The sequence below is a fragment of the Protopterus annectens genome, chromosome 1.part2, assembly GCF_019279795.1.
Source record: "Protopterus annectens isolate FY-2018-M chromosome 1.part2, PAN1.0, whole genome shotgun sequence".
Lineage (NCBI taxonomy): Eukaryota > Metazoa > Chordata > Ceratodontiformes > Protopteridae > Protopterus > Protopterus annectens.
In genome coordinates, this window is record NC_056727.1 from 1,152,982,103 (window position 1) to 1,153,054,191 (window position 72,089).

Consider the following 72,089-nt stretch of genomic DNA (forward strand, 5'->3'; position numbering starts at 1 on the left):
AATAATAATAATAATAATAATAATAATAATAATAATAATAACAACAACAAATTTGTCTGAATGCAAATGCATAGAAAAAGAAGGAAATAGCAACTGTCAAAAGGTCCAAAAAAAAAAAAAAAAAAAAAAAAAAGATTATAACTGTGACACACTAAAAGTATGGCAAAAAACCTGTGTGCAAAGAGGAAGAAATGAGATCGCTGTCACTAACAATCAAAAGTAAGTGGCCATCAGTAAAATGGCCAGAGAAGGCACAGTAGTTGGGATGAATGTGAGAGAGAAGGTAACTATTAGGAAAAGGACTAGAACACAAACAGAGCATATTGGCAGGCTGAACAAATGAATGCCTGGAGAAAGAAGCATGGGCCAAAACTATAAACTGCAGCAAAGAAAGACGGAACATCATGGGAGTAAATTTGGTGTGGACCAGCAGAGAGACCAAAGAGGAATCAATAAATATCATAGGGAGAGACAAAGAGAGAGAGAAAGAAAGAGATGGAGAATGCCTGGAAAATATCGATGTATGAGTGGGACTACTCACACAAGCTTGAACAGGTTGAAACACTTTTGACTTGAAATAGTCAAGATAAGCAATAAAGTGGCAGATGGTGCAAATCAGCAAAATACTTGTGCACTTGATAAAGGATCACCATTCAGATGAAAACAAGGTCATCACAGTAAAAAAAATTGGCAATCCCAAATTGTACTATATTCATCAGATAATGTTGTTTTGATATTGGCTTCCTTATTTATTTTTTTGCCAAGCAAGTAATCCAAGGATGTCAAAGAAATAGAAGAGGAAGGGTAAAAAATGTAAAATGTATGGCGACAGCAAACCTCCAGAGCCTATACATATTATGTTTGATATGCAGGTATATATTACATTCTCGAAAGCCGACAAAGTCGAATATGACATTGTTGACACGAGAATAGCAAAACTGCAGAACATTGAACAAGTAAACAGAAATCTCCATAAGGGGAGATTTCCATTTAGTTCAATGTAGTGCAATCTTGGAGTTGGTATATTCAAGTTACGGGGGGTGTGGGGGGGTGCAGGGGGACTTGCCCCCTGCCTACACCATTTCGTTTTTTTTTTTTTTTTTTGTTATTTTTATTTTTTTTCTGAACATTCGATGTTTTAACAGTTCAATCACTAAAGGTCGACCTTTAGTGACTTGAACTGTTAAATATTCGATGTTCTAATATAGACCCTGGTATGCACAACGAAGACTGAAATGTGAAAGAAAGGGCTCAGCAGCAAACAGAATCAGTCTTAGGTGATAACATGTTCTCAGTACTCCACTAGAACTATACACTTCCAGAGGCTGTGCAGAGAGGAAGATAAAAACTTCAACATAGGTGGAGGTGGAAAAATATCAACAGAGCTGTACATCTTAAAGTTCATGTGAGGACGTAGGAATGGGAGATGCACAGAAATGTGAATTTCTACAAGAGACAGAAAAAGCTTAACAATTATACCATATTTCAGATACAAGGGGAATCAACATTATGTGGTGGGGACAAATGATAAACTATAAAAAAGAAAGAAATATATAAAATGCCATAAAAAATTAAGATCAGGGATATAACCAGAGGAAATACATGACATAATAGAAGGGTTGCCCTAATGTATAAGGTTACTGCCTTCTCAGAATTTCAAAGTCGTTAATTTCCCATTAAAGCATGATACTTTTGCAACACAGATCATGCCTGCAGCAAACAATTTATTTATTTTATTTTATTTTACATTTGTTGACTGGGCTAGTCTAACTGGATATATGTCCATTTTCAGTAGAAGCCCAGGGAGAAAAGCTCCTGCAAGTTACAAAGACAAGTATACAATATAACAGTAGACAAGTTTACAGAAAAATCGTTAGATACAATAAAAAAATGACATGAAATAAAAACACTTAGTAACAATTTTAGTAAGGGATACTCATAAAAAAGAAGTAAGACTTTTTTTTTGAGGTCTTATTTATATTAAAATAAATAAATAAGGTCTTGTTTATATTAAAATAAATAAATAAATAAATAAATAAAAAAGGAAAGTGTCCTACTTATATAGTGCTAGTCGATGTTGTTGTTGTTGCTTTGCATGATATGAAGATGCTTGAATGGGATAGTTACACTCCTGAGTGTGTCATCCTTTAGGAGAGACATTCAACCAAAGTCCCATTGGCTTGAATTGGTAATAGCTCAGATAGATGTAAAGGAACCCATAGCAGTTATCAAAAAAGTATAGGGAACTTCCCTAATACTCTGGTCAAATGTCCACTATTGAGTATGAAAACAGTCTCTCCTGAAAACAGGGTACTGTCCTCTTGGGATTAACATGGTCAACAAAGATTACATAGCAAACAAGCAAACAAAAAAAATGAAGATGCAACAAAGAAATTAGTATAGTAAGGTTGAAAAATGTAAGAAACTGTTGTTTCTTTTTTTAAAAATAAGGGGTCATTTGCCCTTTTTCTGCTTTCTCAAACCAGGACTGACGTGTGGAAATGAGGCAAAATGGTAATGTACAAAAACAAGAAAGAACAAGCAAGACTGAAGTGTTTATTGTTATTTATTTATTTATTTATTTAATTTTGGGAGTGGGGGCTAACAGAAAGTATGTAATAAAAGGATTCAGTGGATGTGGACAAATGAAAAGGATGTGGACAAATGAAAAAACAATGGGCTAAGTGCAAAAATTCATGGATCATTAACGGATGAGGCTCCCAATGAAGTAGGCTCAGTTACCTGGACACATAAAGAAATGAACTCTCAAAAGTGAGAAAAGGGAAAAGCAGTACAGTAGGAAGATATACACTCTGAAGAAAGGAGGAGAGGGATACATGTGCAATCTTTACAAATACTTAGAAAATACAAGTAAAGCCAGGTGGCATGGGATAATATCAGAAAAGAAGTGAACCAGAAAATCCCATATTACGTGTAACAGAGACACAGGCAAAACTTATCATCAGTAAGACACAAAGATAAAGCTAAAAGGATATAGAAAAAATGTAAAGCAGAGTGAAGCAATTGCAGGAGGAGGAATAACTGTGCAAGATAACAGGAAGAAAGGGCAAAGAAAGGGAGAAATGTGAAGCTATGAAAACCAAAAGCCCCTTAACTAACTACAAAGCAGGAATCTAATCCTGTTTTGTATTCTACTATCCATAATGTTAGGTGGAGATTTTTAATGTTTATATGGATTAAGGGTCCCTTGTCCTGTGTGAGAAGATACAAGGTTGTTTTTTTTTAAACTGCCCTTGGCCAGATGGATGAGAAGGGAGAAACCTTGTTCTGTGGGCCCAATGGGGGTTACCAGAAGTATCTTTGGCAAGTCCTTCTTCATCTTAAGAAAATCTTTGGGAATCACTTTCAGAGGGAGGAAGAATAGAGAAACATTTTCATCCACAGGGATATGCATTCATTTTTCCAGGCCTTTTTGCAAGGTGTCCTGGAACAGACATAGTTTATTCTTCTGCTGAGAAAGGAAGGAAACAGATCTATTGGGGGAGTTCCCAACAGCTGGATGATATCCTGGAATACCCCTGGGTGTAACATTCACTCATTAGGGTCTATCCTGGATCTGAACAAGGTGTCTGATATTGTGTTATGCTCCTGCAGAATATATGAAACCTGAAGAGTAAGGTTCATCTGTACCACAAAGGCTCCAGGTAATCATAGAGAGTCTACATTGGGATAATTCTTTGCTCTTCCTTATTTATCAAAACACCGCATTAATGTGGTGAGGTTTGTTATCATTAACAATTGTCCTAGGATACACAGCTGTCTTAAGGCTTTGATAAATTTTATTAGACCCATCATCTCCTTGAGATTTACATGCATGGTCTTGAAATGAGGTTCCTACATGCCTTGAACCTTAATGCCTTGGGACACTGTCCTGATGTGAACTCTGTACCTTATGTTATGGTTGACAGAGCAGGATAAGGGGTAGAAAATGGGAGTGCCCGAAGTTATCAAGATCTGAAACTGAACCCTGGAATTTGGTTAAAAAAGATGAAGATTCCAGATATAAACTGACATGAGGTACCACTGGATTTTCTTCATGTATAGTCTGGCCTATGAAATCATTAGGAAGGAGGAAGCCATAAAACCTAGAACTCTGAGAAACACTTCCAGAAGTTATGATCTGATGGGACAGATTAAGAAACTAAAACTGATAAGATGTCATTTTGTCTGGAGGGAGTTACACAATAAATAATTTGTTGTCTTTTGACAGGTATTAAATAATACTTTTCCAGATTTGTCTGGAAGTTCAGACTGCTAAATACATTTATGGTGAATTGCAGAGCAGCTAAGTTGCCTTTAATAGAGCTGAGATGAGGCAATTATTAAAATATAAAAAAATATGGATGGCCTGAAGTCTTCTGTAAGCTATGACTGGGGCTAGTCACTTTGTAAAACTCCTGGTGCAGTAGAAATACTAAAAGGCAAAGATTTAAACTGAAAGTGTGATAAGGGAGTGAAGAATCTTAGGTAACACCTACACGTTTTGCGAACTGGGATATGTAAATAGACATAATTTAAGTCTAATGTTAGTAGAAATGCTTGGGAAACAAAAAGATCTTGTAAAGTGAGCATCTTGGATTTTAGGATGAAAAGAAGGGTGATTTGCTTTGAAATATCCAGAACTGGCCTACATCTGATTTTGTTTCTGGAAACCAGAAACATTCTGGAATCAAAACAATTCTCCTTTTGGGATAGAGGCACTGTCTGTATTATACCCCGGGATAGCAAATTTGAGAAAACCTGAGAAACCAGATGGATTTGACATTTTTGAGGATGAGATATCCCCAAATAAGGTGGAAGGCATGTTAACTGAAGCCTGCAACTGTCCTTGATTATTTTTAGAATCCAGGTGTCTGATGTTGTCTTTTTTCCTGCAATCAGCACAATGAGAGAGATTGCCTTCAACATGGGAAGAATGGCCTGGGTGAGGAGTGTTAGGAGGAAAAGAGGTACAGTTATCCATTCAGCTTTCTTTTGAAAGGTGAGTCAGTGGGATCCAACTCCTTTCCTTTTGACTCATTCTGCTTTTTAGTCTCAAATTGTTGTCTAGATAGCTTTTGCTGGAGACTTTAAAAATCTTTTGAAAAAATGGATCAGAAAAAGGTGGATAACTCCTTTGATATCTATGAATAAGTGAGAAAAAGAGTTGTTTGACTCCTTGCATCAACTTACCCCATTCTTCTACTTTCTTTGATACTTTTGCTGAACAATTGCCAGACAAAAGGTTTCTGTCAAAAGGGACATTAAGTAATTGAACATTAACTGCCTTGGGAAATTTCTGTAATCTTATTTGAACATTTTTATGTATTATAGTCTTAGTACCAGTAGGGCTGAACACAGCATGTACTGCATCCTAAGCACACTTAATAGAGTGTGTAGTATCCTAAGAAGCAGAGTTTAACATCTCTAACAGGCAATATTTAGTGCCAGAATTATGAAATGCAGCTTGAGTTTACTGTAAGTTAGTAAAAATAGATAAAAGATACTTAGAAATATGAGTCTGACAATGTATAGCTCTAAAAGTCAGAATTGAAGATATGTAGACTTTTCTTCTGAATCTAACAAAAGCATGGCTACCTTTGTCATTTTGGACAGGGTTAGAGACAACAAAGGTCTTAGAAGCTCTTTCTCCACAATTGCAGGTATGCAACAGGCATTCTGTAAAGCAATTTGTGTGCATCAGGCACTATGTAAAATATTTCATGTTTATTATGGGTAGGGCTTGGGAACCAGAAAGAAGCTTTCTTCTGAGAATGAGGGAGAATCCATTTTTCTTAATTTGTGTATAAACAGGAAGTAAAGGCTGAAGAGACTGTGTTGCCATAAATAGTGTTTGGGGAAAATTGTACCAGTCTACTGGAGATGTTTCCTGGGTGTAATGGGTAAAAGTACTTGTACCAGCTGAAGATAATAAGTTCAAATGCAATTACTAAGCTAACTTTTTTGTGGGATATTTTAAGCTAGACAATTTTCCTGTCAATAGTTAGAATTAAACCCTGTACCTTGTGTCTGTAAGGTAAATACCTCAACTATTATGCCAGTCCCAACCAATTTTTGTTCTTAAAATTAACTCATTTCTTATTTTAGAAAAATGCCATCTTACCTGACAAATAAACCTTGATATAAGTATGTATCCAATTATACATGTTAAATGATTTAGTGCAGTTGCAAAGTACATTATTTTTAAATTCCAGTTATGCATATGAAGTTGAGGGAGACTCAGAATAACAACATATTGTTGAGTTACTCTTAATCGACAAAACATTCAAATAATTCTCAACGTGTATTTGTGCTGGATACAATCAGCACAATTGATAGTATTTGCATCACCTTTGCAACTGAAGTTCTTAAAAAAATAGTTTTCCTGATATCTATATCCATGCTGTTGAAATCATATATAATGCAGCTTTTACTAGTACTAAAATTAAAGGCAGGACCTTATTTCCCATAAATCTTTCTGCAGGGCTAAACAGGGCTTCCCTCTGTTACCTTATGTTCTCATTCAGTCTAATATGTTTTTTAAATAAAATTCTACTGGATCATGTAATAACAAGATTAAAATTGTTTAATTCAGTCATCAGTATCAGTTTATTCACTGATGATATTCTGTCATATTTTTAAAACTTAATAAAAGCACTCCTTCATGCAGCACAAGTAAGTGATGAATTCAGTAAAGCTTCAGGCAATAAACTGGATCTCGGCAAATCATGCCTTCCCCCTTAGTGTTATGAAAAAGATACTTAAATTCCATAAGGCTGCTAGATATCAGCATTTCACTTAACAAAATCAAGTATCTTGTTTTTAAAGGGAAATCTGATATGCAGATATTCATTTGGGTGAATCTTAATATAGTCTTGGAAAAAAATGAAAGCTAGCCTTGACAATTAGAATACATTTAACAGACATTATGGTACAAATACATCCATCTTCAAAATCAATGCTTTTCTCTGCATGTTTTACTTTTATAACAAGTCTATAGAATTTAACCTGAATGAACTCTTTAAATCCATAAATACATTGATGTTGATTTTCTTATAAGGCTGTAAGAACGTTAGGATAAGTTTAAACACTCACTCTGATCCTAAACTGAATGCTGAGTTAAAACAGGTAAGCATCTGCTGTTTTATGTAATGACAATACTGCTTAGACTCTTTAGTATGTTAGGATGCATTAAGTTTGGATGCCATAATGCTCTTCTAAATTCTTGTTTTGGAACAATTATTAGGAATTTTGGTCTATCACCTAAATTCTTATCCTTTACTTACAACACTTTGTCCCCTTTTTTAAAGCTCAATTTAGATATCAAACTTTCAATTTTGGATGCTCAAAATCTGATGAAAAAACATCGGCTGGTTAAGGAATTTATGCTGCTTCAGTCATGTATAGATTATCTAAATATTAGTATTAATAATGGAACATTCATGTCTGTAATTGTCTGAATATAATAATGCAAATAAATGCATTGTATGTTACAATAAATAATCCTTATATCAAAACTGGTGTGTGCATCTAACTTTAAGAATAATAGCAGTCTATTTGTGTGTCTAATAGCGGTTGCAACTGTGAATTTTCCTAATTACTTCAATGAAAAGAATAATCTCAGGCTTGTTTCATCTGGGTTAGAGATTTTCCTTAACGAGCACCATCCTTCTTTATCCTAATGCAAAATCCTGGTATTATCCTGTGTTCCATTCTTTTAATTATTGTTTGCTCTTATTAGAAGAAAGGAACACCGTTTGAACAACGTATGTAAAGTTCTAGTTCTTAAGTTCCTGTATTGTCCATTTATGATATTTTATAGCATCTACCTTACTCTCCACCAATTAGCTGTTATGAGCAAAACTGGTCCTCCAAATTGTTTTTTCTATGCAGATGCATCTAGTATCAGAATATTTCATATTTCTTGATCATGTAGATCCATCCAAAATGAGAGGATATATCTGTTAGGAAAATTCAAAAAGTATAAAGTCTTGCAAGAAAAATATGAATGACATAATTGTCTGGTTATCCTTGTATAATATATTTAGATGCAAGATAATATGGTGATAATTCCCTAACCTCCTCAATCTCAACCAATTAAAATAGCACAAAACACCCTTCACAATTCACAGATTTGTCCTCTCTCAGCAATCTACTGCCCTGGTATACCCGTCATATACTTCACATTCATTTGAAACATATCTGCCAAATGTGACTCTCTTGGCCAACTTTCATGGGGAATCACAATATGTTTGCCATGTGCCGAAATGACCCACACAACCTTCCGCTGTCAAATACATGCACCAATAACCTTCAAACAGGATGCAAATTCCTTCCTTTTTGACTCATGGCCATGAAACTGTACCAAACTATCTAACTAGCCCCCCCCCCACCACTCCAGACACAATAGCAAATGTCTACCACCTACTACAGCACATATCTTGTGCAGGCTCATTTCTTCTAAATTAGACATTGTCAGACTGTGCCCCTAATATATAAGTGCTCTTCTCAAGGGGCTCATCGATTTCTTATCCCAAACACATATCCCTTTAGCCGCCATGGGCTTCTGCCCGCATAGCCTTTGCTTTACATTTCTCATTAATTTATAGAACTCCATCTTGTCTCATGCTAATCTTCTTCTCGATCCTTATCTATTCTTCTCCTTTCCACGATACAATATGTCACGCTCTGTCTTCCGTCTTGCACTTGTATTAACCCAGTCAGAGCACAAAATAACCATTACTTCCTCCCTAGTTGAGTGCCTAACTATCTCCAATACTGCTTTTGTATAAAAGTTCCTTTATAGTATGGGTATTGTAAGTGCAACCACCAACACAGTGTTCTTGTTCAAGTTTTGTATAAAAGATTCACTTTAGTGTATATGTACTCAAATGCTACCTTCAAAACTATTTTTGTATGTTTTTTTAATAAAACATTCACTTTTAATATATGTGTTTTCTGCAGTGCAATTAATTTATTGTTGAACTCTTGATATAACTCTGTAATAACTTTATAAGCACTTTTGTTTAATAGATGTTTTGCACAATGTCATAATAATGTACATTTAATCATGGAGCTTTTTCCCCAGGTCTTGGCTGAAAGGGGGGTTTAATTCCTAGACTTTCCTGGTAAACTGTTGTAAATAAACAAATAAATACATCTTCCCTTGGATATTTTTTTCTGGCTAAATTCTGGATTAAAAGAGATATTTTGTTTGGTTATGACATAATTTTATCAAACATATGCTCTCCTCATGGAAATACTTATAGAAGTTTCTCTAGGCCACAAATAAGTTTCCTGACTATGGTCCAAAATGAATGTAGTTCACTCCACTCAGCATCAGGTTGTTATATTCCAGTACTATCATTGGTTTGGCCATTATCATCTGTGATGCCTTACCCTACTACATCCCCGTGGTAGATCTTCATTTCCTTGTGACAGCTATCTATGTAGGGTTCTTAAAATACCTTTGTTTGCTACCATTGTTTTAATTGCATATGACACTGTGACTACTGCATATTTAAGGTCGTAAAGCAGACTGCTTATACAAAATGTTAATGGTATTGATAACAATTTTGGTTAAGTACTTAAAGTCTTGATATTTTTTTTTGGCTTTGGCCATAACCTGTTTTAACATACCATTCTGAGCAAAGTTTTTCATTTATTTTTATGAATTTATTGCCTTTGTTGAGACAATAATAACTTTGTTAATAATAACAAATCTGTTATTATTAAAAAAAATAGGTGTGTACATAAGATGTACCCAAGGATAGATGGATTAATTAAAGGAGCTATCTCACCTGTGGGGCTAAGGTGAAAGGAAAAGAAAGAAAAGTATGGATTATAGCATGGAAATGAGGGTATATGACTTCATCAAGAGGAGAAAGATTTTGCATCCTGTTTATTGATATAAATGAAGAATAGAAAGTGTAGGAATTTACCAACTGCATGAATCAAATAAAAAAAAAAATAAGATATAACAGAAGTTGTTCACAAACAAGATACTAATAACCAATGCTGGACATATTAGGGGAATAAGAGATGAAAAGAAGGGTACATACAATTCAAAATTGGAATGATATTGGGCAGGATTCACGAAGCCTCCGTGTAAGAGTTACAAGGCTTACACGGAGGCTGCAGTTAAACGGTGTGACGTCAGCATGTCATGCATATGCATGAGGGCATGCTGAATCACACCTAAAGCTTACACGGTCCGTGGAAGACAGTAGGGGGCGTGTCCGTAGGCCGAGCCCTGCAAACGGACACGCCCCCAGAAGAGTAAAAGTCCCGAAAGTAAACCCCCACGACAGAGTCTGTGTAAATGTGAATAAACACAACACAACACATGCACCCACAGACTATGAACATAAAATATGTAAATGAACATGTTATATATTTTTTTAAATTGTAAAGATGTTTGCCCGTGAGTGCACTCGTTTGCGCGGGCGTGCCCGTAGCTTAGCCACAGTTAGCAGTCAGTGGAAAAGCATATAAGAACTACATATGCAAAGTAAGCCAAGAAGCAATAGCGTAGCGGTAGAGACGTCGGCTGAAAAGCAGGCAGTCATGGTTCGAGCCCCCCAAACATCAATTTTTATTTTTAGTGAAATAAGCACGAAACAAGTCCCTGACATATATGTACACATATAAAATTATATTTTATGTAAAATGTAATGAAATGGGCCATATATTTTGAAGAAATGTGAGATAACAAAATAATAAAAAATGCAAGATGTGCCTATAGCTGAGCTACAGTTTAACAAGTTGAGTGTATCTGCCCATAGGTGAGCAGTGGTTTAACAGGTGTAAAATGAGTACCCGTAGGTGAGCAGTGGTTTAACATGCTGAAACTGTGTGCCGCTAACTGAGCTGAGCGTAATATGCATGCTGACAGCCAAATGAAGCGTAAACCAGCGTACCCCATTTGCGCGGAGCTGTGCGCTGTGCCAACAAGCTAACCGACGGGCAGCGTTGAGCAAGCTGTAACAAAACTGCCTCTACACAGACACACCTCCTAGCCTGTGTAGACAGTCATAAAATATAACAAGCAGTGGCCGGGATCGAACCCAGGATACCATGCACCATAGTCAAGGTACTGAACCACTAAGCCATGACAGCTGCACTTAGAAACGCAGTAATAGCAAATACATAGGAATAAATAGAAAGAGGAGCATGACAAAGCAGGTTTTGTGAAGCTGATACAATTCCAAAATGGCCAATCACAGATAAGTGTGGGAAAAACGGCATATATAAGCCCCATAGGCGGGAATACACAGCATAACCAATTGTAGAACCAACTTGCAGCCAGAATGTCAGGTGTCGGTGAGGGTAGTTACTTTCGAGCACAGAGGTGGGGCGTTGAGGAGTCCAAATATATGGTTTGGCTCCTTGTCCACAATCATGAGGCCCAACTCATGCAGGGCCAGGTCCTGTGGGGAGCATATAGGGCTGAGGCGTGGGACCGGTTGGCTCATGATCTTACCAGTGCCACAGGGATACCAAAGACTGGTGAGCAGGTCCATCACCACCATGCGGACCTGAAGAGACGGAAGCAGGACCAACTGAACCGTTGGAACCAGGAGGCCCGGCAAATGCCCAATGCCCCACTACTGAGTAAGTTACATCTAATTATTTATGTAAGAAATTAACCTAGCTGATATTATGGAGATGTGTATTCTAATATTACTTTATTTATATTACAGCTGCAGGTGTCCGTTCTGTGAACCGTAGAGCCTATGGTGATAGACTGGTGTGGTTGCGCCACCAGGCAGGTCAGTAATCCTCTCCCTGTAACTGTAAATAAATATAAAAGTATGACAGTTAGCAAAAGAGTGCAGTGTAGTCACTAAGTAATAAAATGTGCAAGTAGCAGTGTAAGAGGGTTTGCAAGTATTGCTTGATTACAAAAGTGTGATGCAGTCTGTAATCCAAACATAAAAATGAAAAAGTCTGAAATAAAGTCTGAAATAAAGATGTCCCACCTGTAATATAATAGTGCATAACCTGCAGCAGGCTGAAAAGTACAGCTGCAGAAGCTGAGTAAAACACATGTGTGAAATATATCCCTGTTGAAATACAGAAACATGACAGAAGTGTGATTGTTGGAAAGGATTGTAATAACTACAGGTAAAACATGTCAATAAAGCCTAGAATTAAGTACCATCATGAATTGTAAAAATAAAACAAGTGAGAGAGTGTGAGAAAGAGTTATGAATCCACCAATAAAGTAGTACTAACTCCTGAATAAAGTATACTGCAGTCAGTACAGAATTAAATGAATGTGACAAGCAGAACCAAACTGCAAAATGTGTTGAAAATGTTACTGCAGCTGGAATGTGTATCCCAAAATCTGGATATGTTGCTCTCAGTCTGCAATACCAAACATCCACAGTTGTCTATAGCTATATAAAGCAAATGTAGCAGGATGATGTAGCTGAACAGAGCCAGATATGAATGTGTATGAATAAAAATGAAAATGTATATTGATGTAGCAGTAACATTCCTATCACCAACTTGAAGTAGTTATCACATAGGAAACTGTAGGTAGAACTGTAGTGTGCATATATCTGCAGCTATTAGAAATGTACAGCATATGTATTGGTATTTGAAGGTGGTAATTAAATTTTCTTCACCCTACCCTATAACCACATATAATCCATTTCACGTGAAATTGGTATGTGCAATCACAATTAACACCCCTGGACATTTGTCCTGTTGGGTCATACATATTTGCATGTACGTTGATGCATCTGCCCTGTTCATACATCCAAACCTGATGGCCTGTTGCCATCAATCAACCCTGCATGTTGTTGGACTGTGTATTGCTGTTCAAAATATGCATGTGTTATGCTTGCTGTTCAATGGTTTGAATATCTGGGTGTTTGGTTAATGGGAATACTAATGCATGCTGTTACAACTAATTATGAATGGTATTGTACGTTACTAAGCCAAACTGTCATGACATAATGCAAAACATAGGACGACAGGGAAGGCGGGTTCCAGCGGACCCACCTCTCCCACCTCAGCTGGCGAGTGCACCTGGCAGTAGTGCCCAGTCCGGACCCTCCTCCGGTGGCCCTGTGCCACCTGCGGGTGGAAGCGCTGCAGAGGATGGGGCTCATCCCCCCTCTGCAAGTGTGGCCAGAGGAGAACAACCACTCCCCCTCCGTAGTGTCCAGACTGTGGTGCGTAGGGAGATCCAGGAAGCTGTTCTTGGGCCCCTACGCCAGCTTGAGGCACAGGTGGCACAACTAATGGGCGTCCCTGCTGCCCGGCCTACACAGCCCCCAGCACATCCCCGTCCTGGGCTGTGAAGGCACAGTGACAACTGCCCATGGGTGGGGATATCAGTTCCACTGTTGCCATCTGTGGGCTCATGGGCTTTAGATATCCAAACATCTGTCCCCGTCAATTGTGTAACCCCCCCACATGTGTCATACACCGCCCCTGTATGCATCTTGTTTGTCTTGTCTGTTGACCTACCCAACCTACCTCCCCAGCTATACCGACTTCCTGTACCTGACATACCACTCTCACCTGAAAAAAAAAAAAGGGCACTCTGTACCCACAAAAAAATGACGCCCCATACATAGCTGCCCATTTTGCACACATGTCTGCTGGACATGGAAACTGTCAATTACAATTGGCTGTACAACAAGTATTATTGTTGTCCTCACACCTCTCTCAACGGTGGAAGGTTTCAAATGTCACACCAAATTACAAACATATGCACAGCTGTTGCTGATGAAGAAATGAGCAGCTATGGGCCTTACCTACATCCCTCCTGCAAAACCCAAGCTTGTTTCCCTACTGTCTTACCCTCTTTGTGACCCCTTTTTCACCACTTTCCTCTCTCCCCATTTTCATTTCTTTCAAAGAAAATAGCGCAGGTGTGCGCAAGAGTAAGCACTTTTAAGCGGTTGTAAGCGGGTGTGCACGGAGCTGAATGCCAGTGCGCATGCGTGAGCTCTGCGCAAACAAGCGCTAACCCGGTTACAACTGCTTAAAAGTGCCTTAGTCACTCTGAATGACAAGTCTTGTAGTCTGCTCAAAAGCAAAATAAAATCCCACTGTCAGTCCCGAACCCAGGAACTTGCAAACAGTAGTCTGCATGACTTACCACTAAGCCATGACTGTTATATAAGAACATTGTGCTACAATAAATATATCATGTAATAGTAGGAATGAATGTAAAGTGAATATATGATGTGTAGTACACAAAGCATGTCATGTATATTTACTGTCAAATGTAGTGGATTTCTAGAATAGTAGTGTGTGAACAGAAACAGCCATGCTAGTTGGTAGCTAGTAGGTAATAATGTCACTGTAGCACCTTGCAAGCCACACACATACTCACAGCAGGATAATCACTGCCCATACCCCACAACCTCTTACAGGAACACATCCGGACTAAGTAATAAAAAATGTGGAGCAAAGGGCCAAAAACAGGGACACTTTCCAAATAATGCAACAACAAACTTAGACAGTTCAGAGAGTAACAGGTTCTGCATTTTGTTGGATGTTTGGAAGGGTATGAAGTCTGAAACTTAAATGTTTGTCACTATAGTCTGACTTGAGCCCACAGTGATTTGTCAGAAAAAGCTGTTTATGAGATATTGACCAAAATATGAGGCAAAAATGTGGACAACCTGCAAATACCTGTACACTTGAGAGGTCTGACACTGCCATATTTGAATAGTTAAGAGCCTAGACATAGCAACAGTGACTGAGTTACAGGGATGCCCCACAGACTCCCTGTGAAATGTACAAACAGTAGGCAGAAAGGTGTTACAACACATGCAATGGTAACTATGAAGTACTGAAAGTATGCACCACTTGCACGGCAGAAATAGTGTAGTAATACATATGCTCATGCTATCCCACAGTCACAACTGCAGAATACCAGACAATTTAATGGGTGTACCCCACTGATATGTACCATTCCATGAGGCACATAAAAGATGCACCTGAGAGTCTCTGGGGCCTGCTCAGCAGCATACTCAAATACCCTAATAGATGTCAAGCCCACACCATGGCCAGACCACACTGCATGCAGTAACACCCTAGCAGATATAGCAAGCATTCCAAGGTGTGAATGTACATGGAAAATAGGAAAGCCACAGCAACACACTACAGTCAAGACACCTAGCAGGCATACAAGTAGTGAATGTAAAGGGCAAATATTGAAGCCATAGCAACAAAGTGCAAGAGCCACTGCTATACACCAATTGCACCACATGTCCCACAGGAAAGCACACACACCCACATGAACAGTAGTAGTAGTCTTAGGTGTCAGAGTACATACACACTTAGTACAGGAAACTTGAGAAATGAATGGAGAAATGTTAATCTACAACACAGCCGTAAATATGAGAGAGATACTACCTTTACACTCACAGAACAGTGTCCACAGCATACCAGCATGGTCCCTGCCCTTAAAATCTGAAACGGCTACGCCTATCTCACATACCTTTTTATAGCACTGTCCTGAAATCACAGTGAGAACTGCAATCAGTACACAACTGGCTGCATGCAATTAGCAAATGCTGGCTAACAATTGGTGCAGAGGCCATCACATGGACATATGCAGATACCTACAAAAGCATGCTGTACTCCCAGTCCACACATGCAATACTTTCATTGCACCCTGTGGAGGTAGGGAGAGAGAGAGAGAGAGAGAGAGAGAGAGAGAGAAAATAAATAAACATCCACAAACAAAACCAGTCAGCAACAACCACTTGAAAGCTGACAACTGGGAAGTGGAGCAGCAGGACACGAAACCAGACGGCAACACAAGCAGCTGTGACAAACACAGGTAATGTAAAGTAATATTATAAAAGTCTACATACTGTGAACTCTCCATATGTGTCATTGGTCTGTATCCATATGTATATGAAGATATGCATAGGGCAGGGGACATACAGTAACTATCAGTGAAGGCTGTACATACATATGCATGTGAGGGCATCTATGTGCCCATATCAATGTAGGTTGAATGTAGGTTGTAGTGCAATGTACAAAGTAGGTTTCACAGTTATGTATGTTTAGCAGTATGTTAGTGTGTGTATACAGTTTTGTAAACAAACATGTTGATATACCTATCTATCATATGGATACGTATGTATGTCAATATATGTATGTATGTATGTATATATATATATATATATATATATATATATATATATATATATATATATATATATATATAATATGCATATATGTATACATACATAGAGAGGGATGTAGGAATACATAGATTTAGATAGATAGAATATGTACAAACATATATATGTAATACACACATACAGATATAGAAATATGTAGATACATATACATAGACAGACAGATCTGAGTATCTACAGGTATGACTGTATATGACGATCTCACACTCCCCCTGTCCCACCCCCTCTGTCACTCTCACCCCCTCTCTGTCACACACCCCCCTCTCTCCATATCTATAGCAATATATGTACATCAATATATATATGTGTATATGTATACAGACATATATATATATATATATATATATATATATATATATATATATATATATATATATATATATATATATATATATACATATATATATATATATATATATATATATAGAGAGAGAGAGAGAGAGATGTATATATATTCTGAGTGAGGCACATGTGTACAGATGTATTGCAACAGGTGCCTGGTGACAAAGGCATGGAGTGAACACCAGTGTCAAAACTGGAGTACGATACCCCATTTCAAATCACCTACACCAGTAACCACCAGATATGTGATTGGCTGGCCACCACTGCATGTGTCAGGGGTGAACAGGGTCATAAATGTGTACAATAGTCCCCCCAATGATATTCACAGTGGCACACTATTCCTGGAATACCTGCACATGGTATGTGTCAGCAGACATGGTGTGTCAGCTATGGACATGTAGGTCAGTGTACCCCTCCACACCACACAATGGCTGCCACGGTATGTACCTCACATGACAGCTACAGATATGGAGAAGGACACAGTGACATGTACAACACTGTGACAATGCACTCAAACACATTACCAATGCACAGTGACTGACAACACCACAGAGTATACACATACTACCCACATAGAGGTTACCACTCCTGGATTTACATACTTAAGTCACACCCATGACAGATGTCCTACAACCATAGTAACACCTCACACCATCCACAACCTAAATGACTGCTGTGTGTCGTCCGTGACACTGCAGTAGAGAGCACATGGTGGAGGTACAGGTTCCTACCCACAAATAAGACATACCCTGCAATAAACCACACAGCGTTAAGAAGCAAGACTCCCCATGAGTACATGTCACACATACCCCTGCTGAATGTTAGTCAGATAGGTAATATGCCATATGAGTCACCCTGTGTAACTGTTTGACAGGAGCAGGTACCATCACATCACATGTGTCACAATGGTCAGGGTAGCAGAACAGTATGCTGCTGTAGTCCCAGGGGCAATAGCATATTGTATTTTATTGTATTGTAATGTATTGTATTGTGTTGTATTGTATTGGTATGTAGAGGTGCCTCCTTCGTGGAGTGGAACCACTGCTGCTGTACGCCAGTGTACAGGTACATATCCTGTAGACAGGCTAGTGTGACATAGCACTTCTATATGTGTGTTTAGCTCCTCTTGGAGTTCATGTAGCATGCAACCGGGGATACCATCAGGTCCCATTCATGTTGTGTTTTCTGCTTTTCTGAGGGCGGCTCTCACCTGGACATCTGTGATGACAGGGAGGTTACAGTCAGCTGGGATAAGTATGTCTTATTTTGGGGGAGAGGGAGGGGGGAAACATGCACTGAGCCTGTCTGCCACAATGTTGCCAGTATCTGTCGGTTCAGTGAATTATTTGTTGTTGTGTACTAACTATGAGCATATTAGAGGGTTTCTGACCAGGTTGCTAACATAACTGAAGAAGGCCTTGTGGTTATCTGTAGTGTCCCTGTTGATTTCCCTCTCAAAGTTGCCCATGGATGTTTGTATGAGAGAAAATAGCTCCTTACTAGTGCTGATCATACATGCCTTCCCTTTATGGAATTATGCTATGTCTTGCAGTAGCTTCCATATTGTGTTATACAATCTGTCTATGGCTGGGGTCCACCAGACAGGATGCTGTCCCTTTGTGGAGAGTGTCTTGGTCTTATATGGGATTGCATGATCCATGCATTCTCGGAGATGTCCGTAGAAATCATTTGTGAAGGGGTCAGCATTGTTGGTTGTGTCTTCCACTGGCCCAGTGGGCTTAAAGGATACCATGTCAGTGTTATGAAGTGTAAAGTTTGCATTTGAAATGTTATTCACTGTAGTCGTTTGTGCTGGTGGTGGAGGTGGGATATGTATATCCAGGGCAATTAGTTTGTGGTCAGCTCACAGTAGTTGATGATGTACCCCATACAGTACCTCGATACAAACCCTCAGAGTGAGGAGGTGCTTTGGACCTGAATCAGTGTTCTGACTGCTGGGGTTTGGTAGTATGTCGTATGGAGTGTGCCAGGTACTGTTGCACAGTTGCTGGCTGAGTACTGATACCTGGCTATTTACATGTGTATCCACCAATAGACAGACAGATGCTATATATGTGAGATATGTTGTATCACAACAGTCGAGTAGCATGTGTAGTATGTGTGCCAAATTCTGCTGACATATTTTGCTGATATCATGTTATTTCCTTTTTCAGGACCATGGCTCACCAGCGCAATCCAGCATACTCTGCAGCTGAGGATGAGGAGATACACCAGAGCCTGGTGCGGGATTATGCAATATTCTTTTCCCGCACCAGCCAGAATCAACAGGAGAGGGCTGCACTGTGGCAAGACCTGGTCCATCGGGTAAATGACATAGGCATGCATAATAGGACATATGAGCAGGTACGACATCACTGCAGTGATTTAATCAGAAATGTCCATCAGCGTGTGTCGGATATCCACAGGCAACAGGTTTCCACAAGTGGTGGGGTGGCTACACATTCCCCACTCACCAGACTGGAGGGACTACTCATAAGTGTTGTGGTTCCAGCCCGCCAACAACAACAACAGCAGCAGACCTGCATTATGATGGAGGCTGGAGCCACGCAGCAGCAAGGCTATGAGCGTGCAGGTAATATGCCATATGTATAGTTGACTGTTGTGTACACTGGTAGTTAATGCATGTGTGAGGTGTGTCCTTGGTTTGTAGCTGTTATCATAGTATTTAATGTGCAATTGTGATATTCTCAATATCAGCAGCTGACCTGTGAAAGGCGACTGTTGTACTACTGACCTGTATCATACTCAGTAACAATGGCACAGTTGTGCCCACTGACATTAATTTCCTCACTTCTGCATGTCCCTCCAGTGTAACAGCAATGCAGCCTATCCATGCTGGTGAGTGTGTATTAACAATACCTTTAATAGTCTTGATAGTAATAGTAATATTAGGCTCACTGAGTAGTGCTCTGTGTATGCATGCAGGTGTGTCTGTGTCTGTGTGTTGATATCTCGCATACTGAGTAGTGTGCAAGTGTGCAACTGTGTGCATGTGTGCAACTGTGTGCATGTGTGCAACTGTGTATGTGTGCATGTGTGCACCTGTGCATGTGAGCATGTGTGCATGTGTGCATGTGTGCACCTGTGCATGTGTGCATGTGTGCATGGGTGCACCTGTGCAGGTGTGCAGGTGTGCATGTGTGCATGTGTGCATGTGTGCACCTGTGCATGTGTGCATCACTGGTAACATTGTGTAGACATTGTAAACTGTGTTTCCTGTTTCCCTCCCACAGGTTCTGGTGCTGCTCTGGTGTCATGCAGCAGGGAACCTGAATCAGGTGCCACTGGTACTGATAATGATGACAGCTGTGTAATGGCACAGGAAGGTATGCCAGGGTCCATCATTGGTCAGCCAATTGACAGTACACAGCTGTCAACCCCTTCAATGCACACAGTTATCCTGCCAATACACCCTTTGTCACCAATGTCCCTAGGTGATGGACAGGATACAGTGGGCATTGACCAGGGTAATGTGCTATCTGTGGCACATGCTTCCCCACACAGCAGCCATGGGCATGGCCCTGAGATGGTACTACACAGACAGATGTCCAGGGGTTCTCATGAGAACATCCGTGGGCATACTGCCCCTGTCAGACGTGCCCACAGAGGTCTTACAACCTCAGCTATGTTTCGGGCTGTCATGCAGGCACAGTCACGTATGGAACGGTACACCAGACAGGGTCTGAGGGAGCTGACAGCATGTCGCACAGCCATGGCTGACAGTATGCGTGACACTGCGGCTGCCATCCATAATTTCACCGATGTCATAGACAGATGTTGTGGGGACATATTAGACCGGTTCCACAACTACATGTCCATGAGCCAGGGTGATGGTGGACGGTTGAGGCATCGACGTGGGCATATGTCAGCAACAGCAGCAGCTGGCAGTCGTCATGGATGACAACAGGGCCGCGGCCACCCCCATAGTGCCAGCAGCAGCCCCAGCAATGCTGGGTCTGTGCTGTCATCAGACCGCCCCAGGAGACCATGTGCACGTGGCTCTGGACAGGCCCAACAGGGATCTGTGTCCAGTCAATGTACACCTGCTTCTGATGACAGTACCCATTCTGGATTGGTACTGGATACGGTCCGTAGCACCCCTGCAAGGCACAGGTACCGTGTCCGTGGCCACAGACACTGATCTGTATGACCTGGCAGGTACAGTCTGTGGCTGTCCACAAACACCAGTATATGGCAGCCATGAGGTGGAACTGTGTGCATCCATACACACATGCGAATTGACAACACCTAGGGCTACCGCATACACGCACACACTGCATCAACATTGCCCCACCTTGTACTGCTGTCCCTCACCAACACACATACACATACATGTCAATTGGTGGTATCAGTGGCAGACTCAGGCATACCAAGTTCACACCCTGTGCATATGATGAAACTGTGCAACCTCCTGCAATCTGTAACATCAGTGCAGGTATAGGTTAACATGTTGCTGATGCACAGGGTGACTACATAGACGTGTAGTAATAGTATCATGTTGTTAACAGTACTGTGTGTGATATAATTGTGGGTATATCCCAGCATGCCTGATGCAGTAAGGGTATGATTGTCTTGTACTGTTGTCTACACCCATGGTAAGTACCATAGTGTATCATCTGCACATGTTGGCATACTGGTGGTAAGGATGTCAACAGAAGGCTACATACATAGGTAGCACAGGGGATAAGGTAATGAAAGTATTGATACGCAATGATGGACATGTAAACTGCAAGTGGCATGTTGCCCACACTGGACTCTGCAATGTGGATGTTTGAGGATGTTGATATGTGTGCAGTACTACATGAATAGTACAGGACACACAGGAGCACCCTAGCACTGCGAGCTCACATCTCATACCATGCTAGACAGCCCCAACACACAGAACTAACTGTCACAGGAGGGAGAGTCCCCATACATGTCAGGGATACTGTGGTGGCAGGCCAGGTAGCATACATCCTACTAAGTATGGAACCACTGAGTGAAGGCTCAGTGTCTGTTATTTGACATGTGTATTACTGCAGGTATGAGCACCTGGGTTTCCATCCAGTTATTGTACATCCTGACGGTACATGGTCTGTACACTTGTGTGCGCTGAGACTGGACCCTAGCCATCTGACCTGTGTATTTCCATGTACATGTGTATAGTGCCTGCCTATTAGCACTGTTACATACTGGAAGTGGTACAGCTTGTTTGTTGTACAATGGACTACATGCAGCCCTGCTTACTGTAGCTTTGTTTGCATGCATGTTTGCTTGCAGTTACCCTGGAACACTGATCCCACCTGCAATGCAGAGTTACAGAGCTTCTGTGGACTCCTAGTGACATCTGCATGGCTTACTATATGTATGTCCTTGTCTCACTTGACAGAACGTCACTGTTTGTCCTGTTTACATGTACTTTGCCAGTGACACATTGCATATGACTTACCTGGCATTTGTCCACGTGAGCAGTCATATATGCCAGTGCTAACTAATCACAGGCACTACACCCTAACATACTCACCTTTTGTTGAACCACTTGCTTCGCTAGGGACGGCTTGCACCTGTCACCCCTGGGCTTTCGGATATTGGCAAAGGCTCTTGCTACCCCCATAGTGCCTTTTTTAGGCAAGGCTCAAAAGACAAACCCACCTCCATAGGTATCTCAAGGGATAAGAAACTAAGAGTAATGCTACTCAACGTCAGACGTCTAAACCTCAAGATGCACGCACTTGAAACTCTCCTTAGCATGGAGAACATCGATATCTGTGCAGTAACAGAAACCTGGTTCAGGGCTCCCGAGAGCACCCCAGCACTACCAGGTTAAACCTCATACCATGCTTTTCGGCCTCAAAACTTGGACCGAACCACAAAAGGAGGGGGAGTATCGATATTCATCAAAGATCCCCACACCTCCAGGTTGGTGGCAAAGCACGAAGCATCAGAGACTATCCATGTGCAACTAACAGTGGGTAAAACTGCCTTCCAGTTTATAGCCTGCTACAGACCACCCTCCCAAACCCAGGAACCCCACTCGACCTTCCTGAGAACACTGGAAAATATGAAGGTCTCTCCAAACACCATTATATTGAGCGACTTCAACTACCCAAACAGACTGGGAGCATTACTCTAGCTCCAACACCCTAGCCCAAAGGTTCCTCTAATTTATAAACTCAAATGCTATGGAACAACTTGTTACCACTCCTACAAGAGGGGAAAACATAATGGACCTGATCATCACCAACATGGGGACTCTATGCTCCAGACCAGAAGTGTATCCCTCACTGGTAAGATCAGACCATAAACTAATCTCACTGGATATTCACATCCTGACCCCACCCCCTGCCCAGAAAACCACAGTAAAAAACTTCTGTAAAGCAAATTTCACACTCCTCAAAACCGAGGTGGAATCCTTCAAAGCCCCCGGGCCTGTGGAAAATACGGCCCAGACCGCAGAATCCTTTATAAACGCATTCTATGAACACCTTCAGGAATGCATGGATCATGTGATCCCAAATAAAACCAAGACCCAATCCTCCAAAGGCAGACGTCCTGTCTGGTGGACCCCAGCCATAAACAAACTATACAATAGAAGGAGGAAGCTACTAAATGATAGAGCAAAATCCCAAAAAGAGAAGGCATCACTGATCAGTATTAGCAAAAAACTACGGGCACTCATAAAATTGTCTAAGGCCAGCTTCGAGAGAAACATTGCACAGAACACTAAGGATAATCACAAGGCTTTCTTTAGTTATGTTAGGAACCTGGGTGGTAATTCCCAGATATGCTCAGAATTAGTCCAAAATGACAAAAGATACAGCGAACCCACAGACATTGCCAACATCCTAGCTGACAGGTTCAGCGCAAACTTCTCCCCCCCCTCCACACCAAAAGGGCAAATATCTATCCCAGCAGAGTGCTGCCCCCCTGACATCTCACATGCTCTGGTAAGAGCCGCCCTCTCCAAAGCAAAAAACACAGCATCAATAGGACCAGACGATGTCCCAGGCTGTGTCCTACATGAACTCCAAGAAGAGCTAAACCCAAACATAACACTACTGTTCAATCTCAGCCTTACTACAGGATAAGTGCCCAAAGACTGGCGTACAGCAACAGTGGTCCCTCTCCATAATGGTGGTGCCTCAACGGATCCTGGAAACTATCACCCTATAAGCCTGACTAGCTTGGTCTGCAAAGCTATGGAAGGGATCATCATGGACCTCATAAATAAAGATATTGGGGACCTACAGACACTGGATCCTACCCAGTTCGGCTTTGTTAAGGGCAGATCCTGCCTCCTAAACCTGGTTGATTTCTTTGAAATAGTCACCAAGGCCATTGACGAGGGGAAGTTGGTCCACACAGCCTACCTGGACCTCGCAAAAGCCTTCGATATAATACCCCACTCGGGCATTATAGATAAGCTCACCAGCTTAAATATAAACCCCTATGTCACTAGATGGATTGCAAACTGGCTCAAGGACAGAACCCACATGGTTAGAATTGCTGGAACCATGTCAGACTCCAAACCAGTTACAAGTGATGTCCCACAAGGCTCAGTCCTGGGACCTCTCTTGTTCGGTATATATTTCCCGGAGGTACAGGCCAACACGGAAGGACTGTGGCTGACCAAGTTCACAGATGACTGCAAACTGGGTGCCATAATCAACTCTCCAGCCGACACAAGCATCCTCCCAAAGGGCCTCATAGAAACAGACAACTGGTGCCAGAGCCATGGCCTCAAGCTAAATGCCTAAAGGTGTATAGTCATCCCTTTTGGCAAAAACAAAGTGCCCATAAATTACCACATAGGTGGTAATCCATTAAGTACAGAAGAAGTAATTAGGGACCTGGGGACCCAAGTTGATAGCAATCTCTCATTTGACAACCACGTGGCCAAAGTGGTTAGAAAAACATTTTATATAGCCCACCTAATCATGAAGGGATTCACATGTAGATCAGGGGAGGTCATCGTGCCTCTTTACTCATCCCTCATCAGGCCCATAATTGAGTACAATGCCCCTTTTGGGATGTACCTTACCAGACAACTGCAGCAACTGGAAAGACCCCAAAAGTACCTCACCAAGAGGATCAAAGGGCTCAAACAGATGCCATATGCTGCCCGGTTAAAGAAACTCCAGCTCTACTCAGTGGCATACTGCCTGTTCAGAGGCGATCTGTGCCTGACGTATAAAGCCATGTCCAACCCGGAATTAATGGACATGCTGCACCTCAGAATATCCAAATCCCATCGAGCTTGAGAGACTTGAACCTCAGCACTGAAATAAATAGGACATGCTGGAGGGACAGATTCATAACCCAGAGGCTCCCTTCACTCTGGAATAAAATCCCAGTCCAGGTTAGGCAGAGTCCCTCATTGACTCTCTTCAAGAGGAATCTTGATGAGTGGATGGGAGATCGTATGTTTACCCTTGGTATCACTTCTGTGTCACTGTTACAGAGAGGCACAGTATACTAACCTCGAAAAAGGGCATAGCAAAATAAATTTAAAATGGGTGGCAAAAGCCAAACACATTCTGGCTAGGCTTATAAATGCCCTTGGGCAGATAGCCTAGCATGAACCTATGAACCTATGAACCTATGTACCTTGTTCCCCATTGGCCCTATGTGCTGTTAATCACCATGGCAATCACAGTACTATGGTAGCATGTGCAAAGGTCACTTGTCAGTCACCTCTATGGTACATTTGTGGAATATGTGGGTCATGTGGCAATGTCACAGCTCCCACATGTACACAGTCAACCATCTCCCCTACACATGGACTTACAACACATGTATGAGATGCAACAACATAGCCAAACTGGGGACTAAGCACTCTGAACCCAGTACTGGCATAACCTGTCAGGTGGCATGAAATACTACAGTGGCTACAATACCAGTCTGATGTAGACCTACACTGACAGCAATCCAAACACTTGAACACACTTGGCCATTCATGGAGCCTCAGAATAGTATCCTGCCTGAGCAGCAGACACCTCTGCAGCTGGCACACAGGCATACGTTAAGCCGGAACACAGCACATGCAACACATAGCACACAAATCCTGTGTGCCAAACAGTCACAGCCTGTACGGCCAGACAACACACCTGCTACAGTTGTGTTAGCTACCTTTATTGTCCAGTACAGTGAGGTCCCGCTCACCAGGCTGGACAAGGTGAAGGTCACAGTGATATGCCCGTGGGGCACTATGGTCCACCACATAACACAAGCATACAGGTCAGTCAGAAGCATGGACACATATGACTCAGTCATTGTCCATGCCACTATGGCTGACCTGTGATGTACCTCCCTGGACTACATGATAGGGAACATGGAAGGGCTCTCTGAGCATGTGGCACAGGCTGGTATGACCCTGACCTTGGTTGGCATTATACCCTCACCAGGAAGGCTGATGTATTACTGAATGCTGATGAATTACTGTAGCTACAACACCCTAGCTGAAAGGTTCCTAGCATGTAGTCACTGCATTGCTATGGAACAACTTGTTACCACTCCCACAACAGGTGAAAACATGCAGCACCTTTTCACCAACAACATGTAGACTATATGCCCCAGACCAGATGTGTATCCCTCGCTGCTAGGATGATACCATATACATCTCACACTGTATATACACATACCACATGCAGCACCCACACAGAAGACCACAGTCATAATGTTATCCAGTGCAAATACCATGTATTCACATGTGGCAGGCGTCAGACATGGGAACTATTGAAGGTCACAGGTACATATGTGTATTTGGCACACACGTACATCATCTGTGTCCATTGCCATTACTGGTTTAATTGATGTCATGCATTATTGTGAACAACAACCCACACACACGGGCATGTGTGGAATTCAAAGCCATAACTAACTGTGCTATGACAGTAGTGAGAGACGCAGTAGCAGAGTGTGCTATTTGCATTACTGGGAGATTTGCCCTCTTCCGCTGTACTTGTAGGGTGCTGACATCATCTCTGTGTAGAGATTGGAATATGCAGCAGCTGGTGTGTTGTACTGGTTGGCAAAAGGGTCAGTTCTTTCACACATGCAATTGCACACACCCTACTTCCACCCCCCCCACACACACACATTTGCAGATTTCAAACCCCTACCTAACTATGTTATGACACTCAAGACAGACGCATTAGCAGAGTGCACTATTCACATTACTGTGAGGTTTGTTTTCTCCTGCTGTACTTATAGGGTGCTGACATCATCAGTGTTTAGAAAGGGGAATGTGCACCTGTCGTGTGTTCTCCTAGTTGCCAAAAGGGACATTTCCCTCACACAGAATTGCGCACACACTAACCCCCCTCACGCAAACACACACACTTGGAGGATTCAAACCCCTGCCTAACTATGTTATGTCACTTGAAATGAACGCATTAGTGGAGCACACTATTCGCATTATTTGGAGGTTTTTTTTCTCCTGCTGTACTTATAGGGTGCTGACATCATCAGTGTTTAAAAAGGGGAATGTGCATCCTGTTGTGTGTTCTCCTAGTTGCCAAAAGGGACATATCCCTCACACAGAATTACACACACACTAACCCCCCTCACCCAAACACACACACTTGCAGGATTCAAACCCCTACCTAACTATGTTATGACACTCGAGACGGACACATTTAGCAGAGCACGCTATTCAAATTATTGGTAAGTTTCCCTTCTCCTGCTGTACTTATAGGGTGCTGACATCATCAGTGTTTAGAAAGGGGAATGTGCATCCTGTCGTGTGTTCTCCTCATTGCCAAAAGGGACATTTCCCTCACACAGAATTGAACACCCACTGAGCCCCCTCACCCAAAGCCACACACTTGCCGGATTCAATCCCCTACCTAACTATGTTATAACACAGGAGACGGATGCATTAGCAGAGCACGCTATTCACATTACTGGGAGGTTTCCCTTCTCCTGCTGTACTTATAGGGTGCTGACATCATCAGTGTTTAGAAAGAGGAATGTGCATCCTGTAGTGTGTTCTCCTAGTTGCCAAAAGGGACATTTCTTTCATACAGAGTTGCACATACACTAACACCCCTCCGCACACACTGAGCATTTGCAAGATTCAAACCCCTACCTAACTATGTTATGACACTCACATTAGCGGAGAGCGCTATTCACATTACTGGGAGGTTTCCTTTCTCCTGCTCTACTTATAGGGTGCTGACATCATCAGTGTTTAGAAAGGGGAATGTGAATCCTGTAGTGTGTTTTCCCAGTTGCCAAAAGGGACATTTCCCTCACACAGACTTGCACACACACCAAACCCGCTCACCCCCACACACACACACTGAGCAATTGCAGGATTCAAACCCCTACCTAACTATATTACGACACTTGAGTGAGACGCATTAGCAGAGCACATAATCTGAATTTCTGGGCATTTGTTCTGCACCTGCAGTATTTATAGGGTGCTGACATCATTATTTCTACAGAGGTATGTACATCTAGTACTACCTGTCAGGTGGGGGATAGCATATATATGCATTTGCAGCCACCTACTTCAGGGTCAGATATGCACATCACACTGACAGGTTATGTTCTATACCATGCTTCGTGACCACAGGATCTGTAACACACAACACAACCAGTTCAGACCACCCCTCCCACATCCAGGACACACACTTTGCTTCCCTGGGAACAGTGCCAAGATATGCAGGTGTTCACATACATCATTCCAGTTGTTAACGTCAGGTACAGGTATATTGTGTGTGGTAAATACTCAGGCCTCTACAACATTACCCTACAGCCACTACAATTTGTGAGTCCATGTGCTATGGCAGAACCACTCACCACAGCCACAAGGGGGAATACATATTGCACCTGACCATCTGCAACATGGGTACTCACTGTTCCACACCAGAGGTAGACCACCATTGTTGATATCTGACCATACCCACCTTTCCCTGAACATCCATATCCCATCCCCACCCCCAGGCAAGGCTGTCACTGCAAACAAAGTGTATTTATCAAAAGCAGACTTTACACTTGTGAAGACTGGGGTGGAAGACTTCAAAGGACCCATGCTGGGGGAGTATACAGGCCACTCTGCATAATGCTTGACAATTGCATTCTATGAGCATGTGGAAGGTTTGCATTGATCATGCTATCCCAAATATACCCATGACTGCTCCACAACAGGACACCTGTCAGGTGTACACCAGCCATATATGAGCTGTCCAACAGACGGAGTAAGCTAATACATTGCAGAGCAGTAGCCCATAGAGGGAAGACATCTCTGAACAGTACTGGCACGACACTTCAATCCCTCATAATCATCACGACAAAGTGTTGACAGTGTAATTGTCCAGACAATGCAGATAAGGCTCCCCTCAGTCTGTTATTGATGCCCACTTACTGTTAGATGTCCTCACCAACCCTCTTCCAGCACACACAAACAACATGGATGTGGCTTAGCAAATTCAACCCCTGGGATCTCCACTGTTTCCCTGCTTGACAGAGGCACAGCACACTAGCCTCACACTGTGCCTTATGTAACCTACTTTACAGTGGCACAGTAGCCTACTGTACTGAGGAGGCAGACGCCAAGCACACTCTGGCTAAGCTGTCATTCCCTAGGGCAAACAGCCTAGTGTTGACCTCTACACCCATATGTTTAATTGTCAGATGCACAATATTTGTTGCTGATAGACTGTTTGCAGGTCTTCATTGCCATAGCATTCCCTGTTTCTATGAACAACTTGTGTATCTGTGGAAGATGTTTGAATATGAAAGGGATCCACTATATCACGTATGTCTCTGTAGTCATTTAACTGTGTGCACTGGGCAGATTGCTGTAATATGGTTGGTTCCTGGAATTACACGTACAAATACCGGATATGTGTGGCCAACTGCTAAACTGAGATTTGGCCTAAGTGTGTGAGCATGCCCAGTTCAGGCTTTCCATGGCATGTTGTCTGACATATGTCTCATTTATCAAAGTGTGCGAGCATGCCCAGTGTGATCTTTCCATATGTTGAACTCTGCAGCCCACCACATTTGTGGATGAGTGTGAACTTCAACAATATCTCACGTTTATGGTTGTGTGTTGTGTGTCATGTTGTGTAGTTACTGTCCAACTGCTTTGTGTCTGAACACAACAGGGATTATACTGTGCCTGCAGGGTTTGCATGGGATACTTTGCATACAGTTATCAACATCTTTTCATACTGACCTAACACTGTAGTACAGTATAGTGTACTGGTTCAGTACTTTCACTGTGGTGGACAGTATCCTGGGCTTTAGTCCTATCACTGCTTTACATTTTCATAGTGAGCACAACAGCCTGGTTAGGGGCCAGTTGTGCACATCTGACCATGTTGCATTATGTTCAGATATGAACTACTTAAACCAGGCTTGTCCAGCATTGGTAGTGTATTCCACAACATAGGTGTACATTGGCAAACACTAGCGATGTGCCCTAGGCCATTTCTAATGCTAGTCGGAGAGTGTGTTTGTCCTTCGACACACATTGTAAGTGCAGTTTGCCATGACATATGTCATGGTTCGTATACTGTGCCTCCGTCTACCCGTGACATAACAGTGATACCCAGGGTAAACCTACCATCTCCCATCCACTCATCAAGATTCCTCTTGAGGAGAATCGATGAGTGACTCTCTGGCTAACCTGTACTGGGAGTTTACTCAAGAGTGGGGGTGGCTTCTGTGTTATGGATCATTCAGTACAGCTTGTCCTATGTATGTCAGTGCTGGGGTTCAGGTCTCTCATGTACATAGCTCACTGCCATTCAGATTGTACAAGGTGCAGCATGTTCATTGATTCCAGCTTAGACATGGCTTTATACATCAGGCACAGCTTGCCTCTGGGTGGGCAGTATGGCAGTGTGTGGAGCTGCAGTTTGTTTAATCAGGCAACACATGGCATCTGTTCAAGCTCTTTGATACTCCTGGTGAGGTACTTTGGGGACTTTACAGTTGATGGAGGTGTCTGCTGAGGTACATTCCACAGGGGCTATTGTAGTCAATTGTAACGCTGATGAAGGATGACTGCAGAGCCACAATGACCTCCCCTTATGTAGATTTGACAACCTTCATGATTAGGTGGGTATATGGTATGTTTCTGTAACCACTACAGCCACATGATTGTCCAATGCAGGATATCTATCAACTTGTGTCCCCAGGTCTCTCATTACATGTTAAGTACTTAATGGGTTAACACCTATGTGGTAATTGGTGGGCACTTACTGTATATCAACAAAGAAATGAGGTAAAGATGAGTAACTGCTTCGGTTTGTATCAAGTACAGAACTCTAAAATAAGGCTCCAAGCAAATGGCGTAGTAACTTTATTAAACGCTTTCGTCAAATGACTTCATCAGAAAACCTTTTCTGATGAAGTCATTTGACGAAAGCGTTTAATAAAGTTACTACGCCATTTGCTTGGAGCCTTATTTTAGAGTTCTATACTTGATACAAACCGAAGCAGTTACTCATCTTCACCTCTTTCCTTACTGTATATCCACAGGGGTTGACTATACACTTTTCTGCAATTAGCTTGCTGACATGGCTATGGCACCAGTTGTCTGTTTCTATGTGGCCCTTTTGTGGGATGCTTGTGTCAGCTGGAGAGTCAGATATGGTGGCCAGTTTGTAGTCCTCTGCAAACATGTTCAGACACAGTCCTTCCATGTTGGCCTGTACCTATGGGACATATATACCAAACGAGGGAGGTCCCAGGACCAAGCCTTGTGGGATGCCAGTTATATCTGGTTTGTAGTCTGACATGGCTGCAGCATGTCTGACCATGTCAGTTCTGTCCTTGGTCTGGTTTGCAACCCCTCTACTGACATAGGGGTTTATATTTAAGCTGGTGAGCTTATCTATAATGAACACATGGGGTAATGTATGGAAGACTTTGCAAGGTCCAGCTATGCTGTGTGGACCATATTGCCCTCATCAATGACCTTAAATGACTGTTTCAAATGAGTCAAACATGTTTAAGGGGCAGGATCTGCACTTAAGAAAGCCACACTGGGTATGGTCCGGTGTCAGTAGGTCCCCAAAATCTTTATGTCTGTGGTACATGCTGATCCTTTCCATGGCTGTGCAGACCAAGCTTGTCAGGATTCTGGGGTGGTAGTTTGCAGTATCCATTCAGGCAACACCTTTGTTGGGAAGGACCACTGTTGTTGTACACTGCTCTTTGGGTACATATCCTGTGGTAAGGCTGACATTGAGCAGTAGTGTGATTTGGCATTCCATTCTTCTTGGAGTCCATGTTGGACTCAGCCCAGGACACCATCTCATACCATTGCTGCTGTGTGTTTTGCTTTGTAGATGCTGGCTGTTACCTCAGCATCTGCAATGTCAGGGGGCCAGCAGTCTGCTGGGATAGATATTTTGCATTCTGGGGGGGCGGGGCGAGTTTGCACTGCACCTGTCAGGTTGGATGTTGGCAATATGTGTGTGTGTTTGGTATGTTGTTTGTAATATTTGAGTGATTCAGAGCATATCTGTGAATTCCCAAATAGGTTTCTACCATCAGTTAAGAAAGCCTTGTGATTATCCTTAGTGTCCTGTACAATTTGTATCTTCATAGGTTCATAGGTTCATACAAGGCTATCCACCCTAGGGCATTTATAGGCCTAGCCAGAGTGTGTGTGGCTTTCGCCACCCCTTGCTATGTGAATATTATGGCCATTTATGATTTACTTTACTGTGCCTCTATCTGGACGTGACACAGTGAAGACCCCCAGTGTACATCTGTGATCATCCATCCACTTGGCAAGATTCCTGTTGAAGAGTGTCAGTGAGGGGCTCTGCCTAACATGGAGTGGGATTCTGTTCCAGGGTGTAGGGAGCCTCTGGGTTATGTATCTGTCCCTCCAGCACATCCTATTTCATTATGTGTTGAGGTTGACATCTCTCACTCTCACAGCTCCGATGGCTTTGAGTTTTCTGGGGTGGAGCATGTCCATTACTCCTGTGTTGGACATGGCCTTGTACAACAGGCATACAACGCCTCTGTGTAGGCAGTATGTGACTGCATTCAGCTGGGGTGTCTACAGCCAGGCAGCATATGACATATATTTGAGACCCTTTATCCTCTTGGTGAGGTACCTTTGAGGTCTTTCTAACTGCTGCAGGTGTCGGGTAAGGTACATCCCAAATGAGGCATTGTACTAGATTATGGGTCTGATAAGAGAACAGTATAGGGGCACAATGACCTCTGTTGACGTAGATGTGAATCCTTTCATGATATGGTGTCCAATATAGACAGTCTTCCTAGCCACATTGGCAATGTGAGTGTCACATAACAGGTTACTGTCCACTTGTGTCCCTAGGTCCCTGATTACTCCTTCCATACATAATGGTTTACCACCTATGTGGTAATTTGTGAGTACCTTGTTTGGTATTTGGTGAGACATTCATACTGTCCAGTGTCTTCAGGGCGGCTGGGTGGGGTTCCTGTGTGTGAGAGTGTGGTCTGTAGCATGCTACAGACTGTACAGCAGTTTTGCCTACGGTTAGTTGCACATGGGTGGTCTCCGATGCTTTGTGCATTGTCAGTTACCTGGACGTATGTGTGTCTGTGCTGAATATGGATACTCCCCTCCTTTTATGTTTTGGTCCAGGTTTTGGGGCCATAACGCATGATATGAGGTATAACCTGGTAGTGCTGGTGTGCTGTCAGGAGGCTTGCTGCAGGTTTCTGTCACTGCACGGACATCAATGTTCTCCATACTGGGGAGGGCCTTAGGAGCATGCATATTGAGGTTTACATGTCTGGCATTGGTCAGCATTAACCTTATGTTTCTTTCCACTTATGTTTTCTAGGGTGGTGGGTTAGTCTTTTCAGCCTTGCCTACGATAGGCTCTATGGAGGTGGTAAAAGCCTTATCCAATATCCAGACGCCCAGGGGTAACAGGTGTGAGCCTTCCCTGGAACAGCAGCGTGGCTTGTCAAGCATGACATCCCAAGCAGACAGACATTGGATCCCCTTGGAATGACACCAGTAATTGTGCCACTTGTTAAAGCTGATCATTCTGTGTTTGTACTGTGGCATCATTCTTGGTGAAGGTAGGATGCTGCAAACGGTCAGTGTCATACCGGCCTGGACTACATAATCGGAGAGCTCATCTATGTCTCTTTTCATGTAGTCTGGGGAGGTACATCTCAGGTCATTCACGCCAGCATGGACAATGACCGCATCATATTTCTACTTGCTTTGGGGTGACGTGCGTATTTGTGTTATGTGGCATATTGTAGCAGCCTACAGGCAGCTTACTGCACCCTTTCCCTTGTTCAGTCTGGTGAGCGGGACAGCAGTGTGTCTGACTATGGAGTCACCTATTACATCTGTATCAGGCATGTTGTTTCTCCTTCTGGCCTGTGACTGTTTGGCACACCAGCTTTGTGTACTATGTGTTGCATGTGCTATGTTTGGAGGTTGTGTTTGCTTGGGTGTCTGCTTTGGAGGCCTCTGCTGGTGTGGTGTGTTTGTAATTAGGGCCTCCGGGAATGTTTTTCTGTGTTTATGTCTTTGGTTTGCAGTTGTGATAGGTCCATGTGGGACTGGGTTTGTGGTGTGTGTGGTTACCTTCTTCTCCTGACTAGTTTTGACAGTACTGAGTTGAGGGAGCTCGGCCTCCGGTTTGGATAATTGGTTGCATCTCTCACATATATTTGTATTTCTTGAGGGGAGCTCAGGGTTGTCTGTGTACTTGGAGCAGGTGTAACATTGCCTCAAGATTCACAGATTCAACTTGTTGTAGCTGGCCTTAGTGGATTGTATGTGTAGACATATTTTATTGCCATACTATTGATCAGTGATTACTTCCCTTTTTATGTTTGCTCTATCATGTAGTAGCTTCCTCATTCTCTTGCATGGTTTGGTAATGGCTGGAGTCCACCATGCCAGATGCCTGCGTGCATGGCATTGTGTCTTGGTTTTATTTGGGATTGCATAATCCAAGCATTCCTGGCAGTGTTCATGGAATGCCTGTATAACAGGTTCTGAGGTGTGGCCCATATTTTGCTCCTGCACAGGGCCTTTAATGGATTCCACATCAGTTTGGAGGAGTGCAACTTTTGCTTTACACATGTTTTTCACTGTGGTTTTCTGGCCAGGGACTGTGGTCAGGATGTGTATATCCAGTGTGATTACTCTATGGTCTGGTCTTATCAGTGAGGGATACACTTCTCATCTTGCCATCCAGTACCCATGTTGCTGATTATCACATCCAGTATGCTTACCCCTCTTGTGGGAGTGGTACGTTTTTCCTGGACATTTTGGTTTATGGATTCTAGGAACTTTTGTCCTACAGTGTTGGAGCTAGTATAATGCTCCCAGTCTATGTCTGGGTATTTTCAGTCACACAATATAATGTGGTTTGGAGGGCTTGATATATTCATGTATTCCAACACAGGCCAGGTGCAGTTCCTGGTGTTAGGACAGTAGTCTGTAGCAGGCTATAAACTGGGAGGCAGTTTTAGCCACTGTTACTTGACCATGGCTAGTCCATGCTGCTTCTTGTTGTGGTACCAACATGGGGGTGTGGTTATCCTTGACAATTATTGCTAGTCACCCTCCTTTTGTAGCTTGTTCCATGTTTTGAGGCTGTACAGCACAATATGAGGTGTAACCTGGTAGTGTTAGGGTGCTGTTGTGAGCCTTGACCCAGTTTTCTGTTACAGGACAGCTATCAACATCCTCCATACTGGGGGAGTTTAGACTGCATGCATCTTGCTGTTTAGACTTCTGGCATTGGGTAGCATTACATCTAGCTTCTTATCCCTTGTGATACCTATGGAGGTGGGTTTGTGTTTTGAGCCTTACCTATTCAGGGCACACTGTGGGTAACAACAGCCTTTGCCAGTATCCATAAGGCCTGGACTAATAGGTGCACACCACCCCTAGTAGGTGGAGCATCATGTCATGCTCAGCATGTCATCCCAGGCTGGCATACATTGGATCCCCTTTGACTAACTGCAATACTTCAGCAATTTATTGCAATTGATCATCTCATCGTCATATTGTGGCATCATGCTTGGTGAGGGTAGGATGTTAGTCAGGGTCATCAAGTGTGCATATACTACATGTTGTTACATTGCTTAACACATGGCATTCATGCCTCAGGTGGTGCTGCAGGGCTGCCTCTGTCGGATGCACATACTACACTCCCTGTACATGTTTGTGAGCAGGTTATGTCATTTTAGGCATCCCTATTATTATATGAGTGGGTCAGAAAGGGGTATCATTCTCAGGGTTCCTACTGAGCCAGTGTATGTGCTATGCGTTGCCTCTTTGCCAAGGCCAGGGCATACTGGGCACGCCTCCTTCTACCTACTGGGGCAGGCTGAGGTTGTTCCTCCTCCGAGTCACGTTCTGCCTGTGATGGCCTTGGCAATGGTGGGGGGCTGTTGGGCCCGGCCCTATGCTGGTCCTGCTGCAGCTGTTTTTGCAAGATCATATTATGTAGCATAGCACATACCATGACGATTTGGGTACATGTAGTTGGTGAGTACTGCAAGGCTCCACCAGATGTGTCCAGACACCGGAACCATGACTTGAGCAGCCCAAACACACGCTCTATTACATTACGTGTTTGTGCATGTGCCTCATTATGGCGTTCCTGTTCAGGTGTGTGTGCATTTCTGATGGGTGTCATCAGCCATGGCTCCAGTGCATAACCTGCATCCCCCACTAGGTGTCCATGTGGGATGTCCCCATTGGCAAATGTCTGGTACAGCTGCGTCAAATGCCAGATATGGGAATCATGGTAGCTCCCAGGACAGCCAGCACACACATTCATTATTATGCCCTGGGCATCACACATGACCTGGCAGTTGATGGAGGGGAAGCCCTTGCGGTTAAAGTAGGCCCTACCCCGCTCACTGGCTGGTGCTTTGATGCGTATGTGCATGCAGTCTATTGCACCCACTACCTCAGGGTATTCCGCTATTTGCTGGAAGAGATGCATATTGCCTGCCAATACCTCACGGGCATTGGGGAAATATACATGATCACCGACATGTGCTGACATGGCATCCAGGAACTGGTGCAGTACCCTGGAGGCTGATGCCTGTGATATCCCCATCATATCACCAGTTGGTCTCTGGAAGGTACCTGTTGCTAGTATTCTTAGGCCAACACATACCTTGGTTTCCACTGGGATGGGTTCCCCTCTGTTGGTTCTGTGTGTGAGGCGTGGCTTGCACAGCTCGACAATTTGCTGCATGAGGTCTCTGTCCACTCTATAGCGCTCTACTATCTCCAGCTCATGTAACCCGTGGTAGGTGACCCTGGGCCTGTACACTCTTCTCCGTCTCCTCACTGTGGGTTGTCTGGCACCATTTGCATTGTCACCACCCTCAGAAAGTAGCCTATGTCTCCTTATGACAGCTATGGCAGCCCCTAGCATTTTTGCTCTGAGTTCAGCTTTTTCAGTTTTCACTTCTAATAGCTTACTCCTGTCTTGCAGTGTCTCTTGAGAAAAACATCCTGCACTGCTGTTTGCAGAGTTTTAAGTGCTTGGCTGAGCTACTATTCTGCCTGTGTAATTGCCTGCTTCTAATTGTTTTCACCTGCTAGCTCCAGCAGTATTCCCTGCTAGCTTCCTAGTAATTCTGTTGTTTCCTTTTTCATTTCTGTTCCTCAGGGGGGAGCAATGCGCATACCAGCAGAAACATGCTCACAGTGGCTTACACGCATGCATACAGGCTTACACGGTTCAGAATCTGCTTATTCGAGTTAAAATGCACGCACACCAGTGCAAACATCTTACAAGTCTGCCAACAGGCTCCCACATGCTCAGTCTGCCTTACACGCGCACACACCAGTGCAAACAGTCTTACAAGTCTGCCAACAGGCTCCCACATGCTCAGTCCGACTTACACGCGCGCACACCAGTGCAAACAGTATTACAAGTCTGCCAACAGGCTCCCACATGATCAGTCTGCCTTACATGCTTGCACACTGTCCTACTCGTGCTTCATAGCACGCACACGTGCGCATGCACGCCCAGCAAGAAACTTTGGTGTAAGCAACAGTGTACACCTTCCATTTCTTGACTTTCCCATGCTTATCTTGTGGCACTCCCCTTTCCATGATATGTGTCTGACATCTGTCATGTAACACTGACCTCCAATGAACTGCATTTCTTTCTACCATTCCCCCCTGTGATGTCACCTATCTCCTACTCTATTCCTCCCCCTTATGTATCTCTTACACTACTCAGAATGTGCTCATTTGCTATGTGACAGTGGAATTCAGTATCCTAACACTCATTTACATCAGATTGCCTACTAATGCTTAGTTACATGTCTTAGACTCAGCTTCCCCCCTTAGCAACCACTAAACGGTGGCTATGTTGTTTTTGGTCTGCTGGTCCCTGCATTGTAAATCCATGTATTGCATAAAACCCACATTTGTGGGTTTATAACCTTCATTTTTATGTTTTGTACAGTGCAGCCTGTTTGCGCAGGGCTGCGCTGCGTTTAGACATCGGTGATCGCCGAAAAAAAAAAATTATTTATTATATTTGCATCAGGATACCTTGCCAATGGCCACATATTTGGCCATTGGCATGCTGCCTGACACATATGCACCCTTTATTTGGAGCTGACATGGCTCCATTGTGTTTTTTGCAGAAACGTACTCAGTTGTCAACTGAGTACATTTCTGCAGCTAAAACGGCTCTTACACGGGCTGCTTTGGGCTTCCTGGATCGCTAATCTACCTCATTTGCATGCCTTTCGGCTGCAAGTGAGGTGATTAGCATATCCACACCCACTCCGTGTAAGAGACGTTTTAGCTGGTCTCTTACACGGGATTTAGGACTGTTCCTGGATCGCAAAGGCTGCATGGAGTCTTAAACTACTCTTAGTCTCCGTGCAAGCCTTTGTGAATCCTGCCCATTGTTAAGGGATGTAGTAAACTACTAAAAAGCTACCTCAAAGTCTAATAGCAATTGCAACTGTAAATTTTCCTAATAAATATAATTTGAAATAATATGGAAGGAAAGAGCATAGAGGGAAAGCTGGAAGATAGAACATGTTCATACCCCTAGAAAAGATGGTAATAACTTTATATTGTCATTTTGTATGTCATATTGTATGATGATCCTATCCTTACCAACCTACAAAACTCACTAAAAACAAAACTTGAAAGTTGTCACAATAACATTGATAAAATTGCAAGTAGTACAACACATTACACCCATCATTGCACAATTCTTCAATCACTTAAGTGGCTTGAATAATCCCATCACCTAATCTGCTCACAACTTATAACTACTCATAACATCATCCATAAACCTGTAGTCTGTCCAGGCCTTAGCTCTGTTCTTAATACCTATCTCCCCAATAGACCATTTTGATTAAGGATAAATTCCTCCTTTCAGTGCATAAACCCACCAAATGCCCTTGACAAAGTGTCTACCTCTATTCTGAAACAAAGAACTAGAACTCCTTATCTCTAGCCTTTAGGTCAAACTCTTACCTTTAAATACTCACTTAAGGAATTTCTATTAAAATCTTGGATCTGCTCTGACACTAGTTCAGGCTGAGCTCCTCATCTAAACTCTTCTTATCTATTACTCTTATTTCTAATAATTTTTCTCTCTTATCTCTTATTCTTTGCTACAAAATTCTTATTTCTCTTGCTACCTAGTCTTGTCTACCCAGCTATTATTCTTTACTAGTAAATACAGTTTATTTCATGCTATTTATTTCTATATCTGAATCTTTTTGCTCTTCCTTTCTTTCTCTTGCTTTTATCACAGAGCATCGGTCATCTTATAAATTATTGTTCAAGTGCTTAACCAGTTAATGTATATATATATATATATATATATATATATATATATATATATATATATTGCTATATTTTTGTTTATAAAACTGTTATATTGTTGCAACTATTGTTGTTTTCCTATGTTCTTTTCTTTTAAGAAATTTAATAATATATCTAGAGGTTTTCCTTCAGACCTCAGCTGAAAATGGATACTTCTGACCCAGACAGACTTTCCTGGTAAAGAAATATGAATAAATAAATAAATAAATAAATAAATAAATAAATAAATAATGCTTGGCCTGATGTTGCAGATGCAGGGAAATCATTTTTGCCACTGATGACTAGAGTTTAACAATGGACTTGAGCTGCAGGAAGGTCTAATTGGGGGATAGGATGAATCAGCCAACAAATAGATCACATATCCATATGGAGGGTTTGGGGAAGCATATGCTAGCTAGGTACCCTATAACTGAGAATCTCTGCTAAAAATGAGAAGTGGTTTCATGGGTGTACAATCATAGTCCAAAGCAGGTGAGGACAATGCAGAAAAGTGTGTAGTAATATCTCTGCCCTCATACTAATGCATAACGAGATGCGGACCACAGAAGAATGACTATGCTAAAAGTGTCTGATTTGAAATCAAAGCATGGTCCATGGAACTTGAAAACAAATGATTACCTAATGGGGGTTCAAATATTGAGAAATTTCATCTAATTGCCATAACCGATTATGAGAACACAGAACTATTAATTCCAGTGAATGTAATGTATTCAATGCCAAGCCTGAGGTGTGCCTTCCATTAACAGCTGAGATGCCTTAGCAGTGCAGAATTGTGACTAATCATCATGACTGAAAGTGTTGGATGGACAGATTATGAATTTTTGCAGCTATACAGGGAAACATCAGAAGAGTGCTGTGTGATGCCCCTGCACTGGCCCAGTAATCATGAAGCCTCAATCCTTACCACTGGCAACATTGAGGGATGTACACAATGGGAGGATAACAAGTACACACACAATAAAGTGCAATTTCCCTTAAGAGCATGCAGAGATCACAGTCAGTCTCAGGGCTGGTTTCTCCCTCTTTCTCCAGATCCCCAATAAGACTCCCCACTGGCACAGCTATAGGGTTATGATCTCAGCTAAGGGGTCAAGCCAAGATGTCCAGCACCCTCCCTGTCCAACCAGTGCTTTGTGTCCCTGCCCAAGTAGCTGATACACACACAATTTGATATTTGATTGACATGCAAACACATAGACACTCCTGGGAGAGGCTGGCACATGTTTACTAGCTATGCCCCCTTCTGTCAGAATATAAGGTAGTATATCACTGCCACCAACCCATTGTTATCAGCTACCAAAAGGCCCTTACAAAGGGTGACAAGTCCTACTATAAAATGTTACTATTATCCAAATGGTAAATGTGATCAAGCCTTGCAAGGCTATTTAGGAGTGGCTGTACAGTGTCATCAAATACATATGCAAGTACTGTAGAAATTTATAAAAACATCACAGCTCCGAAACTGGATCTAAAACCACACGTAGTTTAATTTTGCAAAGTTGCTGAAATAACAATGAAGGGTACACCAGTACCCGAGACAAATTCACGTTTCCAAGCAAGTAAAGATAAAAATAAAAGTAGAGATGTCCTGAGCAAGTTAAAAGCACAATGTCCGATTTTAGTAAACAAAATAACTTTCCAAAAACAAGATTCCCGTATATGTTAAGCGCTTTTCATTCGGGTAATACCCAAACTTCTTCAGACAACCTTCTCAAGTTATTGTTGCACTTAAGTAGTTACTTCCTTCAGTCCTATCCTATCAGGAAGAAGTTACAATCAACTTATTTTACGATCAAAGCTCAAAATTTTAACTTTTTTTATGTATAAAAAAGTGTATGTATACATCTAATATAATGATTAGTACACATTAAGTTAGTTTAAATATCCGATTTCTATGGTTACTCATCAGTTAATGTAAATGGTCAATACCCTTGTTTAACAATTAAACACGTCAATTTTCAAACTTCTTTCTTTTCACGCAGAAGTTCCTATACAATGCAAGTAGTTAGTACATGGAAACTATGTAATGTACACCCAGTTCACTCCTTTGCGTTTGGGTAGTTGTACTATCCTAAAGTACAAAGGAACGTAAAAAAGGTATAAGTAAAAATATTAGTGTTAAGTCAATTAAAGACAATACTCAATCAACACAGTTACTTCAGAGTTCAGAATCACAGGAACTATTTTAAAACAACACTGCAGGACAGTCTCAAATAAATAGAGAAAACAACTAAACTAATCTTTACCATATTCCTATCTAATCTAAAATAATTACTTTTCCCTAGTTACTAACTATTAGCAAGGCAAGTGCAGATGATGGTGATGAGGGATTTTTCCAGGTCAAAGACAAAATACAAAATGCACAAAGTCTCTCTCTGAGAGAATTCTTAAATTACTATCAAACATTACTGCTGGGTCGGTTTGGATGACCTCACTCTTTGTCACCTGCCTTCAGGTCCCAGGCTTACAGATACTAAAAGAATTTTAACATCTCTATGTGAGAAGTACATATCTCTGCTACTAGGAAGACATCAAGCAATAACGAACTTTACATTCTAAACACAGTAAATACTTCTCTCCAAGACAATAGAAAAAACTTCTAGCTCTAGACACCCTACCTTCTTGCTGCAATGAAACTAATGTTTATAGCACATCATAAAGCACTAAATTTCAACTTATTTTCTTTTTTTGTGTTCAAATAATTTTATTGATTTTCAAAAAGAACTAATTTTCTTGAAGTTTTGTAAGTTAATCTTCTATGTTCCAGCAGGTATGCTGTGGTTACATTCTTGAAGCTCAGAACATAACATACAGTTCTGTATAAATCATATCAATATTCAAAAATAACATATAATTTTTTACAAAATGTCAGATAGCTGGACTGGCAGTGTCACATTTTCCCCTCCCTGAAAACTCAAGCTAGTTATTCAAGTGAGCCTTGAGAAATGTTGCTTGAGAGGGTGAACCTATCTGAAAATACCTTACCCCATTCCCTATCTTGAGAGCCCATTTGAGTTGGCATTGCTAATCCCATTGTGGTGCTGCACTGTCATATCATATGCTTGCAACCCTAGGCTCCACCTTAGTAACTTGGCATTTTGCTGGCTGGCTGAATGCAGCCATGTTAAGGGATTGTGGTCTGTAACTACAGTAAATTTCCTTCTGTACAGATAAGGCTGAAGTTTCTGCAGTGCTCACACTATGGCTAGGCATTCCTTTTCTACAGCTGCATAGTATTCCTCCCTGGGTTAGAGTCTACTATTGAGATAAATCACTGGGTGCTCTTCTCCCTCTGAGGAAACCTGGATAAGTACAGCCTCCACCCCATGGTTTGAAGCATCCACCTGCACAACAAATTATTTGCTGTAATCTGGACTGTCTAAGACAGGGTGTCCTCCCAAAGGTCCTTTACACTTCTGGAATGCCTGCTCACATGCTGGGGTCCACACTACCTTATCTGGCCTGTTTTTCCTTGTCAGGTCTGTGACAGGAGCAGCTATGGTACTATAATTGGGGACAAATTTTCTGTAGTAACTTGCTGTCCCTAAGAATGCCCTCACCTGCTTTTTGATAACAGGGGTAGGCCATGCCTGAATGGCTTCCACTTTGGCAGGTTCTGGCCTGATCTTACCACTCCCTACTCTATGTCCCAGGTAGGAGACCTCTGCCATCCCCATCTGACATTTACTTAGCTTAATGGTCAACCCTGCCCTCTGTAGTCTGCACAGCACCTTCCTGACATGCTGAAGCTGCTCTTGTCAGGAATGGCTGTAGATAGCAATATCATCTTAGCAAACAAGGGCAAAATCTCCTGCTCCTGCTAGGATATGATCTACCAGTTTCTATAAAGTCTCTGGGGCATTTTTCATCCCAAAGGGCATCTTTGTGAACTCATACAAGCCAAAAGGAGTCACAAAGGCTTACCTCTCTCTAGCACTGAGAGTCAAGGGCACCTGCCAGTAACCCTTGGTAAGATCAATAGTGCTAAGATACTTAGCCCCACCCCAGCTGCTCTAGGGCTTCATCTGTCCTAAGCATGGGGTACGCATCTGACTTTGTGTGACTATTTAATTTCCTGTAGTCCACACAGAACCTGGTGCCCTTCCTCCTTTAGTACCAGCACCACTGGAGAGGCCCAAGGACAGCTGGGCACCTGAATTACCCCTAATTCCAGCATTTACTGTATATCATCCCTCACAGTCTGTTTGAGTCTATCAGACACCCTATAAGGGGCCTGCTTAATAGGCCTTTGGGATCCTGTATCCACATGGTGCCACACCAGGTGGGTGCATCCTGGTTTCCCAGTGAACATGTACCCAAACTCCTGTAACACTGCTCAGATTTCTTGAATCTGGGTAGAGGATAGCTGCTGGGACATTGCTACCCCTTCCACTAAGGTGTCAATCTGAGCCTCAATGAGATCAGACACCAGATCCCCCTCAGACTCCTCCTGCCATCCACTCCAAATACTCAGCACAAGGGCTTCCCTAATCATGGTAAGGTTTCATCATGTTAACATGGGATAATTTGTACCCCAACCTCCTGCCTAGCAGTTCTACCATGTAGTTAACATTACTGACCTCCCTTACCACCTAGTAGGGTCCCTCCCAACCTGCCTGCAGCTTGTTGTGTCTGAAAGGAATGAGAACGATTACCTGCTGCCCTGCAGCATACTCTCTAGCTCGAGCATTCCTGTCATACCAGACATTTTTCTGCTGTTGGGCTTCTGCCAGGTTCTCCTGGGCCAAGCCCATGAGTTCCTTGACCCTTGTCCTGAGGATTACGACATATGCCACAACAGACTCCTTGTGGGATTCAAATTCACCCTCCCACTCATCTTGACTCAAATCTAGACATCCCCTCAACCTACACCCATACAACAACTCAAATGGTGAAAAACCTGTGAATTCCTGGGGCACCTCTCTTTAGGCAAACAACAGATGGGGCAAATATTTGTCCCACTCCCTCATACTGGTCTGAAAATTCCCATAGCATTGACTTGAGTGTAGAGTTTAACCTCTCAACAAGACTATTAGTCTGGAGATGGTAGGGGTGATCTTTAGATGCTTCATGCAACACTACTTCCACAGACAAGGCAGCAGATCTGAAATAAAATTGGCACCTCTGTCAGTCAGTATTTCTTTTGGAAAACTTACTCTGCTGAAAATTTCTAACAAAGCATTTGCCACCTTTTCTACCTCAATGAAGAACAGAGCCACCATTTCAGGGTATCTGATAGCATAATCTACTACCACTAGGATATACATTTTCCCTGTGGAACATGAGGTACACATAGACCCCACAATATCCATAGCTACCATCTAAAATGGCTCTTCAATCACAGGCAAATGCATCAAAGGAGCTTTCACCTTGTCTCCTGCCTTGCCTACCTTTTGGTACTGCTCACAGATCATGCAATACCCTGTTACATGTCTAGAAATCCCAGGCCAATAAAAGTTCTGCATAATACATCTCTTTGTACATTTTATGCCCATATGACCTGCAAAGGGAATTTCATGGGCTATGGCTGAAAGTGCCAGATGGTAAGCTCTAGGCACTAGCATCTGCTGTATTCTCTCATCCTGTAGCCATCCCTCAGGGGTCCACTCTCTATGCAGTAATCCTTTGTCCCAGTATACAGATTAACCATTCCCTTGAGAATCAGGTTCCTATCACATCATCAAACTTTTACAAGTTTGAAGCACATATGGTCGAGACCATATGTTCGAATTTATAAAAGTTTGAGCATGTGAATGGAAATCTCGATAGGCAGTTTCCATTCACTTCAATGTGGTGTGATCTTGGAGGTATATTTAAGTAGTGTGGGGTGTGGTAGGTGCAGCCCCCCCCCCCCCACTTACAACAATTTATTTTGTTTTCTGTTGTGTTTTTTTTTTTTTTAGGTAGTTGAAGTTATGTAACTTCGAAGATAATGGTTCGACCACTAGGTGTTCGAAGTTACCTAACTTCAACTATGTGATATAGACCCTTGAGATTCGGGTGCCTCACTAGCTACTTCCCTCATGCCTTGTAATGTAGGGTCTGAGAGCTGGGCCTGACTCAACTCTCCCTTTGTAACCCTTCCCACCTCCTCTTCCACTGGAAGTCTGGTATCCTCTGACAGTTGTGCCTCATTGTCAGCCTGGGTACTACTACTCACCTCTGCCCTTACAGTCACTCTGTCCAAGGGAACATCAGTACCCACAAGCAGCTGTGGCACACCTTCAGTCTCACTGCTACAGAGGAACTTCCTCCCTGAAGTTACCACCTCACCAGTCCTGGCTGCAAGTGTGCAGTCTGTCTGGATCTCCCCAGGCTACCAGACCCACATGCTTGTCTCCAAGCCTGACTGCATGCAACTATATCCACACATGGTACTGCATTATCAAATTTATTCCCTATCAGGACATCTGCAGGGATATCCTCAAACACACCTACTTGCTGGCTTCCTTTTCAACCATCCCAGTTAAGGTGAACCCTAGCCAAACATATTTGGAATGGGGTCCCCCCTATAGCTCTGACTGGAGTACACTACCCAAGCAAGTAGTGCTCCTCTGAAACCATTGCAGGCTTCACAATGGTTAGGTCAGAGGCTGTCTCTCTCTTAGCAGTGGCCTCATTCCCCTCCATTAAGATGGGATATAACCTCTTGTGGCAGTTTGGTACACTTGTTGTCTCGAGACAACTTACTGTTGGCATTTTGTCATTCCCACTAACTGGCTCTCCCAACTTTTGTTCCTCACCTTGCCTCCCATGGATATCTATATGCTACATAGCCCCACTGGTTGCATTTAAAACATTTAACCCTTTGTCTTGGATGTGTACCTGGACTAGTGGCTTCCCCTGCTATTGACAGACTCTGTTGGGGCAGTCTGGGCTGACCACCATGGGTTCCATTAGACCCATGAGCAGCAATGGGTGTCTCTTTCCTGTGCAGGGATGCCCTGCTTGCTAGGTATAGGTCTCCCTTCTTCCCCAACCCATCTTCAATAATGCATTGTCTATCAGCTAACCAGATCCTCATGTTCTCATGCAAAGTGCTAAGGGCTTGTTCTCTCACCAAAAGTTTGCCAGCCCTTCAAAAATCATGACCTGACTTACACTCACCCACCTATGAAAATAAGTGCTTAGTTCAGCAACATATTCACAACACTTTCATCTGCCTTGCGTCTATGCTCTTGAAACTTTTCCTATAAGCTTCAGGTGTTAACTTAAAACATTCTAAAAGACACTTCTTTACAACATTCTAACTTAAACAATCAATATCAGACAGTTTAGAAATTACAGTTACAGCTTTACCATGGAGTAAGTGGTCAGGAACTGTACCCAGAGCCCATGGTCAACATTATACTGATTACATATCCTTTCAAACATATTGAATGAAACTATCAAAATTATCCCCCTCTGCAAATTGTGGAAGAAATTTACTGACCTTTGTTGCTTCTGGGGTTCAGTTACTCCCTTCCCCATTACCTCCATTACTCTGGCAAAGAGTCAGCATCTACTTTCATGTTGCCTCTGCCTCTCCTTCTCCTCAACTTCCAGGCATCTCATTTTGCTCAGCCTTCAGATGTTACAGTTTCTCATTTTCTTCATTCTCTAGACATCTCAGTCTCTCTGTTGTCTCTATTTCCAAAGACATGGCCTCTAGCTCAAGTCTCTTTAATTCCAGATGGATTTTTAAGTCCTCTGTGGAAAGATTGAGCTGTCCATTTTCTGAGCATTGTACATCTCCATGGCCAGTATGATTTTCCTCCTGGTTGCTAATCTGTAATGGAACTGTGACAAAAGCTGCAATCATGTCTGCTTTAGTCAGGTTGGCATGCACCAGTCCTTTAGCCTGGCACATCTTGTCCAACTGGCTCCTTGTCAGCTTGCAATACTTCTCTGCTGACATGCTTGCCTGCTCTCTCTGACTAATTAAGCTAACAAAAAAAAAAACAAATAAAAAAAAAAAAAAAAAAAAAAACAATTATGATATGAACTCTGAATGTTCACTGCATGGCTGGTTGAGAGTACAAACATCTTCAGTGACCACTGTCACAGGCTACAGTAATTCAATATCCATACCACTACAAGCCAATTAATATGTGATAAGACTATCTCATCACAATCAACCAATTAATATGTGATGCGGATACCCCACCACTGTGCCACCAATTAACATGTGATGCCCCTACACTGGCCCAGTAATCAAGGAGCCTCAGTCCTCACCACTGGCAACAGAGAGGGATGTACACAGTGGGAGGACGACAAGTACACACACAGTAAAGTACAATTTTCCTAAATAGCACACAGAGATCACAATCAGTTTGAGGGTTGGTTTCTCCCTCTTTCTCCAGATCCCCAATAAGACTCCCCACTGGCACAGCTATATGGTTAAGATCTCAGCTGAGGGGTTAAGCCAAGACCCTCAGCACCCTCTCTGTCCAACCAGTGCTTCAAGTCCCTGCCCAAGTAACTGATGCACACTTTGAGATTTGATTTATATACAAACACACAAACACTCCTGGAGAAGGCTGGCACAGGTTTACTAGCTATGCCCGCTTCTGCCCAGACTATAAGATAGTTATCACTGCCACCAACCCCTTCTTATCAGCTACCAGAAGGCCCTTACAAAGGGTGACCAATCCTACTGTGTAATGTTACTATTATCCAAATGGTAAGTTGACCAAGATGTGCATGGCTACTTAGGAATGGGCTGTACAGTGTCACCAAATACATATGCAAGTACTCTATGAACTTAAATATGTCTCACAATAATCAGCCAAAAAGATAGGTTTAAATATATTTAATAATAAATAATAAACGAACAAGACAATACTCAATCAACACAGTTACTTTGGAGTTCAGAATCACAGGAAATATTTAAAACAACATTGCAGAACAGTCTCAAATAAATAGAGAAAACTTCTAAACTAAACTTTACTATATTCTTGTCTATATCTAAAAGAAATTACTTTTCCCTAGTTACTTACTATTAGTAAGGCAAGTGCAGATAATAGTGATGACAGTGTATCTGTCGTGGCTTTGTGGTAAATCAAATTGTCTATGGTGTGTAGGGTCCTGGGTTTGAGCCTAGTAGAGGCTGTTTATTTCACATGTCAAGCAGAGCACCTCTTTGGCCCTCTTCAAAAGGAACCTTGATGACTGGGTGGAAGAAAAGAAATTTATCCCAGGGATCATGTCAGTTGCTTGCTAGACAAGGGTCCAGGGAAGTAAATAGTGTGGGAAGAAATATCCAGGGAATTGTTATGGCTAGGCTTGTATAGGCCTTCTAAAAATTCAAAAAACAAACTGGTGAAAAAACCACCCTTGCAGGTCCAGTGCCTTTAAACTCCTGGATTCAAACAGATGTATACAAATTTCTTTATAATCCACAGGTTATGTTGTAAACAAGAACGCCAATAAACAAAAAAACCCAAATTGAAATTTTATTAAGCTTAAAAACAAGCTTTTCGTCGGCGCTCTGCACCAACTTCCTCAGAAAACAAACTGCACCACACATTTGTCTCACTATAAATACATCACTACTCAAATCAAATGCGCCCCTAGCGGCTCCCCTTTAAAAAGCACATAATTACACTCTGAAATTTTTAACTAAGAAGTGGCCAAAATATTCAACAATTTGGTATCTACTAATTTACAAAATTCCAGATAGTTGGGCTGGCAGTGTCACATTTTGTTAGCCATGAAGATGAAGAACATTCAAGGCATTTAAATAGTCTGCTTGCAAAAAGGTATGATGCACATGAAGTACTTGTTGTAAATCACAAAAACAGTTATGCATACAAAGGTTTTTAGCTCCTCTGTTCAGAGGTAATGACTTTTATACCAGCTATGGAGGTGATGTGCACTTTATAAATTTCAGTAAACAGCATTAGAAAGTGAGCAGTATCACCTAATTTACAAATTTACAGGACTGTATGCACATCATTGTGTTAATAAAGGCATACAATATAGGTAGGAACATTGTATATCATGCATTGCACTCATTAAATAGCAATGACTCAGAGATGATAATGGAGGTAGCAGTAGTGTCTGGAATTGTAACATTTACTGTGTGGTACTTATAAAGCAGTGGACTTATCTATATGGCACATGGAATGTAAGCCTTTTAGCATTAAAATAACCTAAGAATAAATTGTCAAGGTATAAACATTATTAAGATTAAATAGTTTCAGCCTGATGCTTTGATGAATAGAATCACTGCCACCAAAACATAATGACCAGTGGCACATATTTGGCTTGACTCCCACCAGTGTCATCCCAAAGTTGATGACTGATGGCACCCACTGTCACAAAATATGAAGAAAATGTCCTTGCTGGCAACAAAGGGATGGTCTCTGTCGAGTTGCACCTCTGATGAACACCAGGTTAAAGCATAAGAAACAAAGAAATAAAAAGAAAATGCACACAAGTCTAACTCAATAATCAATTTAAAAAATGTCAGCTGTATTCAAAAGCATAAGGAGATATGCACTGGTGTCCTGGGTATGGACATTCAACTTTTACTTACAGATTAGACTGCATGTATATCATCTTACGTGCTGCGTTTGTGCTACCACTTCAGGATCCTTTCTCACTTTGGTTTGGTGAACTACAGTGTCTTCCCTTGCCATCACCCATGGTAACTTCCTTTCACATAAGCTATTAATTTCATATTCACCCATACACTCAATTCCCAAGGAAGGCTTGCAGAGTTTTCCAGTTTCCCACAACTTTCTTCCTGGCATGGTAGTACTGCCACCACCATGAGATTGCCAAATACAAACTCATACACATTAGTACTTTCAGTGGTAGTAGGCCCAAACAATCTAGCTAAATAAATAAAATAAATAAATAAAGATGGAAGCCATCACATCTTGTTATCCTATATTGGTAAATGAAAAATGTCTCGAGTAATAAATAAGAATGATGCATATATAATGAGAACAATCACAATAGCCAAAAATTGTATAAACATTACTTAAATGATAAAGTAACTGTGCAGTTACAGGTTAAATGTACAAAGAAGTGTACAGGTGCACATAACAAAATAAAATAACATTCAGTTAAGTACACACGCACAGAAATAGTTAAAGAAAACCTCTATCTAAGCTAGTAAAATGCATCAAACTGTATCTAACTTAAACAGGGCTGAACCCATCATTGTTTTAACTTCCTAGAACATGCCAGGCAGAAACTGCAGATAGCAAACTTACAGAGAAGTAGCCACCTCACTATCTTCCATACAAAGACAAGACAGAACAAAGACCCATCTCACATATTTTACACACTTCAGGTCCTGAGTTGTATTCTCCACAAAGTATCACATCATTTCCCCTTAGAAGAAGGCATGTTATCATTTTTTTAAGTTGTGTTCTTTTTCCTTAGCAAAAGGAACTAAATCACTTGTACTACCTGTAATGGACAAACACTTAATTACATCATCCCGGAGGCAACAGAGAGCACCAGTACACTAGATGTCAGCATACATCTCTTATAACTATTTTTCAATATTGGTTTTCATTTCATAGTTCTAGTTAAATACTTCTTGGAAGTTACCTGTAATTACATTTTATGACCTGCTAGTAAAAGAAGTGCAAAAGATTACATCTTCATACCAAGTCATGCATTTCTATTCCTTTAATCCACTTTTATATTTATGAAAGAAAAGGCCACAGAGTTACACACATTTTGCAAATCAAATGTGCTAGTAGGGAATAAAAAAGGAAAGGAAAAAAGACATACCTCCGGATTCAGCAAGCTGTGCATGGAGTGTAGAAATAGTGCAAGAGCTGCTGCACGCATTATGGCCGATAAACGAAACAGGAACAAGCTCCTGGGACATGCATGAGTGCTCCTACACTATTCCTGCATGGACACCACTGCTATATGCTAATTACCTCATTTGCTGGTGAAATAGCGATCAAGGAAGCAGGCAGGCATTTGTGCAGGAATAGTGTAACCTGTAGAAATGTATTTGGTTACTAACCAAATACATTTCTGCAAATTACAACATGGAGGCATGACAACTCTAAAGAAAGCATGTATTCAATGTAGTAGGCATGCCAGTGGACAAATATATGGCCATTGGCATGAGAAATAGTTGCAAAATTAAAAAAAAAAAAAAACTTTTTTTTTTTGGCCAATTTCGGCCATTTAAGGTTAGAGCAGCGATGCGCAAATGGGATCCGCCCGAAAATAAGAAAAAAAGCTGGAAATAAGCTTTTAAACCCAAATCAGCATTTTACCATAATAGTCAATGGCATGCATAAGACAACAATACCAGGGAACAGTGGTCGCTAAGGGAGAAGGCTGAGTGTGTAACTATGAATTAGCATTCTGTTTTATGCAAATGAGGGGACTGATACTGAATCACAAATTTCCTCTCAGTGTTAGTTTGCACCCAACTGTGTAGGTGCGGCAACACCATTGTATAAGAGGTGGATGACCTCATAAGGGGGAGTGTCATGCATGCCGTAAGCTTAATGGAGCTCTGTGGCCCCTGTTTTCCCTTAGCTAAGCACAGCTAAGAAAGGGTTGTGTCTGAGGCTGCCTAGCAGTGTTTACATTGCCTAAATGAGTGAGCACGCCACACACCAGGTATTAAACAAAACAAAACAACCCCCCACCCCAGAAAATAACAGCTCTGTTCACATCTGAGCACTGGGTATGTGCTCCATGCCTCGGGACTTAAACGGGAAGGCAATGGGAAGGGAAAACAGCAGTATGAAGGCAATAAAGGAGAACTAGCATAGCTGGCAGGTGAAATGAACCTAAATCAGCCAATTGCACATGGAACAGCCATGCACACTACTATAAACTTTGCAAACACCTTCCAGTCTAGTTTTTCCCACAAACTCTACACCGATAGTGTACACAGATGGTGAAATTTTACCTGACAAAACTAACAAAATGTTAGGGGCTGCTTTTGTTCTCATACATCAATATGTGCAAGAGGCTGAGGGTGATGAGGATGTGAATACTGATGACCAACCCACAGTGAGGAGGAGGAGGATAAGAATGTACAGACCCAGGGTAACCTACCAGGGGCTACATGAGCTGGAGATAGTGGAGCACTATATGGTGGATAGGGACATTCTACAGCAAATTGTTGAGCTGTGCCGGCCACACCTCACACACAGATCCAACAGAGGGGAACCCATCCCAGTGGATACCAAGGCATGTGTAGGCTTAAGAATACTAGCCACAGGTACCTTTCAAAGGCCAACTTTGGATATCATGGGGATCTTACAGGCATCAGTATCCAGGGTACTTCACCAGTTCCTGGATGCCATGTCAGCACATGCTGGTGAGCACATATATTTCCTCAACACCGGTGAGGCGTTGGCCAGCAATATGCATCTCTTCCAAAAAGTAGCAGAATAACCTGAGGTAGTGGGTGCTATAGACTGCATGCACATACACATCAAAGCACCACCCAGCAGGCAGGTAGGGTCTACAGAAACTGCAAGGGCTTCCCCTCCATCAAATCCCAGGTCATGTGCGATGCCCAAGGCATTATCTTGAATGTGTGTACTGGCAGCGCTGGAAACTATTGCGACTCCCACATCTGGTATATGACACAGCTGTACCAATCATTTGCCAGTGGGGACATCCCATATGGCCACCTAGTGAGGATACTGGCTATGCACTGGAGCTATGGCTGATGACACCCCTCAGAAATGCACACAAACCTGAACAAGAATGCCAGAATGAGGCACACGCACAAACCAGAATCATAATAGAGCACGTGTTTGGGATGCTCAAGTCACGGTTCCACTGCCTGGACATATCCAGTGGAGCCCTGCAGTACTCTCCAGCTACATCCACACAAATGTTCTTAGTATGTGCCATGCTACAAAATATGATCCTACAGAAACTGCTGCAGCAGGAACAGCATGAGGCAAGGCCACACAGCCCTCCCACCATTACAAAGGTCATCACAGGCAGAGAGGGACTCGGAGGAGGAACTACCTGAGCCTGCCCATGTAAGCAGAAGCAGGCATGCCCAGTATGTCCAGGCCTTGGCAAAGAGGCAATGCATAGCACATACTCTCACACAGTAGGGACACAGGAAATGACACCTCTCTCTGACTTGCACATACATGAAAAGGGATGCTAAACATGACACTACCCATGCTTTACCATGTATAGGGAGTGTACTATGTGCATCTGACATAGTCAGCCCTCCAGCACTGTCCTCAGTACTGGGACAGCCACAAGGTAAGTCATTCTTCCTATCAATTGCTGAATGGAGTAGTATCTTCTGATAGTTGTATTTATGGTATGAATGTGAGCATGCAAGGGAATTGGATGGCTGAATGGGATGGCAGCAGATAGTGGACACCTATATGGGCTGCAGGCAGTACTAGACAAGGTGACAAACTCACTACAGTACATGTGATGGTCCAAATGTGTGTCCATAGGACACACACATGCATGTCAGTGAGGCTCCCATACCCACCACCAGCCCCAGCCAGCAGGACAGGTGTAGATGACAATAAAGAAGGGCTGGGCAATAGCCTCCAATTGATGCCAATGGTTAACAGCCCCCTCCAGACCTACACAGACAGATTACAACAGGTCTGGCAGTTGTATGTTCATTCTGAAGGGAAAGAAGTCTGAAACTGAATTGTAGGTCAATAAAACCTAAGATCTGTACTCTACTGATATGCCTCCAGTCTGCATGATAAGTCAGAACACAAAATGAATGGAAGCCAACAGAGTACCTGATATATCAGTACAGTCATAGCAAATGTTTAAAGTCATCAGGTGTTACCCCCCCCCCCACAATCCTATGTAGAAATGCAGTAACATATAAGTGTGAGGTGTAATAACAGTGGAGGACAGATTACCCAAGCTGGCCCAATCCACAGGATAGATTGCTGCATGTGTACAATATGCAGGAGTCCATGTGTTATATTGTTGTGTGTTCAATATTGTCTGGAAGTGGTCAGCATGTAGGCATGGAGGGTTGTGTCTCAGTTGCCTATGGGCAGTACTGTTGATGACAAGGCCATGTTCCGACAACTGCAATGCCAACCACAATGCTTCTCAGCAATACCCATGTCAGCAGCTATCCATACTCACTGTCCAGATGTCAATATCTGTCACAGTCTGAAAGATGGCAATGCCATGAATGTGGGCCCATACATACAAACAGTGCACAGGTGGAAGTACCCTAGACAGAGTACATAAAATGTAAGTGTCAAGTGCACACAACTTTGGAATTGTATATACAGGTTAGCAGCACATTAGTTGTCCATGTAGTATGGAATGCTGATGTAGTCTGGACTATCACTGGCAGATCACAAAAGGCACAGTTATGAAGTAATGAGATACTGCCTATGTCCCCGCACAAGGCAGCATAAGGAGAATGTCCCAGGCATATCTGTGAGTCAGCTGCAATAGCTTTCATATAACACATGAACTCAGCTAACCCCACCATCAGCCACAGGTTTATCACAGGTCATATTCTTGCTGTTGGGAATGAGTACAGTATGACCCCACTTCTGCATGGGAATAGCCACAGAATGCAGCATGTTGAAGAGGTGTCCTATGCAGGTGTGTCTCTAGTTGTAAGCAGCACCCTGCCCACATCCAGACCAATGGGTCAATATGTACAGTAACTACTGCCATTAACACCTCGGACACTTACCCTGTCACTCCAGGGGAATCCACTGGCTTACAACCTGGGAATGTAGGAGTGACAGAATGCACTGGCATGCTACAGATGGCCTGCATCACTACCAAATGGCCTACAGTCCTCTGTCAAAGCCCTGTGCCTCACCTATAGTGCTGATGTATGGTCTTTCATAGGGTCCCAACTAACAAACTAACACAGTCAGCAGAACACAAATGCAAGGCCATGTTGACAAATGCTAGTAGCATGCCCCCATGTCCTACTGCATGAACTCTGGACCAATCCATAAATACCACTGGGATGAAGGGCCAACTATAGGGATACTTCCCAGATATCACTCGCATAATGTTAGGATGAGGATAGAATAAAAGAGTGGGGGTGTAGACGCATGGATGTCATTGAGTGTGTGAAGTCCGAAACTCTGATGTTTGCCCATGCTACTATGGCTGCAAACCCAGTAATGGGCAGCTACAAACCTGCTCACAAATCACAATGTTAAGGGGAACTGACCAGATATATGAACCCTGCCTCTGGGTAACCTGGGTGAATCTGTACAGCTGAGAGGTATGGCCACAGCTGGATATGGCCATTCTGTTAAGTCGATATATGTACAAGAAGGAGATCCTCAGCCACCATACTACCAAGGTGCTGGGCCATTTACACAGACCCATCATCAAGTGTCTGTAGCTACCCCTCTAGAATGGTAGGAGTGTGCAAGAATGTGTAGGCAGTGGACTCAGCTTCATTCAGCTTGTATTTATCAGTAAATAACTGTAAGCAAATAATTATATCTGTCAGTAGTTGATGACATAATACATCACAATGTAAAACAGTACATATGTCTGAATATCTCTGCTAACACCAACCATGTACCACAAGCAGCACTGACACCAATAGTTACAGTATCCACCTATCTGTCATCCATTGTGACTCCATATTGTCAACCTATCTACAGATATCCTGCAGAAACTGGTTACTACTTGTAAGTTGAGAACACCAAACCCTGGACTGGAGTACAACCCTACCTGGAATGGATTCACACACTCAATACAGAAGGTCATACTGGGCATGCTCCTACACTTAGAGAAATGAAGCCCATGTCTGACAACACAGTGGACTATACATATCTATTATTTGCAGATGTCTGTACACACACACCAAATTGTACATCATTCATGCTTCACATACACACTGGGTAGGAATACTCACACATATCCAAGGCCAACACACTATAATATGTCATTCATACACACACAGAGATGTAGGGAAGAGAGAGACAGACAGTGACAGATAAAATTCCATTATGAGGCCTGTCTCACCCACTACACATCCAATTGGCTGATATCACATGATGTTCTGATGTCAATCACTTTAGACATTCCTTTTGGTAGGCCTCAGCCCTATATTGTCTGTAGTGCTTGTGATAACTGTGTAACACAATAGTACAAATCAGTATTCATGTAGCATTTGTATACTCAGTCCTGTCAAATGTAAAGTTGTGTGTGACTGAGTGTGTGTGTGTGTTCCCAGAAGAATGATTTATGGCCCATTCACACACACTGCACTTCCCATCACCCATGTTAGCACTCCTGCTGATGTCAGTCACCTTGAAATAAACCATCAGCCAAATCATAACCCTCTAGGCTCCGTGGTGCTCACGATAACTGTGTAATACTGTAGTATAGCAAACTAGGTAGGAAGGAGTTCTAATCCATGACATGGCAACTGTGATTGTGTGTGTGTGTGTGTGTGTGTGTGTGTGTGTGTGTGTGTGTGTGTGTGTGTGTGTGTGGAGCAGAATGATTTTGAGGCTGTGTGTGTGTGTGTGTGTGTGTGTGTGTGTGTGTGTGTGTGTGTGTGTGTGTGTGTGTGTGTGTGTGTGTGTGTGTGTGTGTGGAGGTGAATGATTTTGTGGCCATTCATACTCACTACACCTTTCTTTCCCCTACTTTAGCACACCTGCTGTTGTTAGTCCATTGAAATAACCCTTTGGCCAAGTCTCAGATCTATAAGCTCCATGGCGCTTGTGATTACTACGTAATACTGTAGTGTAGCAAACTAGTTAGGTAGGAGTTCTATTCCCAAACATGGCAACTGTGATAGTGCATGTGTGTGTGTGTGTGTGTGTGTGTGTGTGTGTGTGTGTGTGTGTGTGTGTGTGTGTGTGGGCATGCAGATGTGTGATTTTTGGGACAATTCACACTCACTGCACCTGCCATTCCCCCGTTTTAGCACACCTGTTGATGTCAGTCACCTTGAAATAACCCTTTGGCCAAGTCTCAGCCCTGTAAGCTCTGTGGCGCTTGTGATAACTTCATAGTACAATAGTGTAGAAACTAGTTAGGTAGGAGTTCTAATCCTTGTCTGTGCAAATGTGTGTGTTTGTGTGTGAGAGTATGTGTGTCTTTGTTGACACCTGATTTTGTGGTCATTCACACTTACTACACTTCACTTACCCCTCCTGAAGCTCTGCAGCTGATTTCACTCACCTTCAAAGATACCTTTGGACAGCTTTGTACCATATAAACTCCATGGCACTTGCAATAACTGCATGATACCATAGTGTAGAAACTAGTTAGGTAGGAGTTCTAATGTTGGTCCTGGCAACTGTGAAAATGTGTGTGTTGGTGTGTGTCTTTCTTGACACCTGATTTTGTGGTCATTCAAACTTACTACACTTCCCTTACCCCTCCTTAAGCTCTGCAGCTCATGTCACTCACCTTCAAAGATACATTTGGACAGCTCTCCAACATATAATCTCCATGGCACTCATGATAACTGTGTAATACTATAGTACCAATACATATCTAAGTAGGAGTTTGAAACTCAATATTGGCAAGTGTGTGTGTGTGTGTATCCATAGCCACCAATCCCCCTCTTTTATCGGGTTGCATAAGTCTAACTGATGCAAACTTGAGTGCCTCTAACAAGGCCCTCTCCTCCTTAGTGATATTAAAATGAGCCTGGCACCTTGAATTGAGGAGGTGGCGGATGTCAAGATCACACAATTGTTCGAAAATTCTGTTAGCTGGGACTACAATGACTACAATGACATGATGTTGGCTATTTTATCTTCTGATACTTACCAGGAGGTTTCTAAGAATGAATTGAATCTTAGTTTGTGCCACATCCAGTCATATTTTGAGGAGATGTTCATCAATGGTGTTATGGATGTGGATGTATTCAATTTTGTTTCTGTGGTATCACCTAAAATTCCAGTCTTGTTTGGGAACCCCAAGATACACAAGAACATCTATGATCCACCTATGCGGCAACTGGTCAGTGCCAGGGGAAGCATCACGTATGTAGCGGCCAAGGTGGTGGATGAGATTCTCAAGAAGTATGTGGACAGAGTCCAATATATTTCGAAAGATTCTTGAGCATTTTTGGAAAAAGTGTGTTCTGTTCCATTTAACGCTGATTGTATTCTCTTGACCATTGACGTTGTTGACCCGTATTCATCTATCCCCCATTTGGAGGCGGTTGAGTGGATCCAATTGGAAATGGTTTTTCACCATGCTCCTGCAGAAGAAGTTACGATGGTCAGGGAACTATTGGAGGTTATTCTTACCAGCAACTTTTTTACATTTAATCACCGGTGGTTCCACCAATTGATTGGGGTCCCTATGGGATCGCCCTGCAGAGCCAGTGTGGCCAATTTAGTCATGGCCCACTGGAAGAGGGTGTTTGTTTTATCTAATTCTTTGGTCCAAGAGAAAATAGCGTTATACACTAGATTCTTGGATGACATTTTTGTCATCTTCAATGGTACTCTAGGTGATGTTAATAACTTGGTGTCGTTTTTTAATGGCTCCACAGAATTTTTGAAATTCACATCTGAGTTTTCCATTGATAAGATTACCTACTTGGACATGGAACTAGAGAAAGATAGGAGTCTTAATCACTTCGTGGCCAGCATACATCGGAAGCCGACCTTCTCGAATTCTTATTTACATTTTGACAGTAAACACCCATTACATCAAAAGAGGGCTATTGTGAAAGGCCAATTTGTTCTAGCTGCCTGCATGACATCAGAGGATAAGAAATTTTATGAGGAGTGCAAGTTCATCATTGGCATGTTCGTCAGCAGAGGGTACCCTGCCGATTTTGTCGCAGAATTGAGTTTGGAAGTGCAGGGAAAGAGGGCCAATAACCACTTCCACCCCATTTTGGGAAATATGGAGGCTGGGTCTTTAGGTTTACCTCACCTCGTCAGTGAGTCTGATACTTTCAATTGTACATTTGTAATTTCATTCAACTTGGATGCAATGGACATTGTATCCATTATAAAGAAAAATTGGTGGTTATTAACCACCAAATCAATAGGAGCATTTGGACTATTATAGCCCCCTAAGGTTACTTTCAGGAGGGGCCTTAACATCAAAAACATCCTGGAGTCCAAAGTTGCTGGTGCCTCCCCCAGATCTGGGATGTTCAAATGTAAAATGTGCAGGTACTGCAGATACATAAAAGCAAGTTCAGCTTTTTCCATCAGGGACAAGAAGTATCTCAAACAAGGAAGATTCAATTGTGCCAGCAATCGGGTGGTATATTTAGCCAAGTGTTCGGTCTGTCCAGGTTTCTACATCGGCAAGACTGATAGGAAATTACAGGAACGGGTATACGAGCACTTATATGCCATCAGGAAGGGGGAGGTCGACAACGCTCTGGCCAAACATTTATTAGATAACCCAGGCCACGAATTTTCATTTACAGTGATTGATCAGCTAAACCAAGAGTTTATGGGGGGACCTGATTCTTTAAGACTAGAATGCAAGGAGTTGATGTGGCAACTTAAGTTGGAAGCTTGCCATTTACCTGGACTTAACAGTATGCAATCCACCAGTTGCTTCCTCAAATTGAGAAGCCTAGTGAGGTGAAGCCCCCTGGAGTGACTTAATGCCATCTGGGAACATATTTTTGGGCCTCACCATTTTTCATTATATTTGTGTTCACCATTTATTGTTTATATCAATGTTTATATTAACACTTGTGGGAATTTTTTTCCACTTTTATACTTATTTTTAACATATATTATAATTTTTCTTGTGGTTATTGACACATTTTATCATTTGTATTTATATATAATTATGGTGGCTTTAAGATTCAATATTTGGAGTATTATAGGTTTACCAGCATTGATGGCAGGTATGAGTAGTAAATACCAAATCATTGAATATTTTGGCCGCTTCCTAGTTAAAAGTTTCAAAGTGTAATTATGTGATTTTTAAAGGGGAGCCACTAGGGGGCGCATCTGATTTGAGTAGTGATGTATTTATAGTGAGACAAATGTGTGGTGCAGTTTGTTTTCTGAGGAAGTTGGTGCAGAGCGCCGACGAAAAGCTTGTTTTTAAGCTTAATAAAATTTCAATTTGGGTTTTTTCATTTATTGGAGTTCTTGTTTACAACATAACCTGTGGATTATAAAGAACTTTGTACACATCTATCTGAATCCAGGAGTTTAAAGGTGCTGGACCTGCAAGGGTGTTTTTTTCACTAGGCTTGTATAGGCCTTAGGGCCGACAGCCTAGTACCAGCCTATGACGGATGTTTCCAGGTCAAAGACAAAACAAAAAAATGCACACAGTCTCTCTCTGAGACAGTTCTTAAATTATTATCAAACATTACTGCTGAATCATCTTAAATTACTATCAAACATTACTGCTGGGTCAGTTTGGATGACCTCACTCTTTGTCACCTGCCTTCAATTCCCAGGCTAACGGATACTAACAGAATTTTAACATCTCTGTGTGAGAAGTACATATCTCTCAGAAGTGCAGCTGCTAGGAAGTCATAGAGCAAGAAAACACTTTATATTTTAAACATAGTAAATACTTCTCTCCAAGAAAATAGAACAAATTCTAGCTCTAGACATTCTGTCTTCTTGCTGCAATGAAACTAACTTTTATAGCACATCATAAAGAACTTAATTTCAAAGTGTTTTTTTGAAGTTTTGTAAGTTACTCTTCTATGTTCCAGCAGGGTATGCTGTGGTTACATTCTTGAAGCTCAGTACATAACATACAGCTCAGTATAAATTATATCAATATTCACAAATGACACAGAATTATTTACAAAATTCCAGATAGCTGGGCTGGCAGTGTCACATTTTGTTAGCCATGAAGGTGAAGAACATTCAAGGCATTTAAATAGTCTGCTTGCAACAAGGTATGATGCACATGAAGTACTTGTTGTAAATCACAAAAACAGTTATGCATACAAAGGTTTTTAGCTCCTCTGTTCAGAGGTAATGACTTTTATACCAGCCATATAAATTTCAGTAAACAGCATTAGAAAGTGAGCAGTATCGCCTAATTTACAAATTTACAGGACCGTATGCACATCATTGTGTTAATAAAGGCATACAATATGTAGGAACATTGTATAACATGCATTGCACTCATTAAATAGCAATGACTCAGAGATGATAATGGAGGTAGCAGTAGTGTCTGGAATTGTAACATTTACTGTGTGGTACTTATAAAGCAGTGGACTTATCTATATGGCACATGGAATGTAAGCCTTTTAGCATTAAAATAACCTAAGAATAAATTGTCAAGGTATAAACATTATTAAGATTAAATATTTTCAGCCTGATGCTTTGATGAATAGAATCATTGCCACCAAAACATAATGACCAGTGGCACAGATTTGGCTTGACTCCCACCAGTGTCATCCCAAAGTTGATGAGTGATGGCACCCACTGTCAACAAATATGAAGAAAATGCCCTTGCTGGCAACAAAGGGATGGCCTCTGACGAGTTGCACCTCTGATGAACAGCAGGTTAAAGCATAAGAAACAAAGAAATAAAAAGAAAATACACGCAAGTCTAACTCAATAATCAATTTAAAAAATGTCAGCTGTATTCAAAAGCATAAGGAGATATGCACTGGTGTCCTGGGTATGGTCATTCAACTTTTACTTACAGATTAGACTGCATGCATATCATCTTACGTGCTAAGTTTTGTGCTACCACTTCAGGATCCTTTCTCACTATGGTTTGGTGAACTATAGGGTCTTCCCTTGCCATCACCCATGGTAACTTCCTTTCACATAAGCTATTAATTTCATATTCACCCATACACTCAATTCCCAAGGAAGGCTTGCAGAGTTTTCCAGTTTCCCACAACTTTCTTCCTGGCATGGTAGTACTGCCACCACCATGAGATTGCCAAATACAAACTCATACACATTAGTACTGTCAGTGGTAGTAGGCCCAAACAATCTAGCTAAATAAATAAAATAAATAAATAAAGATGGAAGCCATCACATCTTGTTATCCTATATTGGTAAATGAAAAATGTCTCGAGTAATAAATAAGAATGATGCATATATAATAAAAGAACAATCACAATAGCCAAAAATTGTATAAACATTACTTAAATGATAAAGTAACTGTGCAGTTACAGGTTAAATGTACAAAGAAGTGTACAGGTGCACATAACAAAATAAAATAACATTCAGTTAAATACACACGCACAGAAATAGTTAAAGAAAACCTCTATCTAAGCTAGTAAAATGCATCAAACTGTATCTAACTTAAACAGGGCTGAACCCATCATTGTTTTAACTTCCTAGAACATGCCAGGCAGAAACTGCAGATAGCAAACTTACAGAGAAGTAGCCACCTCACTATCTTCCATACAAAGACAAGACAGAACAAAGACCCATCTCACATATTTTACACACTTCAGGTCCTGAGTTGTATTCTCCACAAAGTATCACATCATTTCCCCTTAGAAGAAGGCATGTTATCATTTTTTTAAGTTGTGTTCTTTTTCCTTAGCAAAAGGAACTAAATCACTTGTACTACCTGTAATGGACAAACACTTAATTACATCATCCCGGAGGCAACAGAGAGCACCAGTACACTAGATGTCAGCATACATCTCTTATAACTATTTTTCAATATTGGTTTTCATTTCATAGTTCTAGTTAAATACTTCTTGGAAGTTACCTGTAATTACATTTTATGACCTGCTAGTAAAAGAAGTGCAAAAGATTACATCTTCATACCAAGTCATGCATTTCTATTCCTTTAATCCACTTTTATGTTTATGAAAGAAAAGGCCACAAAGTTACACACATTTTGCAAATCAAATGTGCTAGTAGGGAATAAAAAAGGAAAGGAAAAAAGACATACCTCCAGATTCAGCAAGCTGTGCATGGAGTGCAGAAATAGTGCAAGAGCTGCTGCACGCATTATGGCCGATAAACGAAACAGGAACAAGCTCCCGGGACATGCATGAGCGCTCCTACACTATTTCTGCAAGGACACCACTGCTATATGCTAATTACCTCATTTGCTGGTGAAACCATGCAAATGAGGTGAATTAGCGATCAAGGAAGCAGGCAGGCATCTGTGCAGGAATAGTGTAACCTGTAGAACTGTATTTGGTTACTAACCGAATACATTTCTGCAAATTACAACATGGGGGCATGACAACTCTAAAGAAAGCATGTATTCAATGTAGTAGGCATGCCAATGGCCAAATATATGGCCATTGGCATGAGAAATAGTTGCAAAATTAAAAAAAAAAATAACTTTATTTTTTTTTGGCCAATTTCGGCCATTTAAGGGTAGAGCAGCGGTGCGCAAATGGGATCAGCCCGAAAATAAGAAAAAAAAGCTGGAAATAAGCTTTTAAACCCAAATCAGCATTTTACCATAATAGTCAATGGCATGCTTAAGACAACAATACCAGGGAACAGCGGTCGCTAAGAGAGAAGGCTGAGTGTGCAACTGTAAATTAGCATTCTGTTTTATGCAAATGAGGGGACTGATACTGAGTCACAAATTTCCTCTCAGTGTTAGCTTGCACCCAGCTGTGTAGGTGAAGCAACACCATTGTATAAGAGGTGGATGACCTCATAAGGGGGAGTGTCATGCATGCTGTAAGCTTATTGGAGCTCTGTGGCCCCTGTTTGCCCTTAGCTAAGCACAGCTAAGGAAGGGTTGTGTCTGAGGCTGCCTAGCAGTGTTTACATTGCCTAAATGAGTGAGCACGCCACACACCAGGTATTAAACAAAACAAAACAACCCCCCCAGAAAATAAAAGCTCTGTTCACATCTGAGCACTGGGTATGTGCTCCATGCCTCGGGACTTAAACAGGAAGGCAATGGGAAGGGAGAACAACAGTATGAAGGCAATAAAGGAGAACTAGCATAGCTGGCAGGTGAAATGTATCTAAACCAGCCAATTACACATGGAACAGCCTTGCACACTACTATAAACTTTGCAGACATCTTCCAGTCTAGTTTTTCCCACAAACTCTACACCAATAGTGTACACAGATGGTGAAATTTTACCTGACAAAACTAACAAAATGTTAGGAACTGCTGTTGTTCTCATACATCAATATGTGCAAGAGGCTGAGGGTGATGAGGATGTGAATACTGACGCCCAACCCACAGTGAGGAGGAGGATAAGACTGTACAGACCCAGGGTAACCTACCAGGGGTTACAGGAGCTGGAGATAGTGGAGCACTATATGGTGGATAGGGACATTCTACAGCAAATTGCTGAGCTGTGCTGGTCACACCTCACACACAGAACCAACAGAGGGGAACCCATCCCAGTGGATACCAAGGCACGTGTAGGCTTAAGAATACTAGCCACAGGTACCTTTCCAAGGCCAACTGGGGATATCATGGGAATCTTACAGGCATCAGCATCCAGGGTACTTCACCAGTTCCTGGATGCCATGTCAGCACATGCTGGTGAGCACATATATTTCCTCAACACCGGTGAGGTGTTGGCCAGCAAAATGCATCTCTTCCAAAAAGTAGCAGAATACCCTGAGGTAGTGGATGCTATAGACTGCATGCACATACACATCAAAGCACCACCTAGCAAGCAGGTAGGGTCCACAGAAACCACAAGGGCTTCCCCTCCATCAAATCCCATGTCATGCGCGATGCCCAGGGCATTATCTTGAATGTATGTACTGGCAGCGCTGGAAGCTATCACGACTCCCACATCTGGCATATGACACAACTGTACCAATCATTTGCCAGTGGGGACATCCCATATGACAACCTAGTGGGGGATACTGGCTATGCATTGGAGCTATGGCTGATGACACTCCTCAGAAATGCACACAAACCTGAACAAGAATGCCATAATAAGGCACACGCACAAACCAGAATCATAATAGAGCACGTGTTTGGGATGCTCAAGTCACGGTTCCACTGCCTGGATATCCAGTGGAGCCTTGCAGTACTCTCCAGCTACATGCACGCAAATGTTCATAGTATGTGCCATGCTACAAAATATGATCCTACAGAAACTGCTGCAGCAGGAACAGCATGAGGCAAGGCCACACAGCCCTCCCACCATTACAAAGGCCATCAGAGGCAGAGAGGGACTCAGAGGAGGAACTACCTGAGCCTGCCCATGTAAGCAGAAGCAGGCATGCCCAGTATGTCCAAGCCTTGGCAAAGAGGCAATGCATAGCACATACTCTCACACAGTAGGGACACAGGAAATGACACCTCTCTCTGACTTGCACATACATGAAAAGGGATGCCAAACATGACACTATCCATGCTTTACCATGTATAGGGAGTGTACTATGTGCATCTGACATAGTCAGCCCTCCAGCACTGTCCTCAGTACTGAGACAGCCACAAGGTAAGTCATTCTTCTTATCAATTGCTGAATGGAGTAGTATCTTCTGATAGTTGTATTTATGGTATGAATGTGAGCATGCAAGGGAATTGGGTGGCTGAATGGGATGGCAGCAGATAGTGGACACCTATATGGGCAGCAGGCAGTACTAGACAAAGTGAGAAACCCACTACAGTACATGTGATGGTCCAAATGTGTGTCCATAGGACACACACATGCATGTCAGTGAGACTCACATACCCACCACCAGCCCCAGCCAGCAGGACAGGTGTAGATGACAATAAAGAAGGGCTGGGCAATGGTCTCCAATTGATGCCAATGGTTAACAGCCCCCTCCAGACCTACACAGACAGACTACAACAGGTATGGCAGTTGTATGTTAGTTCTGAAGGGAAAGAAGTCTGAAACTGAATTGTAGGTCAATAAAACCTAAGATCTGTACTCTACTGATATGCCTCCAGTCTGCATGATAAGTCAGAACACAAAATGAATGGAAGCCAACAGAGTACCTGATATATCAGTACAGTCATAGCAAATGTTTAAAGTCATCAGGTGTACCCCCCCCCTCACAACCCTATGTAGAAATGCTGTAACATATAAGTGTGAGGTGTAATAACAGTGGAGGACAGATTACCCAAGCTGGCCCAATCCACAGGATAGATTGCTGCATGTTTACAATATGCAGGAGTCCATGTGTTAGATTGTTGTGTGTTCAATATTGTCTGGAAGTGGTCAGCATGTAGGCATGGAGGGTTATGTCTCCGTGGCCTATGGGCAGTACTGTGGATGACAAGGCCATGTTCCGACAACTGCAATGCCAACCACAATGCTTCTCAGCAATACCCATGTCAGCAGCTATCCATACTCACTGTCCAGATGTCAATATCTGTCACCGTCTGAAAGATGGCAATGCCATGAATGTGGGCCCATACATACAGACAGTGCACAGGTGAAAGTACCCTAGACAGAGTAAATAAAATGTAACTGTCAAGTGCACACAACTTTGGAATTGTATATACAGGTTAGCAGCACATTAGTTGTCCATGTAGTATGGAATGCTGATGTTGTCTGGACTATCACTGGCAGATCACAAAAGGCACAGTTATGAAGTAATGAGATACTGCCTATGTCCCCGCACAAGGCAGCATAAGGAGAATGTCCAAGGTATATCTGTGAGTCAGCTGCAATAGCTTTCATATAACACATGAACTCAGCTAACCCCACCATCAGCCACAGGCTTATCACAGGTCATATTCTTGCTGTTGGGAATGAGTACAGTATGACCCCACTTCTGCATGGGAATAGGCACAGAATGCAGCATGTTGAAGAGCTGCCCTATGCAGGTGTGTCTCTAGCTGTAAGCAGCACCCTGCCCACATCCAGACCAATGGGTCAATATGTACAGTAACTACTGCCATTAACACCTCGGACACTTATCCTGTCACTCCAGGGGAATCCACTGGCTTGCAACCTGGGAATGTAGGAGTGACAGAATGCACTGGCATGCTACAGATGGCCTGCATCACTACCAAATGGCCTACAGTCCTCTGTCAAAGGCCTGTGCCTCACCTATAGTGCTGATGTATGGTATTTCATAGGGCCCCAACTAACAAACTAACACAGTCAGCAGAACACAAATGCAAAGCCATGTTGACAAATGCTAGTAGCATGCCCCCATGTCCTACTGCATGAACTCTGGACCAATCCATAAATACCACTGGGATGAAGGGCCAACTATAGCGATACTTCCCAGATATCACTCACATAATGTTAGGATGAGGATAGAATAACAGAGTGGGCATGTAGACGCATGGATGTCATTGAGTGTGTGAAGTCTGAAACTCTGATGTGTGCCCATGCTATTATGGCTGCAAACCCAGTAATGGGCAACTGCAAACCTGCTCACAAACCACAATGTGAAGGGGAACTGACCAGATATATGAACCCTGCCTCTGGGTAACCTGGGTGAATCTGTACAGCTGAGAGGTATGGCCACAGCCAGATATGGCCATTCTGTTAAGTTGATATATGTAGAAGAAGGGGATCCTCAGCCACCATACTACCAAGGTGCTGGGCCATTTACACAGACCCATCATCAAGTGTCTGTAGCTACCCATCTAGAATGGTAGGAGTGTGCAAGAATGTGTAGGCTGTGGACTCAGCTTCATTCAGCTTGTATTTCTCAGTAAATAACTGTAAGCAAATAATTATATCTGTCAGTAGTTGATGACATAATACATCACAATGTAAAACAGTGCACATGTCTGAATATCTCTGCTAACACCAACCATGTACCACAAGCAGCACAAACAGCAATAGTTACAGTATCCGCCTATCTGTCATCCATTGTGACTCCATATTGTCAACCTATCTACAGATATCCTGCAGAAACTGGTTACTATTTGTAAGTTGAGAACACCAAACCCTGGACTGGAGTACAACCCTACCTGGAATGGATTCACACACTCAATATAGAAGGTCATACTGGGCATGCTCCTACACTTAGAGAAATGAAGCCCATGTCTGACAACACAGTGGACTATACATATCTGTCATTTGCAGATGTCTGTACACACACACCAAATTGTACATCATTTATGCTTCACATACACACTGGGTAGGAATACTCATGCATATCCAAAGCCAACACACTATAATATGTCATTCATACACACACATAGATGTAGGGAAGAGAGAGACAGACAGTGACAGATAAAATTCCATTATGAGGCCTGTCTCACCCACTACACATCCAATTGGCTGATATCACATGATATTCTGATGTCAATCACTGTAGACATTCCTTTTGGTAGGCCTCAGCCCTATATTGTATGTAGTGCTTGTGATAACTGTGTAACACAATAGTACAAATCAGTATTCATGTAGCATTTGTATACTCAGTCCTGTCAAATGTAAAGTTGTGTGTGACTGAGTGTGTGTGTGTGTTCCCAGAAGAATGATTTATGGCCCATTCACACACACTGCACTTCCCATTACCCATGTTAGCACTCCTGCTGATGTCAGTCACCTTGAAATAAACCATCAGCCAAATAATAACCCTGTAAGCTCCGTGGTGCTCACGATAACTGTGTAATACTGTAGTATAGCAAACTAGGTAGGAAGGAGTTCTAATCCCTGACATGGCAACTGTGATTTTGTGTGTGTGTGTGTGTTTGTGTGTGTGTGTGTGTGTGGAGCAGAATGATTTTGAGGCTGTGTGTGTGTGTGTGTGTGTGTGTGTGTGTGTGTGTGTGTGTGTGTGTGTGTGTGTGTGTGTGTGTGGAGGTGAATGATTTTGGGGCCATTCATACTCACTACACCTGCCTTTCCCCTACTTTAGCACACCTGATGTTGTTAGTCCATTGAAATAACCCTTTGGCCAAGTCTCAGCTCTATAAGCTCCATGGCACTTGTGATTACTATGTAATACTGTAGTGTAGCAAACTAGTTAGGTAGGAATTCTAATCCCAAACATGGCAACTGTGATAGAGTGTGTGTGTGTGTGTGTGTGTGTGTGTGTGTGTGTGTGTGTGTGTGTGTGTGTGTGTGTGTGGGTGTGTGTGTGGGCATGGAGATGTGTGATTTTTGGGACAGTTCACACTCAGTGCACCTGCCATTCCCCTGTTTTAGCACACCTGTTGATGTCAGTCACCTTGAAATAACCCTTTGGCCAAGTCTCAGCCCTGTAAGCTCTTTGACGCTTGTGATAACTTCATAGTACAATAGTGTAGAAACTAGTTAGGTAGGAGTTCTAATCCTGGTCTGTGAAAAAGAGTGTGTTTGTGTGTGAGAGTATGTGTGTCTTTGTTGACACCTGATTTTGTGGTCATTCACACTTACTGCACTTCCCTTACCCCTCCTTAAGCTCTGCAGCTGATGTCACTCACCTTCAAAGATACCTTTGGACAGCTTTGTACCATATAAACTCCATGGACCTTGCGATAACTGCATGATACCATAGTGTAGCAAACTAGTTAGGTAGGAGTTCTAATGTTGGTCCTGGCAACTGTGAAAATTTGTGTGTTGGTGTTTGTCTTTCTTGACACCTGATTTTGTGGTCATTCACACTTACTACACTTCCCTTACCCCTCCTTAAGTTCTGCAGCTGATGTCACTCACCTTCAAAGATACCTTTGGATAGCTCTCCAACATATAATCTCCATGGCGCTCGTGATAACTGCGCAATACTATAGTACCAATACATATCTAAGTAGGAGTTTGAAACTCAATATTGGCAAGTGTGTGTGTGTGTGTGTGTGTGTGTGTGTGTGTGTGTGTGTGTGTGTGTCTCATCAGTATCCTGTGTGGGTGTTGGTGTGATTGTGTAAATAATAAGATCCATTGCAGTGTGGGTTTTAGGCCAAAGGCCAACAGTTGTCAAACACCATAGAGGTTGTTGCAGACAGTCCATAGCCACACATTTATATTTAAGCAACCATTATAATACCCAAAGACCTCTCTCCACCCATGGAACATACACTGACATTCTTGGCTCTTTCTCTCTTCCTTACTTCCTTTCCCTCTGTCTCCCCCCCCCCCTCTGGTAGATGTTGAAAAATCCATCTGTTTTGCATAGGCAGCAGCTTGACTTTGGTAGGTAATGCTCATGATCAGTTGATGGCCTGTGCGAGAATTGGAGTCCTCCACTTGCTAATTGCATGTGGAACACCTGTGGTATATTTCGTAAAGCGAATTGCATGGAAACACACTCCTATAAGTAAGCACTGCAAGTGGATGTTGGCCCTTTTCCTTCACTGTGAGCAGGACTTCATGTGGGTGTCTGACAAACAGCATCACAGAGGGTAGTTGAAAATACGTCTTACAACAAACACTGTGGAGACAGGCAAACAAACTGGAGGAGTATGTTCCAGACATTGGGACATAATGCAAGTATTGCTGTTCTACATTTGCAGTAATGTTGGTTTAACAGGGTTTGTATAGATATGGCTGTTCTGCATGATTTAAAGTCTAGCATGACAGTGTTATGTGGTTGATAAAACTCTCACTTGTAGGGCTATGTGCAGACTGGCCAGAGTTTGGAGTCTTAGATTTTGTGTGCTACTCACACGTTTTCTGTCTTTATAAATGCAGTACCATACTCTGATAATTGTAGTCAGTAAATGTTAACATCCATGTGTATTACTGACTTCATATCCCTCAGAAGAGATATGTCACAACAAACCCTGTTACACCAACAATAGTCTCAGTTTGTAACTGCAATATGTAAATATTGGCCCTGTGTTTGTGCCTTTGTCCCCCACGTCTGTCACCCTTTGTTTATATGTCATGCAGTAAGAGGTGAAATGCATAGTGTACCATTATTTACTGGCATAATTCCTAATATCAAGCCAGTGATATATCAGACTGCCAGACATGTAATGTAAAGGAGGCCTAATAGCTGAGGACAAAGCCTGGATATTCTGTTGTAATCTGTACAGTAGTGAGGTCTGTGTACTTATGGTGATTGTTGACAGAGTGCCTGTATTATGTAGCAGTGTATTGTGATCATGTTATTTGGACTGTGTACGGACTGGGGTAGATGTCAATGTTATTGGTCCTGTTCTATCTAATGTTGCATGCTGCTCCAGTTTCTGATACCCTATCAGCCTAAATGTTTGTAGGGCCAGACTGAGACATGTCCCATACCACAGGCATCAGACATCAGACTACACTGTGAATTGGGACAGTATATGTAGGGTCAGCATATGAGTGGCAAACAAGATGATGACTTTTGTTCACACAGACCATAGACTGCACTATTACTTAGGCTTACCATTATGTGACTGTGACTGTGTTGAGATTGGTTGTGGGTATGCACTTTCACGCTGGTGTCTGTTACTCCATGCTGTTACAAGGCTGTAGTGCCTGCTATATTTGCAGTTGCATGTGTAATCTCCAGTAGGCAAATTGGGTTAGTGTTGTGGTAGTCTGCCTGCAGTGTAGACAGTGCTTGGTGATGTTATGTCCAGATATTTGCCAGATGTACTGTTGCCTGGCCACCATACTTGTGTATTTCTGACAAAGCAGTGAGCCGTTCTGAAGATGTATGTCACTATCTGGTGCGAAGTATGTGGTTTGAGACCTCTGCTCCTCCAGTTAATATGTGTTAGGACAGGCAGGAGGGTGTGAATGCATAACTGTGAGAGCTTATCTAGTCCAGTATTCCTGATATATCCCCATTTCCATGGCTTTAAATATCCCCTTTGTTATGATTCTTCCACATTTCTTGCACTAAGGCATTCTGTGTATACCTCCTGACTGACTCGATTGTTTCAGACTGTCCATGTTTATTGCTCATATATTTTTGTATTCCACAGGATCATTACTGTGATTTGTGTGGTACTTCACTATGAAGATTTTATGATGTCTGTCAGCAACTGATGGTGTACATGTCAGTTTCAGAAGAGCCTTTCTTCACAACATGTATGCTGACACAACCCCTGTCACTGTAGCAACATTCCAAATTTATAACTGC